The 60,948-nt window shown below is 53.5% G+C and overlaps 2 protein-coding genes across 4 annotated transcripts; both read left to right on the top strand.

Moving 5' to 3' along the window:
- Positions 1 to 5,112: 5,112 nt before the first annotated feature.
- On the top strand, positions 5,113 to 38,867 carry UNC93A (unc-93 homolog A). 3 transcript variants are annotated; one of them, XM_069599374.1, is made up of 9 exons: positions 5,113 to 5,204; positions 17,780 to 17,909; positions 21,827 to 22,008; positions 23,064 to 23,293; positions 25,254 to 25,379; positions 27,892 to 28,106; positions 31,573 to 31,708; positions 32,708 to 32,839; positions 38,165 to 38,867. In XM_069599374.1, the coding sequence occupies exons 2-9, from the start codon at positions 17,823 to 17,825 to the stop codon at positions 38,413 to 38,415; spliced, it is 1,359 nt and encodes a 452-aa protein (XP_069455475.1). In that variant the 5' UTR covers positions 5,113 to 5,204; positions 17,780 to 17,822; the 3' UTR covers positions 38,416 to 38,867. The 3 variants fall into 3 exon arrangements, with proteins under 3 accessions (XP_069455475.1, XP_069455476.1, XP_069455477.1); XM_069599375.1 differs by having other exon boundaries at positions 5,153 to 5,251; XM_069599376.1 differs by lacking the exon at positions 5,113 to 5,204 and adding an exon at positions 10,476 to 10,731.
- A 15,756-nt stretch (positions 38,868 to 54,623) lies between these two features.
- Positions 54,624 to 56,256, top strand: TTLL2 (tubulin tyrosine ligase like 2). Its single transcript, XM_069598923.1, has one exon. The coding sequence runs from the start codon at positions 54,670 to 54,672 to the stop codon at positions 56,254 to 56,256; it is 1,587 nt and encodes a 528-aa protein (XP_069455024.1). The 5' UTR covers positions 54,624 to 54,669.
- The last annotated feature ends 4,692 nt before the right edge of the window (positions 56,257 to 60,948 follow it).

Genomic DNA, 60,948 nt, shown 5'->3' with positions numbered 1-60,948 from the left:
ATCCTTAGCCATGAGGATCTTCTGTAGATATGAGATTTAAGGATTGAGACCATAAAATCTATTCCTAAAAACATCCAACTGTCTAAAGACCTGTCGCACCAGATTCCCTGGAGCGCTGAGTGCCTCCCTCCACCCTGAACTGCCTCAGGGGCTGTTGGAAGGTCAGCGGCTATTGCAGCTCGGGGTTCAGTCTCCGTAGCGGCAGATGGCAAACGCCTTTGCTGTTCAGTCTTTGAAGATGCTCTTGATAAGTGCCAATTTGTAGTTGGCCGTTGCATAGAGTCGAACACGATTTAGCGACTAAACGACAGCTGCTTAGCACAGGGAATATATTGAATATTCTGTGATAAACCATAATGGGAAAGACTATCTTAAAAAGAGTAATGTATATATGTATGTATGTATCTGAATCTCTTTGCTGTACAGCAGAAATTAACACGCCATTATGCATCAACTATATTTCAATAAAATTAAAAAAAAAGAATTCATCAAATTGAGGTATTTCTCTCTGAGAAGTTTCAAAGTCAATTTGAGGTCAAAAGATTCCATTTAGAATTTGATTTGAGGAATTTGTCCAAAATGTCATTAGTTTTGACCATTTGATCAAATGGGATCGTAGATAATTCGTAAATAATGTTTAATTATCTGTTGGAACAAGGTGACAGTGTGAGATTTTAGAGGCAAATACAGAAGTTTTGGGGGTTTCCCTGGTTACTCAGAAGGAAAAGAATCTGCCTGCAATGCAAGAGACAAGAGTTCGACCCCTGGGTCAGGAAGATCCCCTGGAGAAGGAAATAGCAACCCACTCCAATATTCTTGCCTTGAGAATTCCATGAACAGAGGAGCCTGGTGGGCTGCAGTCCATAGGGTCACAAAGAGTCGGACAGGACTAAAATGACTTAGCATGCACAAAATGTATATAATTATGAATAAAACTTAGCTCTTTGAATATGGAGAAGACTCAATTCTCCCAAGTAATCAAAGACCCAAGAAAAACACAAAGCATAGGAGATTTTGATAGGATGCAAAATCTTTGCTTTCCAGGCAGATAACCCAAAAGGTAAAGAAGAACTTTTTACAATCTCTTATCAAGAGCAGAAAATCTTGTTCTTTTTAACAAAGAGAAAACTGAATTCTGATTTTGCACCAGATCGCACTTGTGCAGTTATTAGAAGCTGCTCGGTGACTTGAAAGCTGGGGCGCCAAGGGCATCTGAAGGACGATGAGAGCAGCTTGGAGACTGTCGGGGTGGGGGGGGGACAATGTGCTGGGGGGGGCGGGGCTTTGGTGTCGGGGGCAGAGCCTGTCCCCCTACCTGAAGTTCGAGGGCACAACACCTCCTGTGTCCTCAGTCTCATTCTTGCAAAGTGGATACTATAAAGTGTTTGGCAAACCACAAAATGCCACAGAAACAAGAGTGAGGAGCAGATTGTGAGAGTGAACGGAGTTCACGGACGCAGAGCTTTTATCACAGAGACTGGCACGGGCTCAGCTTGCAGTGAGCAGAGAGCGCCACGCTCAGTGACAACCCCACTACTGCTCAGTGATGGCGCAACAGACTCACCATCACAACGAACGCTGGGAGAACAGAACGCATGGGGCCTGCTCGGGCTGCAAGAACTGGACACGCTCTGAGAGGAGGAACAGGACCCTGCTTCTGCCCACCTCTCTCTGCCTGGCAAACTTTCATTTAGAATCCAAGTTCTGGCAGAAAATAAATGTTCATCTAGAATTATATGCCCAGTGCCATAAATACAGTTTAAGATTAAAACAAAAAAACAAAAACAAAAAAAACTGGGAGGTTTTACCACCCAAGGACTCACTAAAGCAAATTCTATAGAACTTCCAGAAAAGGGAAGTTATCCTGTAGGAAGGGCTGACACTTAGAAGGAATGAGGAGCAAAGACACTGTTGAGCATACAGGGAAATGCAAGCTAATAGTGTCCATGGAGAAAAAGGAGTTTAATTTGGGAGATTAAACTGAAAACAGTTAATCCAAAACAGCAACATATAAATCGGGAAGGATGGCCTTAAATTCTTATTAATCAAACGGAAAGTTTAAGACATTCATTAACTTAAGGTAAGTTAAAAGTCAAGGATCACCATTAAAGGAGTAGAAAAAGAATACGTAACATCTAAAATAGAGAGAAAATGGAGTATGAAAACAAGTATTCAGTTCAGTTCAGTTCAGTCGCTCAGTCGTGTCCGACTCTTTGCGACCCCATGAACTGCAGCACGCCAGGCCTCCCTGTCCATCATCAACTCCCAACATCAAACCCATGTCCATCGAGTCAGTGATGCTATCCAACCATCTCATCCTCTGTTGTCCCCTTCTCCTCCTGCCCGCAATCTTTCCCAGCATCAGGGTCTTTTCCATGAGTCAGCTCTTCACATCATGTGGCCAAAGTATTAGAGTTTCAGCTTCAATATCAGTCCTTCCAATGAATATTCAGGACTGATATCCTTTAGAATGGACTGGTTGGATCTCCTTGCAGTCCAAGGGACTCTCAAGAGTCTTCTCCAACACCACAGTTCAAAAGCATCAATTCTTCGGCGCTCAGCTTTCTTTATGGTCCAACTCTCAAGATCCCGGGTGAATCCAGACGGTGATGCCAGAGGGCGGGGGAGGGTCCCTGCCAGCCTCACACAGTAGGGGGCGCGGTTGTGGGGCCAGGACTCGATGTTTCTCAGGCATCACCAGGCCCGGGGACCACACCTGCTCTGCTCCTCCCCGCCCCGTCCCAGAGATGGCCTCGTGCCCACCAGCATCCTCTGGACTCCTGCCCCACCGCTGTGCATGGGTGAACCGGACCAGCAAGGGTGGTGGGCGTCCCTCTGGAGCGGGCCCCAACCTTCTGCCTTCCTGCCCAAGAACTTTGCTTTGGCACTGTTGGAGTTGGGGCCGTCTTTTCCTCGGAGTGGGACCGAAAGAAGGCATCTAGAAGGGAGTCTCTGCTGTGAGGGAGACAGAGCAGCGGCTGAACCAGGCGAGCGGCCCAGGCAAGGCTGGTCCCACAAGCGCCCTCAGCAGGCCTTCCCGGGGCTCCCGCGGCAGAGGGGACACAAACGACCTCCGGTCCCCGCAGCACGAGGCTCAAGTCCTCGTTCCTCAGTGGTGGGTCTGCAGGACCAGAGACCCCTCTCAGGGTGAGAGACGTTACAACCACTTAAGTTTTGAGAGTGTGGTGGTCGCAGGAAAGAACTTCCAATGAGCAATGTCAGCGTCACTTAGGAGGCCAAAGATAGTCATTTGCAAACCTTTCAACCATCGCGGTCTCTTCTGGACCCCAGGGCACTCCAGGAAATGGTTCTGTAGTCAGAATCTCCCAGAGTGTCCTGGGAGTGTGACACCCACAAGTCAGGCTTCCTCTTGTTTGGTAGAGTCTGTCTGTTTTACTAAATCCAAAAAATAGGTGGTGAAGGCCGAGTGCAAAGCATGTAGAGCAAGGCCCCTCAGTCCCAGGGACGGGGCTACAAACGGACAGATGGACAGCTGCGGCCCCTGGCCTGGGAGGCCCCCCAGCAGCACACCTCAGGCTCTCCTAACCCCGAGGTGGGGGTGAGACTCGGGGGCCGTGCCCTGACTTCTGCAAACCCGTGCACCCCTTCTCCTGCAGGCCAGGGAGCCCCCGTCAGTGTAGTTTTCTGCTGAGGCCCCTGGACCGCGCTCCCCCTTCCCCCAGTCTCACAGGCACGGTGAGGTGCTCGGCAGAGCTCATAACCAGCTCTTGAGACACAGGGTTCTCAGCTCCTAGGAAAGAAAGGAACTGCAGTGTGAGCACCATGAAGGAAAGCTGTTGAGAACAGGCCTGACGCATCCATGCTGGAGGGCGGGGAGGTGGAGACGAGAGAGGTGCCTGTCGCCCCATCCCGTCCTCACTCGAGCAGTCCAGGTGAGCGGCGCTTCCCGAGCCACGGATCAGACACCGTGAAACATCACACTGTTACTCAGCTGCACCCAGGGTTTAAGAAGCAGGATGTTTGGGATTCCTTGGAGAATCCTGCATTTGCCTGTGGTGCCCACAGATGCTCTTCCCCAGGAAGAGCCCAGGTCCTGGTGTAGAGTTCCATCCCGGCTTGGATGGCCATTGACGCGGCGGGCGTGTCGCTGCCTCTCAGCCGTGGAAGACGGTTCAGGAGAGATGCCAGCCACGGAGGCTCTGCGTGCCCCCCAGCTGGCTGTCCCTCCTCGGGGGCGCTGGACACTCGGCTCACCCCAACCACAGAGGCCAGGGCTGTGAGCGGCTCACTGTCTGCACAGAATTCTCCCTCCTTGTGACTCACAATCCCGTCCGGTTCTCAGAGCTCGTCATCAGCCTGCCCTCGCCAGGCCCGAGCAGGAGTGCCCTTCCCCTGCCTGCTGCCACTCCTGGGTCCCTGGCACGGAGGACGGGAAGTGACTAGACTGCTTGAGATGAGCAGGTACGTGGTGATGCCCTAGAGACAGGCAGCTCTGTCTGGGGCAGAGGGAGGGATGTCCAGTCCAGCTCTCTCTGGGGCAGAGAGAGGGCTGACGGTCCTGCTGGCCGGGCCCTACGCCGCAGGATTCCTGGCTGGGAGGTAGCCCTGCTTCTCCTCTGCGTCCAGGCCCCTGAAGCCTATGCAGAGTCCCGCCCCAGGGGCGGCATCGGGACGCAGAGAGGCTGTCTGCACCACCGTCTACCAGCCTCTCCAGGGCCCCACCACATCACTTGCTTCTCTCCAGCCGCCTTTAGACAGGCGAGGCCTCAGGGAGCTGTTGGTCCGGTGGGCAGGCAGCGTGGGAGGATGGATGACCGGGGGGGAGCTGTGGGACCACTTTACCCCCGAAGGCCGGCCGGCGCGTTGGTGGGGCTCAGGGAAGGTGGGGCTCGTCGGGGAGCCCAGGAGGGTGTGAGCGGCCAGTGGTTTCCTACCATTTTTATTTAGCACCCACACAATCACCTCCAGTAGCGATCTTTACACAGTGTTCTCATTTAATCACCCCCCGTCTCTCTGTCGTCTCTCTACATCTTGCCAGCAAATTTTTTTTTCCCCAAAGAGTTCAGAAGTTCCCAGGTCAGCAGCTGCCCGGGGCTCTGCAATTTACAAACAGGTCCTGCCACTTGCTGGAGCGAAAACAAGTATTACGACACACTTGCCCACGGTACCATTGAAAAGAGCCATTTCCTTTGCAACAAGAAGCCAACCAGGGAAGCATCTCAGGGTTCAGACACTCACCAAGGGTAAGAAGCCGCGTGCTGAGATGGGACTGAGGAGGCCACAGAACTAGGTAAAATCGGCGGAGGGGGGAGTTGTTTAGTGTGGGGACAACATTCACAGCGTGGATGTTTGCGCACTGTGGAGCAGAGTCAACACTATCTTTGGGATTTACCCACGTGCCGGTATCCGCCGCGGCCTGGCCTGCAGAGAAAACATACCGTCAGCATCGCCACCCTTGCCCACATCTGGGCTTCGGGAGCCCGTGGGCGCTGGGCCCTCGCTGTCCAGCTGTGGCATCCGGCTCCTCGGCGTTCTGCCTGCCTTGCCAGGGCTGCCTGCTCTCCTCCGGGGGGCTTGCCGAGCCGGTCTGTGAAAGGCAGACCCAGGGCTGTGGGTTTCCACCCAGAGAAATCTGCCTGGGTTTGCATCCGGGGAGCTGAGCGGCTGTAGCAGGGTGCTGTGGTCACTTAGCCAGCTTCGTGGAGACGTGGGGGGGGATCCCGGTGGGACACGTCCCCAGGCTTTCGGCCACGTTCCCTGCTCTGTCTGGGGGATGACACGCACGTCTCCCCTGCCTTTGTCTGATTTCTCTCTTTGCCTAGTTGTCTATTTCCCGTTCCTCCTCTAGGACGGGGGCGGGTGGGGGGAGGCTTCTCACCGCCCCGGCAGTGCAGGGCCCCGGCTCCTGGAAGGGTACCTGGCGTGGGGTGGGCACCCAGCAGGCAAGTGGGAGATTGTGAAAGCAGCTCTCTGCCTAAGGCAGCAGAGGGCACCTTGGGCAGGAAGTGAGGTTATGCCTTTGGGAGAGGAAGGTGTGCGTGTGCGTGTGCATGGCGTGTGTGTGTGTGCCCGTGTGCATGGCGTGTGTGTGTGCCCGTGTGCATGGCATGTGTGTGTGCGCGTGTGCGTGTGCACGGTGTGTGTGTGCCCGTGTGCATGGCGTGTGTGTGTGCCCGTGTGCATGGCATGTGTGTGTGCGCGTGTGCGTGTGCGCGTGTGCGTGTGCACGGTGTGTGTGTGCCCGTGTGCATGGCGTGTGTGTGTGCCCGTGTGCATGGCATGTGTGTGTGTGCGTGCGCGTGCGTACGTCTGTGTGTGCATGTGTGTCCTGCTCCAGCAGCCCCCATCACAGGGCCCCCCTGACCCATTCTGTTGCACACCTGTCGCGGCAAATGTGAGGCGTATTAGAAGTGGTGGCCGTGCCCTGCCAGCCTCCTCCACTCTGGTTCCGAAACTGCCCTCCTCTGGATGACCTCCAACCCACAGTGTCTGGCTTCAGGGAGGACTTGAACTCAACTCCTCAGCTGGAACTCGAACCGACAATCTTCTAACTGAAGTCATACGCCTTGTTTCAGGACTTGACGCTCAGGTTCTTTATGTCTCAGCCCAGGAGTTCAGCGAGAGGCAAAGTGATACGTGAGAAGCAGCTGTGTTAATACAGGACACTGGGAGGGGTAAGGGCAGGTGAGGGGGCTCTGTCTGGAGAAATGAGTGGGCTCTGCTTTTATAATGAAAGGGAAAGAGAGAGAAGGGAAAGGCCGTCTTCTCCCTCTTCCTTTGTGAAGATGTTGCAGGACGGCGGGGCCTGAGAGGAGGCCCCCATCGCAGGCCTTGGCTGAGCCCTGGGACGGGCTGCCACGAGGACCCTTGGCTCCCAGCAGGGAACAATTCGAGAGCGGGCCGCAGTAACGGGCAAGCAGGTCCCCGAGGCAGATGCTCAGGCCATAGAGTGTGGTCCCTCTGACAAGGTGGGCGCACCCGAGGTGCGGGCTGGCTTGATTCTACGAGCTGGGCAACTTCATAGGCTAATGAGTGGGGGGCTCTCCCCTCTGTTTTGGGGAAGGGGCCCCACTGCCCACTTTCTGACCTTTCATGATCAGCCTGGGAACTGGGATGCTGTCCGTGGGTGTGTCATTTAGCTGACGTGTCAGACAGAGTGTATAGTGAGGCTCAAGGACCGCTGGAAGTTGAATCTTCCACTGTCTTGGGCCCAGTCAGTTCCAACCTGTTCACGTGGTGTCCGTGATGGCCATGTAGGTCCTCTGAGGCTGTGCCCTGCCCCTCTCTCTGCTGCCTCCGTTCAGCGTGAGGGTGTGTGGCCTCTCCAGTGCCGCAGGCCAGGGCCTCGAAGTTCCCCTGGAAGGTTCTGGCTGTGCAGTCAGGCTGCCCAGGTGGGCCTGGTGGAAAGGGATGCTAAGAACCCAGAGGGCACAAGAGACCCGGAGTCTCGCAAGGGCTGGGCGCTGCTCCCATCACGAGTGCTTTGAGGGTGAAAGCATTTGGACTGTTTCTCGTCTTTTTCTGCCCCGTGTCAGCAGAGGCCCTGAGGAGGGTCTCTGCTCTCTAAGTGACAGCTTGGCAGAGGCGGGGCTGGACCCAGGAGAGGTCCCTGCCAGCTCCAGTGTCATCATCCCCACGGCCTGGACCATCTCAACTCGGGGTCAGCAGGTGACCCTGTTGCTCTAAAGGTTTAGCTACTTTGGAAGACGTGCTTTGAGAAGATGAAACCGCTCCCCTCAGATTGGGGCTTGAACCCGGCCAAACCCCACGGTCTTCCAACCGAGAGCACACGCCTGGTCTCAGGACTGGATGAAGCTCAGGTTCCTGATGTCTCATCTCAGAAAGAATTCCGTGGGAGACAGTGAGAGGTGAGAAGTGGATTTCTTCAGGGAGAAGCATACCCCAGAGCCCAGAGTGTGGGCTGCCACAGAGGGGAGCGCGATGCCGACACGAGGTGTGGTAGCTTGTACGGGCTGCGTAATTTCGTAGGCTGATGGGCGGGAGGATTATTCCAATTATTTGGGGGAAGAGGTGGAAATTTCCAGGCATTGGGCCACTGCTCATGTTTTGGTTTTGATGGCCCACCTTGCAACTTTTACGGCACTTCTGAGAGTCCACTCGCTTGCTGAGGTGCTGAGAGAACCCCATGAACAGTAAGAAAAGTCAAAAAGATACGACACCAGAAGCTGAGCCTCCCAGGTCAGCAGGCATCCAGTATGCTGTTGGGGAGGAGCTGAGGGCAATTACTAATAGCTCCAGAAAGAGTGAAGCAGCTGGGCCAACGGGGAAAAACCGCTCCCTTGTGGAAGTGCCTGGTGGTGAATGTAAAGCCCGATGGTGTAAAGAACAATATTGCGTGGGAACCTGGGACGTTAGGTACGTGAATTGAGGTAAACCAGATGTGGTCAAGCAGGAGATGGCAAGACTGAACATTGACATCTTAGGAATCAGTGAACTGAAACAGACGGGAATGGGTGAATTTAACTCAGATGACCCTTATAATCTACTACTGTGGGCAAGAATCCCTTGGAAGAAATGGAATAGGCCTCATAGTCAACAGAAGAGTCCGAAATGCAGTACTTGGGTGCAACCTCAAAATGACAGAACTATCTTGGTTCCTTTCCAAGGCAAACCACTCAGTATCACAGTAATCCAAGTCTATGCCCAGCCAGTAATGCCAGAGAAGCTGAAGCTGAACAGTTCTATGGGGACCTGCAAGACCTTCTAGAACTAACACCAAAAAAAAAAAAAAAAAGTCCTTTTCATTGCAGGGGACTGGAATGCAAAAGAAGTATGTCAAGAGATTCCTGGAGTAACAGGCTAGTGCGGTCTGGGAGTACAGTGAGCGTGATATTGCTGACTCTGCCGCCTTGGACCCACTTGAGTCTAATCAGTCCATGTTGTATCCCCAGGCCCTGTCATTATTTCAGAGGTTTCACCCCACCCCCTTCCCTCCTGTTTCAAAAACACTTTCCCAAGCTAGAGTTATGCTAACATAAATTGCTTTTCTTTTTTCTTAAAAACAAAGCACTAAGTACATTTATTTCCAAAGTGTAAGAATTTAACTTAGGCAATATTTTGTTTCAGGCCCTACACATACCTTTTAAATTCTTTATGTGGATAAAAGTATAATTAACAAATAGGACAAATGCAAATTTATTTGGTGCTGTTTTTGTTAACAAAGATGTCAGATTTAAATGTCAAAAAAGTTGATATAAATTTCCTTACATAAGCAATGCCTTTAAAAGAGCAGATCATTGATTAGACTTCCCTTGAATTCAGAGCAGTGTTTAGCTTCTTAGCAGGAAGTCTGCTCATTTAGAATGTGATTCTTGGACTTCCTGGGTGACGCAATAGATAAGAATCTGCCTGCCAGTGCAGGGGACACAGGTTCCCTCCCTGATCCGGGAGTATTCCTCGTGCCTCAGAGCAACTAAGCCCAAGAACCGCAACTCCTGAGGCTAGGTGCGGCAGCTATGAAGCCCGAGAGCTCCGGAGCCCGAGTTCCCAAGAGAAGCCACCGCGGCGAGACGCTCAGACACAGCTGGATAACAGCCCCCGCTCCCCGAAACTGGAGAAGGCAGCAGCAGAGGCCGAGCACAGCCAAAAACAAATCCACAGAATTTACAGTGTGGCTCTTCAGCGCTCAACCCCTCGTTGCTTTTGGTGAACTTGGGCAGCAGAAGGTTCCCAGGTGGCTCAGTGGTAAAGAACCTGCCTGCCAGGCAAGAGACTCGGGAGACTGGGGTTCGATCCCCTGGAGCAGACAATGGCAACCCACTCCAGTATTCTTGCCTGGAGAATCCCATGGTCAGAGGGCCCTGGGGGGCTGCAGTCCCTGGGGGGCTGCAGGCCCTGGGGTCACACAGAGTTGGACGTGACAGAGCACGCCCACACTGGCAGCCAAACAGTGACACCTCGTGGCAGGTAGAGTCACACCAGTGTCGGCCATTAGCAGTTCTCTAGAACATTCCATCACTTTCATACCTAGCAAGTGATCGTGAACACTTAAGCAGGGCTGCAAAATCATCCTTTTTCTGCATAGCGGCAATGCTCAGCTGTGTCTGATCTGTGCGACCCCATGGACTGTAGCCCACCAGGCTTCTCTGCCTGTGGGATTCTCCAAGCTAGAATTCTGGAGTTGGTTGCCATGCCCTCCTCCAGGAGATCTTCCCAACCCAGGGATAGAACCTGCATCTCCTGCATTGCATGATGCTTCACCCCTGAGCCATGGGGAAGCTAATCAAAGGGTCTGGTATTGATGTTAACATTGAGGAGCGAAACAATTGCTGATATCTTCTGAGTCACCCACACCGCCTCTCTTCAGCCACTTGAGGTTTGCCCTGTCCTGGGGTTCAGGTCCACGGTTCTGCCGACACATCACTGTTGCTGCTGAAAGGTCGAGACAGCTTTCCTTTCGGTTCCTGGAAATTCCCCTGCCCTGCCTGTCCCCACCACACGTCTGCAGGTAGGCGTGAGTTGGTTGGGACACACCTCTGAGCCTGGGCCCCTCTGATCATGGGGAAAGCGTCACATGACTGTCCTCCTCACAGTAACAGTTTGGAAGCCCTCCTGGAGGACAGCTCTTCTAAGAAGTATTTTGGGAGAGTGATGTCACCACGACGGTGACACAGGCCCTTCCTGACTTCACTCGCCTCACAAGCAGGGCAACTGACCGCCTTGGGGAGCGGGACAGCACTGAGGAAGCCCTGGAGGTCTGGGCGGAGGCCACAGCGCCCTGACCCCAGGGACTGGGAGACCACGTGCCGGGTAAGAAAGTGGCCGCAGGCTCAGCACGCTGCCCCTCCCCCCGCTGGCACCACACCATGTAGAGGGGCCCCCTCGAGCCTCCAGACCCCCGAGTGGGACAAGACCTGGGGTGGGGGCAGCCTCCCCCGACCTGCCCCTAGCACTGTGCGCCGCTTTGCTGGGTGCGGATTCGCCTGATTTAGATCCTCAGACTGGAGTTTTGCTGACTGGAGTTTTATAAGAGCTGTTTGCCCAGGTCCAGGCAGGAGCTGAGTCACAGCCCCGCCTGCTGACGGGCAGCTGGCCAGCCCTGTCTGGCCAGGAGGCTGGCAAGGACTCCTGCAAGCTGTGCTCAAGCTGGGGGGCAGCAGCAGAGCAGGTGGCCCCCAGAGCGAAGCTGGGGACCAGTGTGGCCCACTCTCTGCTGCCCACGGGCAGCGGACAAACTCAGGGCCAAGGCTGATGACAGCTCCTTGCATCTCCAGGCTGGAGAGCCGACTGGGAAACTGAGGGTGGCCAGGAGCCGCCCCTCCCCTCCCGCCCAGGCAAGGGAGCCGGGCACACCCCCACCCACGTGCAGGGTGCCTCGAAGCGCCGTCTGACCGGAGGACCAGCAAGGGCTCCTGGAAGTTGTGTGGCCCAGCAGGGCTCGAGCTGAGAGTTGGGTGGGGCTGATGGTTTGCCAGTGACTGTCTGATCAGGAAGCTCAGGGTGTGCGTCGGTTTCAGTTAAGAAAGCCCAGATTTTCCAGCTGATTTTCCAGCTGAGCCAGGGCAGGGACCCAGAGGCCTGCTCATCACTGAATACAGGCTTCAGCCTGAGCAACCAGAGACCCACCCAGAGCACCCGGGAGCCACAAAGCCCATCAACAGCCCCACGTACAGGGGTCTTGGACGCAGAGCACAGCCTGTGGCTTCCCCTGTCGGCTGACCAGAAAGGTCAGTGCACACTCAGACCTGACTTGGTCCCCAGGCTCACAGCAAGCATCATACTCAACAGTGAAAGGTTGAGAACTTCTCTAAGATTAGGAACAAGGCAAGCCTGCTCTTCCCACTCCTATTCAACACAGTGTTGGGAGTCCTAGAAGATCAATCAGGCAAGAAAAAGAAGCAAAAGGCATCAGAATTGTAAAGGGGAAAGTAAAACTCTCCTTATTTATATTTGATTTTATGTAAAGAAAATTCTAAAGACTCAACCAAAAAAATCTAAGATTTCAATAAAACTGCAGGATACAGATAACATAAAAATCAGCAGTGTTTCCGATACACTGGCAACAAACTTTCTGAAAGAGAAATAAAGAAATTGATCTCAGAATAGCATCAAAAACAAAATCATTGGAAACAAATTTTACTAAGAAAGTGAAGGATCTCTACTCTGAAATCTACAAGACATCAACGAAAGAAATTAAAGACACAAATAAATGGAAAGGTGTTCTGTGTTCATGGATTAGAAGAATTAACTTTGTTAAAATAGCAATATTATCAAAATCTACCTATAGATCCAATGCAATCCCTATCAAGATTCCAATGACATTTTTTTATAGAAGTAGAAAAAAAACACCTCTAAAATTCATGTGGAACTACAAAAGGCCCTGAATAGCCTAGGAAATTCTGACAAAGAAGAACAAAGCCAGGGGAATCACACGTCCTGATTTCAAGCTACACTGTAAAGCTATAGTCCTCAAAATAGTGTGGAGGCAACATAATAACAGATCATTAGACCAATAGAACAGACAGCCCAGAAATAAACCAAGTTGTATACAGTCAATGTTTGACAAGGGAACCAAGAATACTCAATAGATGATGCTGGAATCATTAGATACTCACAGGAAAAAGAATGAAACAGGATCTATGTTTTATACCATTTTCCAAAATTAACTCAAGATAGATTAAAAACTAATGGAAGTTCTGAAACTACAGAACTCCTAGAAGAAAACATGGGAAAATTCTCCCAGATGTGGATCTGGGCGATGATTTTTTGGATACGCCAAGGAAGGCACAAATAACAAAATAAAAATTAAGCAAGCGGGAGGATGTCAATCTAATCAGGTTTTGCACAGCAGAAGAAATCAACAAAGGGAAGCGACAACCTACATGATAGGAAAACTGTATTGCAAACCACATACCTGATAAAAGGCTAATACTCAAAATATATAAAGAACCCATATAAATTCAACAGTAGAAAATAAAATAACTCAGTTAAAAAATGGGCAAAGGACCTGAGCATTCCTCCAGAGAAGATAGCTGAAAAGTGTTCATCATCACTAGTTGTTAAGGAAATTCAAATTAAAAACACTGAAAGGTTGTTCCTGAACCACAAAAGACGCTGGGATTCTTGTCCTCCGGAGGAGAATTCAATCCGGGGCCAGAGACGAGGCCTGGTCGCTCAGAGCGTTTGTGTAATAGAGTTTTATTAAAGTATAAAAGCGACAGAGAAAGCTTCTGACAGAGACATCAGGGGGGATGGAGAGTGCTAGTGTTAGCAACGGAGTTACATACCTTTTAATCAGTTATTACAATGAATCAAAAGAATGTCTGGAGGTTGTAAAGATCTTACTGGACCTACTCCCATAATTTACATTTTAAGATAACAGGTTTAGCCAGAAGGTTTTTTCCAGAAACTGTCTTCAAGCAGGATACATTATTGTTATATAATACTAAGGAATGTAAAGGGGAAAAAAAAATGTTTTTCCTTTCTTCCTCCTTGAGAATTCCAGACCCCTCTCTCCTTGGGGACCCCTGGACTTCTCCTCAACCTGCCTAGAAATTGACTCTCTCACCACAAAGCACTATCAGCTCACACCTGTTAGAACCACCATCACCATAAGGCAAACACTGGCAAGAGCACGAGGAAAAGGGGAGCTTCAGGCGCTGTTGGTTGTAAACTGGTGCCGCCACCATGGAAAACAGAGCAGGTTTCTCAGAAAATCATGAACAGAGCTGCCATTTGGTCCAGAGATTCCACTTCTGGGTATTTGTACAAAGAAAATGAAAACACTAACTTCGAAAGATATCTGCACCCTCAGGTTCATAGCAGCATTATTTACAATAGCCAAGATAAGTTTTTTTATCAACAGACAAATGAATGAAGTTGTGGTATATGTAATAAACATGTACATATACATACATGGAGAGGGAAATGGCAACACACTCCAGTATTCTTGCCTGGAGAACTCCATGGACAGAGGAGCCTGGTGGGCTACATACAGTCCACGGGGTCACAAAGAGTCGGACACGACTGAGTGACTAACACACACACTATATATAATATGCATTTATATAATATATAGACAATTAATATAATACCATACACAACAGGAAAAGCAGGGAGATCCTATGGTTTGTGACCACGTGGATGGACCTCGCCCTCAGTTATGCTCAGTGAAGTCCCACAGAGAGAGGAAATAGTGTACGAACTCCCTTATATTGGGAATCTTTTAAAAAAAACTTAAAAACAAACTCATGAAAAAGAGATCAGACTTATGATTACCAGAGGCAGAAGGTGGAGGGGGAAGGGTTGTAGAAAGGTTGTCTAACAGTTCAGGCTTCCATCTACAAGATAAGTATGCGTGGTGACTCTCGTTTGCACTGATTTGATACAAACCTAAGTGAAGTCACTCAGTCGTGTCCGACTCTTTCTGACCCTTTGGACTGTAGCCCAGCAGGCTCCTCTGTCCATGGGATTCTCCAGGCAAGGATACTGGAGTGGGTTGCCGTTTCCTTCTCCAGGGATCTTCCTGAACCAGGGATCGAACCCGGGTCTCCCGCATTGCAGGCAGACGCTTTACCGTCTGAGCCACCAGGGAAGTCCCCTGTGATACAAAGGAGTGTTATTAAAAGAGTGAATCTTTGCAATCTCATCGTGAGGAAACCTTTTATTTTTTTCCTTTCTCTTTTCTTCTTATTGGATCCATATGAGAAGATGGGTGTTAGATGAACCTATTGCAACCATAATTTCTCAATAGATGTAAATCAAACTGTCCACCATAAGCTTACACAGTGATGTATGTCAATTATTTATCGATAAAACTGGAGAGGAAAAAAGAAACATTTTTGTCTTGCTAGAGAGCAAGGTTTATTGCAAACCATCTGTTTCATTTTTAAAATCCCTCTGAAGACAAAGGGGAAACACCAGGAGGGAGACTGAAGAAGCAAGCCTGGTAAGGCAATGATGTCAGCAATTGATTCCTGATTAGAAGAGGACAGTTAGAGGGGCGGGGTGGGAGAGACCAGAAGCAGGCCCCCGGCGTGCCTCTGCACAGACTCACAGCTCCTCGGGAGCCCCTGGCTGCCAGTGAAACGGCTGGATCGGCAGCTAATGGGAGGTGCGCATGGAGCCAGTTAGAAAGTCCAGAAGGTCATTCTGGTGTCTTTGAACAGCAAGTAGCAGAAGAAAACCCTAGGAAGGTCTTCTGATATCAAAATATAAGTCTTCCATGGGTAAAGACAGATTGGAACGGAGGTAAGCCAGAGTGCTGCTGAAGAATAAAAAGGCTATCAGATAACTGATAATAAGATTGGTGTGAAAAGTCCGTGTTATGCTAGGAACGACATTTTAAAGGATTTTTATTGGAGTATAGTTGCTTAAGGTGTTGCGCTAGTTTCCACCATACTGTGAAGTGAAGCAGCTATGCTGTTGGTTAGTTGCCACGTCGTGTCCAACTCTTTGCAGCCTCAAGGACTGCAGTGTGCCAGGCTTCCCTGTCCCTCACTATGTTCCGAAGTTTGGGTAAACTCCCGTTAACTGAGTCGGTGACGCCGTCCAACCATCTCATCCTCTGCCGTCTGCTTCTCCTCTTGTCTACAATCTTCCCAGCATCAGGGTCTTTTCAAATGAGTCAGTTCCTCACCTCAGGTGGCCAAAGTGCTGGAGCTTCAGCTTTAGCGTCAGTCTTTCCAATGAATATTCAGGACTGGTCTCCTTTAGGACTGGCTGGTTTGATCTCCTTGCAGACCAAGGGACTCTCAAGAGTTCTTGCCAGCACCACAGTTCAAAAGCATCAATTCTTTGGTGCTCAGGCTTTTTTATGGTCCAAATCTCACATCCGTGCATGACTACTGGAAAGTCAGCTGTTACATGGAGCCCCTCTTTGGGGAATTTCCTTCTGATTTAGGTTACCGCAGGGCACTGTGCGGGAGAAGGTCGTGGTCGTGGGCTGCAGTCCATGGGGTCGCTGGGAGTCGGACACGACTGAGTGACTTCACTTTCACTTTTCCCTTTCATGCACTGGAGAAGGCCGTGGCGCCGGCTCCAGCGCTCTCGCCTGGAGAATCCCGTGGGCAGGGGAGCCTGGCGGGCTGCAGTCCATGGGGTGGTGAAGAGGCGGACATGACTGAGCGACTTCACTTTCACTTTTCACTTTCATGCATTGGAGAGGGAAATGGCAACCCACTCCATTGTTCTTGCCTGGAAGATCCCGGGGATAGGGGAGCCTGGTGAGCTGCCTGTCTATGGGGTCACACAGAGTCAGACACAACTGAAGCGACTTAGCAGCAGAGGACTGTGTAGGGTTCCCTGAGCCATACGGTAGGTTCTCATCAGTTATCTACTTCATACATAGCCTCACTAGCGTATACGTGCAACATTTCTTGGAATATTGTCCCCACTGATATCTTCATCTTAGCCAGTTAACACTCACTGGTGATCTGTGTCAAGGCTATTCCAAGGGCTTTCCCAGTCATTAGCCTCTTGAACTTCTGCAACCCTCCTTTTTCAAGAGGAAACTGAGATTTGAAGAGTCAGTAATCCATCTGAGAGGGTCCGGCTAAGAAGTTCCGGGATTAGAGTTGGATCCTCGGGTCTCGTTCGTTTCTGTGGTTCCCATTGCTTTTCGTAGGCCATGCTGCTCTCATGGCTTGGTAAGGTGACGATTTATGTTCAGTCGATGCCCAGAACTGTCATTTTCCACAAAATGTTATTTCCATAGGAATAAGTTAAGCTGCAAGGAGAAGAGCTCCATCATGCTATTCATATGGTATGGCTTGCTTCCCTGAACCGGGTCACCACCCTGGGGAACACTTACCTACACTGTGAGGTTTGCCTTATTAATCCGAGCTAGATAAAAATAACTGGCTGCACAGGGCTTTCGAAACAGTCTTCAAACTCCAAGTTTTACTAATAATTGAATAGAATGACTCGCAATCAGAAAGGCAAGCGATTTTGCTTCTTGCTTATTGGCTGTGAGACATGAGATAAGCTCTGTAAACTCGAGACTGACCCTGTCCCAGATGATCATGCTGGCTACATGTAGCCATTTAAATTTCTATTTTAATCAATTACAATGAAATGCAACTATGGATTCACTTCCTCCGCTGCAATAACCACGTGGCTTTCAGGCCCGTAACGCATGGCCAGTGCCACTGAGGAGGCGCGTTCACAGTTGCATTTACTCTTAATTGATTAAAATAGAAATTTAAATGGCTGCTGTATTGGATGGCGCAGAAAGTTCTCTTAGAGAACACTGGTCTAAATCTGGAATTCAAACCCCTCGAAGTCCTCTGATGCTGTTCCCTGTCTGGTAATGGGTCTCAGATCTAACGATAATCACCACACCGTAAGTGAGACAGCGTGTAAAAGGCTTTGCAAGCCATAAAGTGTTACATAAATCCTCTTACCTTATTGCAGTGCTGTGAAATCATTTAGTCTTTGACACACTAATACTTTGGCCCTTGGGTCTTACAGTCATGTCAGCTCTTTTTCAGAAGTTGAATTATGGATCTTGAAGCTGACATGTATACTTTGTCCTTTAAGATATTCACATATATCTAATTATGTAATGTAGGCAATTATACCGTGTGATATGAAAATCATCACTTTCCCACATGGACCATATCTATTGGAAATTAACAGAAAAAAGTTCCGGTCCACACAAGCTGATGAGAGTCCTAAGTGTTGCCTGGTTAGGAAGCGATGACTGTGGGTTGCAGAAAAGGCAAATAACAGTGTTGGGGTCCTTGTGGAGTCAGTGGTTATCAAGTTTATTAACTCTCAGCAGCCTCGGTGACTAATGCATGTCTCACTCGGACTCCAGGACAGAACGTGACTTCTGAGTCGGGCTGGTGTCTTTCAGGGAACTGCGGAGCCGCCCGGGCGTGTAGCTTTCAGCCGGCGCCATGGAGAGGAACCTGAAGAATGTCCTCGTGGTCTCCTTCGGGTTTCTGCTGCTCTTCACTGCCTACGGAGGGCTGCAGAGCCTGCAGGTAGGTGTGCGAAGGCCATCTGACCTCCCCTCGGGATGCCTCCTGGACACCAAGATTATCCATGCCACAGACAGCGAGGAACGTGGGTATCTGTCCAGGTCACCCTCCCCAGTCCTCCACACAGACGGTGGCTCTACACGCAGCCTCCGCTCCTAGTTCAACGGGATTGCACAACTGCTGGTGTCTGACCCTTGGACGAGCAGAGCTGGACTTGGGTTAGGGTCTGATAAGGTCTGCCTTGCCTTTTGTGGGTGAGAGGAGACACAAGACTGATCACTGTGAATCTGTGGTCGGGCAGTAACGTGAATCCATCAGAGGTCCGTGTGCATTCCTGCCTGATCTGCCCCAGGCAGTCTCTATTCTGATTACGCTCACAGAGAATGAAATTTCAGCCTAGGGTGATGCCCAGAGTCAAATTGAAGGATCATCCGTGACTTTGTAGACATTGCTCAGAGCTCTGGGATGTTGTAATTTGCTAGCATGTGTGAAGCACCCGTGTTTTTGTGCTGCACTGAGCCCGTGTTGAATGTGGTGAGTGGTGTCTGGAAGGAGAGCTTAGCGAGAGCATGGAACTGTCGGTGCCACCGTCCACACAGGAGGAAGTCGGCCAGGCCACACTCCCTGGGCCCTGGCATGGGCTGATGGGGTCAGAATTCTCAGGGAGCAGTTGCGATCTCAATGACAGCCGATTGGCCCCTGGACTTAGCAGCTGGGGCAGAGGGGGGTGCATGCCTTAGGATGTGCCAGGATTCCCAGCTCTCGCCTGGGACCACGGGACTCGAGGATACACGCGATCTGAGGGCCTCCCCAAGAGCCTGTCGGAGAGGCCTCTGTGTGGGGAGAGCACGCAGTTGAGGGGAGGCCACGCTGGCCTCCCCGTCTTCCCCAGGGCGCCTGCTGGGGGCCCGCTGTCACCAGCAGCTCCTCCTCAGAAGACTAGAGATATTGGAGAACCAGACCTCCGACCTGTCACGGGAGGAGCCCACCTACCCGCTCACCCCGCTCTGTCCCTGCTAATCAGGCCGTATCTCCTCTCCCACTGATCCAGAGCACATCGTGTCTGGACGCTTGCAGCCGGGCCTGGCTTAAGAAACAGCATGTGAGGATAGCACAGATATGGCCTTTGGGGTGGCTGACTCCCACCTCGGAGGGGTCTGCCTGCCTCCATCACTTCCTTCTGCTTTCATCTGCTTCGCGTCATTCTCGGGCCCAGAGAGGTACCAGAGGCGGCCACGAGCATGCCGGTATCCCAGCCCTGGTCTGGATGTGGTCGTGCACCTGCCGGGGACCCCGACACAGGTCTACGCTGCCTCCCGCACGAGCAGTCAGCCTTCTGTTTATGGTTCAGGTCACAGAGCGAATGTCACGTCTCCCCTCCTCCGTCCCCGTGCCCGGGGCCCCACGTCCAGGAGAGCTGGCCCTGTGTGTGCACCTGGGGTCCTGTGGTTCACCCTGCACTGTGTGTGAATTCCACGAGGCCGGGCCCACCCCCACCACCGCGCCACTGTGTCCCTGCCTCAGCGCTCAGCATGCTTGGTGGCCATTTGGTGAGTGAGGTCGTTGATATGTGCTCATCTGCTTAAGCCCCCTCTGGGGTGCTCTGAGGGAGACCCAGAGCCCGTCCCTGCCGCAGCGCCCTGGAAGAGAGCTTAGCGGCTCTGGCTGAAGCATCTGACTCTTCTGGGCTCTCTCCTCTCAGGATGGGGCCTCTGTAACCCACCCCCCAAACATCCCGGCCCCACCTACACCCCCTGACGTTTCCCTGGTTACCCCCACGTCCTGCAGGTCTCACGCCTTCCAGAAAGTCTTCTGGCACGAGAAAGCCTGGCCTTTGTGTCCTCCTAGGAGCTTGGCCCCCGAGTCTCCCCGGCAGGGCTCACTGTCCCCTGTGGTGGCCTTTGGGCAGCATCACTGACATCTGATATCCGTGCAGGTGTTGTCTTTTCCTAGAGCAGCCCTGGAGCCTCACATCAGCCGCTGCTGGTCCACACTTGTGACCGATCAATCAACCGATCGACTTGCAGGTCGAGTTGAGTGACCATCCTCGTTGTTGAGTACACGTCACTTCCATGGGCTTTTTCTTGGGCATGTATTTTGCAAGTTGGCTCACATTTGCAAAGACAGGCCTTTGAATACGGTCGCTCATGTAAGAAAGAGGCATTTGCTTTTGAAAGTTGTTTCCCGTGTTGAAGGTTGAGACCCAGCTTCCTTCCCAGAGGTGGACAGTGGAGCGCTATGGTCAGTAACAGACATATTTGCTGAACGGCCGTGGGGCCGTGGACGGGGAGGACATTCTAATGCAGAGCCCCGATGCCAGCTTCTCATTAGCACATGAAGGGGAAAGCTCACCAGTCAGGAGGCGTCAGTTTCGAGTATTAAGCAAGTAAGGGGCCCTGGCCAAGCCTGTTCTCTTGCTCCAAGCTCCAGGAGACTAGTTATGAGCAGAAATTTCCAGGTAACCCTCACTTCACAGTAGACTATTCGACTTCTGATTCCAACCAGATTTCAGAATTTTCATGGGTCCAGGTCTTATTTTCAGTGTCAGTTAACTGGGCAACACGATTAAGTACCTACTGGGGGCAAGGCACCTGGGGAGATTCAGAAAAAGCTCACCCCCCTGAGCTCAAGACCCTCGGAGATGCTTGACCTGCGCTTGAAGAAAGGGCGCCATCTGGACAGAGGCGGATGGTCAGAGGGCGGGGCGGCTACCCAGAGGAAAAGAGCCCGTCCTGGAGTGAGAGCTCGGCCTGCGGGCCTGCAGTCTGCAGGGGGCTTCAGGGCGCCCGGTGGCTGGGTGGGGTACTCTGCTCTGTCTCGCGGGGGGCTTGGTAGGAAGGAAGGTGAATGGTGCCACTGTTTACTTCCGGGTTTGGGGTCGTCTGGACTAGTTAGCCGGGTGTGCGACTCACACGGGGCACGTCTTTCCCAAGGGGCCAGGGCTACCGTCCCAGCCGGCAGGAGAAGGAACGCGGGAGCTCTCAGTTCAGTGTCTGCCCGCTGCCGACACTTGAGCCGTGGTGGTTTCCTGAGTCTGGGGCTCTGGCTTCTGCGGGGAAGGGACCGTCTCGGGCTCACGTTTCTCCTCTGCTGTGTGGTCAGTGGCCTGGAGCCCAGCAGGCGTCCCTCCACGAATGACCGCAGGGTCGGCCTGAGCAGGACATGGAGGAGGAGGAAACAGGGCCGGGAGGACCCTCGAGAGGGAGGATCTGGCTGCTGGGGGGAGCACATGTCTTCTTCCCCCCTCCTCCCCTCCTCTCTCCCCTCCCCCTCCTTTTCCTCCCTCCTCCTCCCCCTCCTCCCCACCCCCTCCTCCTCCTCCCCACCCTCCCCCTCCTCCCATTCTCGGTCCTCCCCCTCCTCTCTCCCCTCCTCCCATTCCCCATCCTCCCCCTCCCCTCCTCCCCTCCTTTCCTTTTAGAAGTGAAATAAATAGAAGAAGCAATCAGGCTGGTTCTTTCACAGCAAAAACCAAACGTCACCCCTGCCACGGCCCTTGCCAAGCGGGTCTGGTGCCTGCCTGACCTTGTGGCCCCTTCACGCTAAGCTCGCTAAGCACTCGAGTGGGAAACGACAGCGCTGAGGAGCGAGCCTCTGTGTTTACACGGCTTCAGACCGGAGCTCCTTGCTCAGCCGCAACGCTCATCTCCCGAGTAGCCTGGGGCCGCCTGGGCTCCCGGCCGCCTGGGCTCCTGGCCGCCTGGACACCCTCTCCCCTCTCACCAGGAGGTGGGGGGTGGGTGCTGGAAAGCCTGAGCCCCCCAGCCCGGCCGCCCCGTGGTCTCTGACCCACTGCCATCCCCTCTGCCCCGTCCCTCAGCTGGAGGAGAGGAAGCCTGCCGCTGGGCCTCGGGGGCAGGGGGCGGCCCCGAGCGCCTGGCCCGGGCCTCGGACGCTGACGGCCGGTCGTGTTCCCGCAGAGCAGCCTGTACAGCGAGGAGGGCCTGGGCGTGGCTGCGCTCAGCACGATCTACGGCGGAATGCTGCTGTCCTCCATGTTCCTGCCTCCCGTCCTCATCGGGAAGCTCGGCTGCAAGTGGACCCTCGTGCTTGCCATGTGCTGCTATGTGGCCTTCTCCCTGGGAAACTTCTACGCCAGCTGGTACGCCCGCTCCCAGCTGCTGCCTGCACCCTGCCCCACGCCAGGGCAGGCCGTGACCGCGTCCCCCGCTTTCCCGCCAAGACGCCCCTGTCCCCTCTGCTAGGCCATGCTCCCCTGACCCCCCACCCCGCCTGGCCTCTCCTCGGGCCCCCAGCTTCCCTCCTGGGCCAGGGAGGGCACTTCCACAGCCCCAGCAATGACGGGGAGAAGCTGCCTAAGATGTGGAGGGTGAATTTCAGGGGTAGCGGGCAGAGTGTGGCCTGGGCCAGACCTCACACGCTCACCCCGTCACAGAGAGGGCACGCAGTAGGGCTGGAGCCGGTGTCCCGGGCTGCACCTGAGCTCCGCCTGCTCCTGGATAGACAGGGACCCTCAGGGGACCCTTGTTCCCAGGGGCACGCTGCTCAAGCGTCTCCTAGGGGGACGCCCCTTGTCATCCAGGATGCACTGATGTGCTGCTAAGTCCGTCCCATTCTTTGAGACCCTGTGGCTTGTACCCCACCAGGCTCCTCTGTCCACGGGATTCTCCAGGCAAGAACACTGGAGTGGGCTATCGTTGCCTACTCCAGGGGGTCTTCCTGACCCGGGGATCAAACCCACTTCTCCTGCACTGCAGGTGGAGTCTTTACCACTGAGCTGTCAGGGAGGCACGCGGGGAAGATGGCTTCACATCATTCCTTCTCTGGTTACCAGAGTCTCAGACGGGATCCTTACGGCAGAGTGACAGACAGGGAGCTGAGTGGATAGACAGATAATAGATCAGGTTTAATCTTCCGCCATTAGAAATATCTAGAACCGGCCCAGTCTTATCTGCTGTCCCAGCTCACGGTAGCTGCGTCCAAGCACAAAAACACTGACACCAAATTTCACTCTTGCAAACGACCCTGAACCAGAAAAGCGTCTGATTTTCTCAGTCATCTGAGTCTGAGGGCGACTCAGTCAAGCAGACCAACCCAACACGGTGACACTTCCCTGGGCCGGGCCAGGAGCTTCCTCCTCCTCAGACAGAGGGAGGGAGGAAGGGGCCAAGGCAGGCCTGTCCGTTCGTCTCTCAGGTACACTTTGATCCCCACCTCCGTCCTGGTGGGGCTGGGAGCCGCCGCCCTGTGGTCTGCACAGGGCACCTACCTCACCATCGTGGGGAACATGCAGGCGCGGAAGACGGGACAAGTCGGCAAAGACGTGGTCAACCAGTACTTTGGCATCTTCTTCCTCATATTCCAGTCGTCCGGCGTGTGGGGCAACCTGATCTCGTCTCTCGTGTTCGGCCAGACGCCCACTCAAGGTAACAGGAAATGGGGACCACGGAGGGCCTCTGGTCCCTTCCCTCACGTCCTCATCCAGGACATGAGCAGCGGTCACGTGGGGCCCCGAGACCTGGTTCTCAGCCTGCCTGGACCCGGCTCCTCCCTGGACAGTCTGGGTGGGTCTGAGGGCCGTCTGCTGCCCGGGTGCCTTGGCCGCCACTCCTTAGGGAGGGGTGCCCTGGGGAAACCGAGGGTCACTACCTGTGGAATGCGAGTTCACGTGTCCTTCAGTTCAGTTCAGTTCAGTGGCTCAGTCGTGTCCGACTCTTTGTGACCCCATGAACCGCAGCAAGCCAGGTCTCGCTGTCCATCACCAACTCCCAGAGTTCACTCAAACTCATGTCCATTGAGTCAGTGATGGCATCCAACCATCTCATCCTCTGTCGTCCCCTTCTCCTCCCGCCTTCAATCTTTCCCAGCATCAGGATCTTTTCAAGTGAATCAGTTCTTCACATCATGTGGCCAAAGTATTAGAGTTTCTGCTTCAATATCAGTCCTTCCAATGAACACCCAGGACTGATCTCCTTTAGGATGGACTGGTTGGATCTCCTTGCAGTCCAAGGGGCTCTCAAGAGTCTTCTCCAACACCACAGTTCAAAAGTGTCAGTTCCTTGGTGCTCAGCCTTCTTTAGGGTCCGACCCTCACTTCCACACATCCATGGGGTCCTTACTATCCTCTAGACTAAGAATGGTTTCTGTGGTTTATTTTCCCTCAGAATCGATTCATTCACCAGCGTTTTCAATATTACACAAAAGGCCACCATCCCCAACAGATTTGAACACTGCATGACCAGGGTCTTAACTTTCCTCTCTGCCCGGCCTCACCCAGACAGGGTTACAGAGTGCGCGTCCGTTTTACGCCTGCACACTTTGCTGTCTGAAGACTTCAACCAAGGGCAGAGGAAACGCATGTCTGCAGGTCTCGCAGGAAGCTTTATTAATGGGGAAGAGATGCTAACTGTCCCATTATCAGGAATCTCTCTCTCTGCCTTGATCCTCTGTACTGCTCATCCACTCAAGTCCCAGCTTTCGGAAATAAGAACCTTTCCTCCCTCTTTGCTCACATGATGTCATCCTTGCTGAGTACCTCCGCAGAGGGAAATTGCAGGGTTGATAGACACCAATCATTACTCAGTATTGCCAGAACTGTCAGCAATCGACCAACAGAAGCTAGGGTGAAAGTTCAGGCTCTGACATGACTGGTGTGGAGGTGCGAACAGGTTCACTTTTAAAGACATGCAGACAAGTAAGCTTAATCTCTCCCTGGTCACTGGACACAGAATCTGAGGGCTGGAAGGCACGTTGGGAGCCTTGAGAGGCTTCTCCGCCTTCCTGTGCCTCCAGCCTCCACGCTGCCGCCTTGTCCCCGGCTGCGCGCCTCCCGACCCACAGGAAGGCCGCAGCGTCTCGTGCGCTGAGATCAGTACTATGGGAATGATGGGACACCGAGGACGCTTGCCTGTGACACGTGGCCCCTTTCTTCAGAGATTCAATGTGGGTATACTGAGAGTCACTGGTTGCTCACATGTCATTCTTTTTACAGCTAAGAAACACTCAGAGAAAGCATGAGCGAAGCTGCCCACGGTGATGGGTCTCTTCACAGATGAGTCTCAGAACCCAGTGGGCCCGACACCCAGTCTAACATATCTTATTTATAATTCAGAAAAGCGGAAAACTTTTAACGAAGTTAGCAACACAATATAACTAGTAGCCAGCATTTATTCCACATGGGTCCGGAGTGTCTTAAAATCAAGCATATAGATGTTTCCGAAGAGAGACGTGTCTGAGACACTGGATGGAACAACCCCCGTGGTTGGCTCTGACCTGTGGTGGGTCTCACGCTCCGTGTGGCCACACTCTCCCTGGCACATCCTTGCACGTGTGCCGTCTCCTGTTGCGAGTTCCCCATGTCCTCAGTCGGGCTCTCTGCTTCCACAGGGACCGTCCCAGAGGAGCAGCTGCAGGCCTGCGGGGCCAGCGACTGCCTGATGGCCGTGGCATCCACCAACAGCACGAAGCGGCCCTCCCAGGACCTCGTCTACACGCTCATGGGCATCTATACGGGTACGTGCCGGCCCCAGGACCCCGGGCAAAGCAAGACCTTCCTGGGTAAAGGACCACCTTCCCAGGGCTCGGATGATCTGCGCTTATCTGCACACACCCCTCAAAATGCGTTCAGCTGGGTGGTGCCCGGGGCCTTCCCGCATGAAACCCAGCGCAGCAGCCTCTGCTGTCGGAGGTCTCGCTTGATGATGGAACCAGCCCCACGTCTGCACCATCCAGGCCCGCGGTCATCACCTGTGCTTACTGAAATTCTAATTAACAAAAGTAAGATGACTCTTCCGAGGTCACACAGCAGCCACGTTCCAAGCGCTCAGTGGCCACTAGGGGCTGTGGCCGCGCTGTTGGGTGGCACCGAGGTGGCCCACGGCCTTGGTGAATCAGCTATTTGCAGGGCTTCCCTGGAGGCTCAGATGGCAATGAATCTGCCTGTAATGCGGGAGACCCAGGTTCAATCCCTGGGCCAGGAAGATCCCCTGGAGGAAGGCATGGCAACCCTCTCCAGTGTTCTTGCCTGGAGAATTCCATGGACAGAGGAGCCTGTGGGCTACAGTCCACGGGTCACACAGTCAGACATGGCTGAGTGAATGTCACACTTCACACTTCAACTACATCTGGTTGGATTTGGAAGTCCCAAGTCTTGGGCTTATCACCTTTTCCTGAAGCGTATACTTAAATGACTTCTGAGAGGCTGGGGCTGGGCGGGCGTCTCCCACTGCCCACCCTTGGGTATCTGTGAAGCCTTGTGGCTCCCACTGGTGGTCACGGGGCAGCAGAAGGTGTTGGACACTGGAAATTTGTGAAGAGATGGCTGCCCAAGGGGAGTGAGTTCCTATGATGGTGCTTATCCTTGTTGTTCAGTTGCTCAGTCGTGTCCGACTCTTTGCAACCCCACAGACTGCCCCCCGCCAGGCCTCCCTGTCCTTCTTCATCTTCTAGACCTTGCTCAAACTCACGTCCATTGAGTCGGTGATGCCATCCAACCATCTCATCCTCTGTTGTCCCCTTCTCCTCTTGCCTTCAATCTTTCCCAGCATCAGGGTGTTTTCCAATGAGTCAGCTCTTTGCATCAGGTGGCCAAAGTATTGTAGCTTCAGCTTCAGCATCAATCCTTCCAATGAATATTCAGGGTTGATTTCCTTTAGGATTGACTGGTTTGATCTCTTATCCTTAGATGCTTATTTGAATGAAAAATTTCTAAATGACTCCACTACTTTGGGCATATCTTTAAATTAGGTGGTTGGGTTATTTATTTTATTTTATTTTTTTTTTGGTGTCCATTTGAAGAAAATTTAAGGATATTTTTTACCATTCTTGAATTCTGGAGTCTGTGAAGGTCTTGGATTGTATCCTTCTTAACGACCATGAGTCTGATAAGAGTCAGATTCGATGGGACTGAGTGCAGACGCCACTGGGAATCAAAGGCCATGAGGCCGTGTGCATGGGCGGCTCGTCGCCTTGGTGAGAGCAGACGCACCAACACTCCGGTCTATTTCAAAGTCACTTCCATATCAGAGGAGCCAAGGGGGGCCTTAACGCTGATAAACCAGAGTGAGCGCTAGAGATGGGGCCCAGAAAGCAGGCAGACGAGGTCCTGGCTGCCGGTGACCTTGGGGGCCAGATGGGCACTCAGCTACTGAAACCGGTTGAACAGGATGAGTGTTTTGAACAAAGCTCTCAGATGACGAGCAGTTACATCTCCTTGAGAAATTGCGTTCTAGGGATGGTGACTGCAGCCATGAAATTAAAAGACGCTTACTCCTTGGAAGAAAAGTCATGACCAACCTAAATAGCATATTCAAAAGCAGAGACATTACTTTGCCGACTAAGGTCCGTCTAGTCAAGGCTATGGTTTTTCCTGTGGTCATGTATGGATGTGAGAGTTGGACCGTGAAGAAGGCTGAGCATCGAAGAATTGGTGTTTTTGAACTGAGGTGTTGGAGAAGACTCTTGTGAGTCCCTTGGACTGCAAGGAGATCCAACCAGTCCATTCTGAAGGAGATCAACCCTGGGATTTCTTTGGAAGGAATGGTGCTAAAGCTGAAGCTCCAGTACTTTGGCCACCGCATGCGAAGAGTTGACTCATTGGAAAAGACTCTGATGCTGGGAGGGATTGGGGGCAGGAGAAGAAGGGGATGACCGAGGATGACATGGCTGGATGGCATCACGGACTTGATGGATGTGAGTCTGAGTGAACTCCAGGAGATGGTGATGGACAGGGAGGCCTGGCATGCTGCGATTCATGGGGTTGCAAAGAGTCGGACACGACTGAGTGACTGAACTGAACTGGACTGAACTGGGCAGCTCTGATGGGAAGGTGGTACCCAAGCCAGGTATTGAAGGATGAGTAGGAGTTTACCAGGCAGAGAAGGAGAGATGAGTGGGCGTTGAAGGCAGAGAAGCCCCAGAGGGAGCCCGCGGGGCTGGAGGCCAGACGGCAAGGCGGGGAGCGCGTGCGCGTGTGCGTGGCCCCTGGAGCCCCGCACAGCAGCCTGTCCCCTCCCTGTCCTTTCAGGGTGCGGTTTCCTGGCCGTCCTGCTCACGGCCGTGTTTCTGGAACCCGTAAGAGATGCTCAGCCGGAAGGTGAGGGCGAGAAGCAGGCTCCCCCTTTCTGGTCCACTTTGCTGTCGACATTTAAGCTGCTCAGAGACAAGCGCCTGCGTCTTCTGATCCTGCTGCCGATGCTCAGCGGGTTCGAGCAAGCCTTCCTGTCAGGCGACTACACGCGGGTAAGAGAGGGGCTGGCTGGCGGGCGGCTTGGGGCTCCCCGCGCTGCATGCAGCCCTTCCGGCCTCGGGGGAGCTGCCCATGGGGCTGCATGTGGGCTCACCTGGGCTGGAACCAGGGTCGCCTCTCGCTTGAGATGTGTCTCCAGATAAAGGACCAAAGCCGCTTGGGAGTTGTTGCAGTGACCCTTATTTGCCTGCATCTCACCCCGTGTCCTTGTCTTAGAGTGGAAAATAGAGAAAACACTGAAATTCCTCATTACCTAGCTTTTAAAAAACGTTTGTTCTAAAGTCTAGTTGACTGACAGTGTTGCGTTACTCCCGGGTGTGGAGCAGAGCGGTTCAGTTACACAGCTGTATGTACACGACCTTTCTCAAAGTCTTTTCCATTTCGGTTATTGCAGAATGTTGAGCAGAGGTCTCTGTGCCGTGCAGTAGGTCCTTGCTGGTTATCCACTTCAAACATGGCAGTGTGCACACGTCCACCCCAGACTCCCTGTCCCTTCTCTCCCTTCTTCCCCTGCTGGTTACCATCAGTTCATTCTCTAAGTCTCTGAGTCTGTTTCTGTTTGGTGAATGAGCTCACGTGTATCATTCATCACATGATGCTTGTCTTTCTCTGGCCAACTTCATATAGTATGAAGTCTAGTCGCGTCCGTGTTGCTACCAATGACGTTATTTCATCCTTTTCATTGTTGAGTAATATTCCATCTATTTCTGCTTTATTGACTATGCCAAAGCCTTTGACTGTGTGGATCACAATAAACTGTAGAAAATTCTGAAAGAGATGGGAATACCAGACCACCTGACCTGCCTCTTGAGAAACCTATATGCAGGTCAGGGAGCAACAGTTAGAACTAGACATGGAACAACAGACTGGTTCCAAATAGGAAAAGGAGTACGTCAAGGCTGTATATTGTCACCCTGTTCATTTAACTTATATGCAGAGTACATCATGAGAAACGCTGGGCTGGAAGAAACACAAGCTGGAATCAAGATTGCCGGGAGAAATATCAATCACCTCAGATATGCAGATGACACCACCCTTATGGCAGAGAGTGAAGAGGAACTAAAAAGCCTCTTGATGAAAGTGAAAGAGGAGAGTGAAAAAGTTGGCATATAGCTCAACATTCAGAAAACTAAGATCATGGCATCTGGTCCCATCACTTCATGGGAAATAGATGGGGAAACAGTGGAAAGTGTCAGACTTTATATTTTTGGACTCCAAAATGACTGCAGATGGTGACTGCAGTCATGAAATTAAGAGACGCTTACTCCTTGGAAGGAAAGTTATGACCAACCTAGACAGCATATTGAAAAGCAGAGATATTACTTTGCCAACAAAGCTCTGTCTAGTCAAGGCTATGGTGTTTGCAGTGGTCATGTATGGATGTGAGAGTTGGACTGTGAAGAAAGCTGAGTGCCAAAGAATTGATGCTTTTGAACTGTGGTGTTGGAGAAGACTCTCGAGAGTCCCTTGGACTGCAAGGAGATCCAACCAGTCCATCCTAAAGGAGATCAGTCCTGGGTGTTCACTGGAAGGACTGATGCTGAAGCTGAAACTCCAGTACTTTGGCCACCTCATGTGAAGAGTTGACTCATTGGAGAAGGCCCTGATGCTGGGAGGGATTGGGGGCAGGAGGAGAAGGGGACAACAGAGGATGAGATGGTTGGATGGCATCACCGACTCGATGGACATGAGTTTGAGTGAACTCTGGGAGATGGTGATGGACAGGGAGGCCTGGCATGCTGCGGTTCATGGGGTCGCAAAGAGTCGCACTGAGCGACTGAACTGAACTGAGTAATTAGCGATGTTGAGCATCTTTTCTTGTGCCTTTTGCTCCTCTGTATGTCCTGTCTGGAGAAAAGTCTATTGGGGCCCTTAGCTAGTTTTTGAATATTGAGTTACAATCTAGAAACGAAGGTGGCTCAGCATGGTTGCCCTGGCTACTCAGATGCCCTTTCCCTGGATGCCCACCTGATCCCTGCACTGTCTGCCCACTTTGTTCCGAGAGGGGGTCCTTCTTTAGGTGTGGCTGGAGCGGAGCCCCAGGTCTGGCTGGCTACCTTTATCGAGGGTCTCTCCCTGAGCCCCTGTCTCTGGAGCCCCTGCCCAGGTGGGGTTCTGTCCTGGAGACCCCGGTGGGATGCTGTAGAAGGGATGTCACAGACAGGGACGGTAGAGAGGTTTTTGCTCAGAAAGTGTGGGAGAGGAGCTGGGCGTTGGAGGGAGACAGCCAGGGCCAAGGCTGGACCCTCCAGCCTGTGTCTAGAGGCCCACCCCCCAGGACCACCACTCATCCTCCAGGGAACTTCCACTCCAGTCCCCCCACGGCTCCTTCCTAGGAGGGGCTGCCAAACTTGCAGGAGAAAGGGCCGGGTACAGATTTGAGTTCCAGGTAAACCGCAAACTCCCCTTGGTGTACAGCCCCGCATGTTCAGGCGCCCAGGGCTGCCTGTGGCCTCTGCTCTGAGGACTATCCTGTTGGAGACCTGGAGTTTCCAAGAACAAGGGGGATGACACAGAGTCCCTGGGTCTGGACGAGGCCACTCCCCTCGGACTTGTCACAGACCACTGCCTGTGAGCTCAGGCACAGCCGGCACCATCCAGGAGCCAGGGGCCTCCTGATGTGTCTGTCCTGATTCTGCAGAGACAGGCGCATCGTGAGAGCCGCAGCCGGTGAGCCCTGGTGCCCCGGGGCCCCTCTGCCCCCCACCTCCCGGGCCTGGGGCAGGAGGTCTTCCTGTTCTTCTCATCTCTACAGAGATTCCCTCCCTGCTCCTTCCATCTTCTTTTTCATTAAGACCTTATTTTTTAGAGCAGTTTTATGTTCATGGCAAAACTGAGCAGAAATTACAGAGATTTCCTGTACCTGCCCCCCGCTGACCCCACCTGGCTACGGCCTCCCCTACTGTCTGCAGTCCATCTGTCCGTTTGTCACAGCTGGTGAACCCACAGGGACACGTTCTCATCACCTTGCCTCCAGCATCTCCCTGGGGGCTTGCTCTCGGTGTGGGTGTTCTCGGGGTTTGGACACAGGCATGATGACATGAATGCATCATGACCATATTGTTCAGGGCCGCTTCAAGGCCCTAAAGCACCCCCAGCCCCCTGCTCACCCCCAGGTCTGTCCTCAGCCAGCCACCCACAGGCAGGAGGGGCACGGCCCGCCCCAAGAGAAGACTTCAGACTCAGGACGGCAGTGCGCCACACCTGCGGTGCAGGGACACGGGGAGGAGGTCTGTCCAGACGGTCCCGTTAGCTCTCACTCGAAAGGGGCGCCAACACTGTCCTCGCCCTGGGAACGGAAGGCCCGGACGAGCTTTCAGGCCAGCGGTCACACTGCAGATGGCGTTTTAGCACAGCCTGGACTCCCTGACTTGGATGAGCCCCAGAGAGCTGTGGCTCCCGCGCCCGGCCCCGAGCGGGGCGAGGCTGGCGCGGGTGACGGTCTGTCCTCTCCCACAGTCCTACACCACCTGCGCCCTGGGGATCCAGTTCGTGGGCTACGTGATGATCTGCTTCGGGGCCGTCGACGCCCTGTGCTCCGTGCTCTTCGGGAGGCTGGCCCGGTACACTGGCAGGACCGCGCTCTTCGCGCTGGGTAGGTGGGTGCTGGGCACGGCCCGGGGCGGGTCCAGCTGCACTGCGGGCGGTTGCAGCCTGTGTGAAGAGGGCTGGGGTTGGGGTGAGGAGGGGGGTAGCTGGAGGCACACAAAGTAGGGGGGACGGAGGTCAGGCGGGAGGCAGGGGGCCTCCTAGAAGGAGGAGATCTTGGTTCACGCGCTGGATGAAGCTGGTTGTCTAAATACGCATCCCCTTCTGCCTCCCCTGGGGGACCAGGAAGCAGCAGAGACAAGGTGAGGATGAGGGTGTTCAAGGAAAGAGCTAGCCAACAGTGACAGTTCCACGGGTCTGTGGTGACGCAGTGAGAGGGAGGGGAAGCCAAACCATAGTGCCGGCGGAGGCCTGAGTCATTCGATTCTTACTGAGGAACGCAGACACCTAGTAACTCAACCAGGGTCACGCAGCCCCGGGACACCCTGGAGGCACCTGCTCCACGTGCTCCTCTGCCGCCCTAGAGGGTCACAGGCTGCTCTGTCTCCCTGGTCGGGGGGCATCACAGGGCCTGCAGACTCATGAAGCCGAGACCTCAGGCTGTGAGGACAAAGCCAGGAGGAGCAAGGAGGCCTTGCTCCCTGTCCTGCTTGGAAGGCCCAGCTCCCAGGCTTGGGGGCCCTCTTCCCCTCCCCTCCCCACGCCCCCCACTCAGTGAGAAGCAGGGGTCCCCACTAATGAAGAATCTCAGTGTCTCCCACCCTGAGCCCCCACAATCTGGAGCCTCCTTTGCCCAGCAAGATGACACTTTGCCCTAAGACACAGAGGTGCATCACCCCAAGGCTCCCCCGCCATTGCTGCTGTGAAGACCAGAGGCGGGCAGAGTTGCGCACCTGCCAGGGGTGCCCCCTGGCAGCCTGCACCGGTCAGGTCAAAGGCACCAGAGAAAGCGAGCAGCAGTAATATAGGGAGCAGGGGGTCAGAGGCTCGGCCCACGGCTCCGAGGGACTCAGAGGAGCCCCCCGCCCCACGCCCCCGCCCCCAGGGGCCGTGACCCAGCTGGCCTGCATCGTTGCCCTCCTGCTGTGGAAGCCGCACCCCAGCCAGCTGCCCGTGTTCTTCGTGTTCCCCGGCCTCTGGGGCATGGCCGACGCGGTCTGGCAGACACAGAACAACGGTGAGTGCCTGGCGCAAGGCCAGCCCGCTCGGGGGGCCCCCGCTTGGCTGGCCTCGGAAGGGGGCTCAGGGCCCCTGAGGGAGACGGGGAGACGTGCATCAAGGAGCAGGGGCTGGAGGGCGGGCCCCACTTCCTCTCGAGGGCTTGGATCCGCGATGCCCGGGAGGAAAGGCAGCAGAGCCCGCAGCTGTCCTTGCTAGTGTGACCGTCCCGTCGAGGCTCCCCCCGGGCGAGCTCCTCTGGGCAGAGCGATGTCCTGCCCGTGTGTCTGGCCAAAAGCGCTCCTGTCTGCTTTCAATGGAGGTGTGGGGAGGAGCCAAAGCTTACAGGTTACCATGCCAACGTCCCTCGGTGGACAGGGAGAACTGAGTTGGGGGTGGGAGGGGTCAGTGGCACATTCATCCTGGGGGTCACGCCTGAGTCCCGTCCTGTCTGATGGTCCTCTGGGCAGCGGGAAGCCTGGGGGAGGCTAGAAGGGAGCCGTCTCTAACAGCGCCCCCTAGACAGGAGTGGGGCTTGTGAACAGGAGACGTGTACTGCTCTGGGGCTGGGTGTCCAGGACGAAGGCACTGCGGGTTCGGGGAGGACCCACTTCCTGGCTCATAAACATCTCACTGAGTCCTCAGTGGACATAGGGGCGAGGGGACAATCAGGGGTCCCCTTCACGAGGGCACTGTAACCCCGAGGGCTCCCAGAGACCACCTCCCAACACCGTCACCTAGGGGTTTCAGCCTCTGTGTTTAGGGGGACCTGTGAGGACAGGCTGGCTGCAGTGCTGAAGGCGAGGGTGGCGGTTGGCCCGATCTGGGGCTGAACTGCCTGGTGAAGGGGCTGGGTTCACTCAGCACCCACGGAAGCAGCAGCAGGGGTTTACAGCTGGGGACGGGGGTAGGGCGAGCTGCTGCCGCAACGCAGGGGAACCTGGGGACGTGCAGGGGTATGCCACGCAGAGGGCCATGGTCAGAAGGGGCTGAGCAGCGGAGCTGCTGGAAGCAGGAAGGAAAGGAAGCCAGGACAGGCTAGGACCTGGTGGTCCCAGGGCCGGGCTGGACATCGGGACTCCTGGGCTATAGGCGGCCGGCAAGCCCCCAGACAGCAGGGTTGGAGGCATCCACTGAAGGGCTTGGCTTGGGCTTGAACAAGACAGGGGACCCCGATCAGGGGGACCCAGCCCTGAAAGGGGTTGTCTTGGGCATGTGTAGCGGTATTGTCGTTGCTGTTATTGTTCAATTGCTCAATCATGTTCGACTCTTTGCGACCCCGTGAACCACACCACACAAGGCCTCCCTGTCCCTCACCATCTCCCAAAGTTTGCCCAAGTTCGTGTCCACTGAATCAGTGATGCCATCCAAACATCTCATCCTCTGTCATCCCCTTCTCCCGCTTTCAACCTTTCCGAGCATCAGGGGCTTTTCCAGTGAGTCAGCTCTTCCCATCAGGTGGCCAAACTATTGGAGCTTCAGCTTTATCATCAGTCCTTCCAATGAATATTCAGGACTGATCTCCTTTAGGATGGACTGGTTGGATCTCCTTGCAGTACAAGGGACTCTCAAGAGTCTTCTCCAACACCACAGTTCAAAAGCATCAATTCTCCAGCACTCAGCTTTCTTTGTGGTCCAACTCTCACATCCATACATGACTACTGGAAAAACCATAGCCTTGACTAGATGGACCTTTGTGGGCAAAGTGATGTCTCTGCTTTTTAATGTACTGTCTAGGTTGGTCATAGCCTTTCTCCCAAGAAGCAAGCATCTTCTAATTTCATGGCTCCAGTCACCATCCACAGAGATTTTGGAGCAAGAGAAAATCTGACTATTAATTTTCGATGCAGAGTGAAGAGCTGTGAGGAGAGGAGAAGGGACCTGGGGAGCAGAGGACAGCTGAGAGGCAGGGAGAGCATCCAATGGGGGCATGTGGGGACAGGGGGCTGAGGGGCCTCCAGGCTGGGAGGGGAGGGGTCCCCTTTCTTTGGAAAGTGTGGGAAGGCAGTCAGCATAAAGGACAGGAAGACTATCACTCTGGGGAAAGGAGTTGACTTCAGGCCTGAGAGTCCTGGCTTCCTGGAGGAGCCACAGCCAGGACTCCCTAACGTGACAGAGGGCATTGACCGCGGGCCGGCGGGTTAATCCCGCGAGGATTCACTCATGATGCAGCCCGGCAGATGGCGTCACCCCCACGGCACCTCACCCAGAAGAAGGGGGGCACCTGCAGAGGTCTGGGCTGGAGCAGCGACGGACTCGGGAGGGCAGGGTCTCCCAGGACCCATTGATGGCCCTGGCTGGGGGGTGGGAGTGTCGAGGCCCCAGGAGGTGAGCCGTCTCTGCAGCCAAGAAGCCACTAAGGGGTGAGCTGGGGCCCCAGGGGCGGATCCGGCTCAGAAGGGAGCTTCTTCCCTTGGAAATGCCACCCACAGTCCAGCCCTCACCAGGGAAGCACCTGGGACTGGAAAGTAGGTCAGGCCCAGACACAAGCCAGCAGCTGCCATTTCCGGGGACGGGAGCCTGGCTGCTGTCCCTGCACCCAGGGATGTCACACACGTGGCCTCGGCAGTCCAGGACGGCCCCTCCTTAGCATCTGAGTCGGTGCCGGCCTGTGAAACAGCTGAGGAAACACCCCCGAGCAAACCCAAGGTCGCTGGCATCAAGGGGTTTGGCTTTCACAGCCTCTCTCCCGCCTCCACGATGCAGGAGATGCTCCTGGAGTTCTGAGCCAGGTGACAGAGGCGTGCTCAGCTCAGCAGAGACTGCCGTGTTTGGACGAAGGGCAGCTGGTGGAAGTGGCGACAGATTAGCCGCAGGTGCGTCTGTTGCTCAACAGAGGAAATCCCTGAGTCGGTAGAGGAGACAAACAGAAACCACACTTGCTTTTCTTGGCTGCCCAGACTGTAAGCCAGTGAGGGGTCCCCACAGCCCCAGAGGACTCTAAGCAATCATCAGGAGAGAGGGCCTCCACGTCCGCGTGGAGGGGCGAGGGACCCCCACTGTTCATGCCCCAGTGCTTCTGCCGACTTGCTCTGATTAACTGACTTCCCTGAGCTCAGTTGGGCTTTCTGAAGCGTTTACACGAAGAATTGATGCTATTGAACTGTGGTGTTGGAGAAGACTCTTGAGAGTCCCTTGGACTGCAAGGAGATCCAAGCAGTCCATCCTAAAGGAGATCAGTTCTGGGTGTTCATTGGAAGGACTGATGTTGAAGCTGAAACTCCAGTACTTTGGCCACCTGATGCAAAGAGCTGACTCATTGGAAAAGACCCCGATGCTGGGAAAGATTGAGGGCAGGAGGAGAAGGGGATGACAGAGGATGAGATGGTTGGATGGCATCACCGACTCAATGGGCATGAGTTTGGGTGGACTCCGGGAGTTGGTGATGGACAGGGAGGCCTGGCGTGCTGCAGTCCATGGGGTTGCAAAGAATCGGACACGACTGAGTGACTGAACGGAACTGAATTGAACTGAACACTTAGAAGTCAGGTCAGGACCTGGGATGCACAGCCGTGTGCATACAATTCCCAGGTGTTCGGAAGGCTCACAGTAAACCTGTTTGGTTCTTCTCTATCCCTGAGACACGGGAATAATTGCTCCAACTCTTCCTTCCTTTCCATGGACATGAGAGACTATCAGGCTGAGCCTTTGTCAAGGTGAGCAGCTACATGAAGTCCAGTGAATGACTTGGGTTAAGTCCTTCTTGAATAAGAATACCAATTTAAAATGAATTATTTCTGTCTTTTTGTTCAAATTAAGTTTTTTTGAGTAAAAAATCAGTTCTTGGCGGGAAACTGTTCTTCCCATCTATGGTTTGTGACTTTCTCAACCATCTTGACCAGGAGGGCTGTTTTAATAACAGAGCTCCCTGCGGGCTCCCCTCCCTGCGGTGTGGTCCATCCATACCGTCTCTGTGTTTTCAAAAACTGCACATTTTGTGTAGCTTTTGCCACCTACCAAGACCAGCTCTCTCACTTCTGCTGTCTCAATAGCAAGATGGATTTCTAATGCTATTCTCCCTGGATGTTTCTCTCTGTTAAGAGAAGAGGTGAGTCACGTGCATTCCTAGTTAATGAGACGGAATACAATTGAGTACAGTGTAACCCTCCTTCGCAGTCACCACTTCTCAATGCAAAAGCTGATTGATACATCTGGGCGGGACCATCCCAGCCCTTCCTTCTTGGGGCAGAATCCCGCCTCCCCCTGCTCCAGGTTCCCACTGGGCTCCAGAGAGCCCTCCCGCCTCTGGAGCCGTTCATTTCAGCTGCTCTCTGCTTAGCCGCCCTGACAGTACTGTTACCATGGCAACACTCACACAACAATGCCTGAATCTGAGACAACTCGGCGTGTCTGGCCTTGAAATACCCTTTTGCCTCATCAGCCACCAAAGGGGCTGCTTCCAGGCTGATAAATTCAGAAGACCCGTCCTTTCCTCTGTGCCCGGCTCATGCATCCTGTCGTTTCCAACCAAACAAGACTTGACCTCATCCTGGCATCGGAGGTCGGGAGTCTGCATCCTGTCTCTTTCACCTGGTGCTGTGGCCAGGTCGGACTGCAAGCAGGCTTTTCTTCTTCTTTTTTTTTATAATGTTCTTAGATCGACGGCAGAGTTGCCAATAGAGTGCAGAATTCCCACATACTGTCCACTCTGTCTCCTCAGTTCGAACATCTTACAAGCCTGTGGTACACTTGTCAAAACTGAGGAATTAACTTTGGGAAATAACGGAACTTCAGATCTTATTCCATTTTTCCAGCTTTCCCCCTTTCTCTGTGTGCTCCCCAGGCAGGCCGCTGCTTTGCTGGTCTGTGCCAGCTTCTCTTTCTGCTCTGCTTTGGTGACCGTGACCCTCTTGGAGAATACTGGTCAGGGGTTGTGTGCACAGTCCCTGTAATTCAGGCTCATCTGATGTCTTCTCATAACTGGGCTGGAGCTATGGTTTCGGGGAGGAAGACCCCAGAGTGCAGGGGCTTTCTCGTCATGTTGACCAGGGGGACAGCACACGGCCGGCCCCCCTGTGGACCCTGCAGAGGGGGCCCCTCGCCCTCATCTGTTCAGGTCCCGTCTCCCAGCCTTGCTTTCCTGACCCGCGAGGTACGGGGTTGGCTCACGGCCCCTCCAGCGGTCACTCTCATCCGCTGTTTCTCGTCTACGCGATGCTGCTTCCTTCGCTGCAAGAGGCCCGCTCACCGGACTGGTTATTGTCCACAACGTGAAACCCTTCTGGTTTCCAGGCAGAGAGGTCCTGGGGTGGTTACCTGGGCCTCGGGGAGGCGGCAGCGCTTTCTGCAGGAGTCGGGAGGGCTGTGTGCGCCCTCACAGCCACGTCTCCGCCTCTCCCTGCAGCTCTCTTCGGGGTTCTGTTTGAGAAGAACAAGGAGGCCGCCTTCGCCAACTACCGCCTCTGGGAGGCCCTGGGCTTCGTCATCGCCTTCGGATACAGCACGTTCCTGTGCGTCAGCGTCAAGCTCTACGTCCTCCTGGGCGTCTTGAGTGCAGCCATGGCCGCCTACGGGGCCGTCGAGTGCATGGAGTCCGCAAAGGCCGCAGAGCGGACAAAACCCGCCGAGGAGGGGGTGACGCAGACGAAGCTGTGACGCGAGGGCCGCGGTGGGTGGGCCCGGGCCGGACCCCAAGACCCGCGGAGGCTGCCGCTGACTTCACGGCCGCTTCACTGTTATGTGGCGATGTCTCTATTTTATCAGGTTCTTCAGTCCGCCATCTCATCATGGAGGTGCAGAGTGTACCGGCAGAATCAGTTCATTTCAGATACAAAAGAAATAAACTCAGGGTACCACCAGCCACTAGGGACTTGCCTAGAGTCATGGGTCAACAGCCGAGGCTTGTTTGGGGGTGGCTGTTAAGAGCTAGAAAGTTGCTGAAAAGACGCAGCCCCACGCCAGCACTTTGCAGATGGGCAAACTGACGTCCGGGCAAGTCAGTGACTGCCTCCTAGAGTCAGCGAGGGACAAAGCCAGACTAGGCTCTCTGTGTCGTGACGCCTTGGGGTATGAGTTTCTGAATAAATCCAGTTATATTATGCACCTAACTCTTGTCCAAATACTTTACTCCACTCACCTGGATCACACACACACACGTCATCACACTAGCTTGTTGGAGGCCATTAACGACAAGAGACGCAAGTTACTCCCAATGGGACTTGACACGTGGGGCTGATAACACATGAACCCAGACGCGGGCCCACGGTCTCCTGCCCTCTGCCCGCCTCTCTGGCAGGTACGTCCATCAGCCTGCTCCTTCCTCCTCGTCTGACGCCCGGTAATGCAGGCACGGCCCTTCTCTGAGCCCAGCTGTCTTTCTGAGACACCCCACCCCGGAACCTCATGGACAGGGCTCACCGTGTCCCCTCTCTTCTCCGTTCACCCCACCTCGCCTCCTCCTCCCCGCCTCGGTCCCTGCTCTTCTCCAGGCTTCTTTCCACACGTCCCGTAGCAGCACACCCGGCTACCCTCCTCCAGCCCTGAAGCCAACCTGTCTGCCAGACCCTGTGACCCTGCCAAGGCCAAGGTTCCGAGGTGTGTCCTGCAGCCCAGCCCAGGGCCTTCCACCTTCCAGGGGGCCTCCCGGCCCCTCTCAAGGGCACTGTGGCCTCTAGAGCTTTGCTCACGGGCCTCCTCGACCTTGAGCGCCCTCCTGCCCTCAACACAGACCCCTCGGGCTTGTCCAGGCTGTGCTCTTGCCGCGTGACACACACTTCTGGATACTGGCTTTTGTGTGCGGCCCCTGCTCAGTACTGTGGCTGGCAGTGCTTGGTCCTCCTGAGCCCGGGTGCTGGAACTGGGGACACTCTGCCCGCAGAGACCCAGCAGACTCTCAGAAATGCACGAATGGGGGCAGAGGGGCCTGGCCAGGAACATCAGGCCCACAGCTGCCCCTTCTCCAGACTCCAGGCTGAGATGCCACGGGAGGGCCCAGCATCTCCGTGAGGTCCGGGGTAGGAGGCCAAGGCGCCACAGGCTCTGGCGGAAGGCTGAGCGCCTTGCTGTTTGCAGCTGTTGCTGCTCGATGGGAAATGTGCAGGAGCCCCAGCCCCTCGGGCGACAGGAGGGCTTCGGGTCAGGCAGCCATCTGGAGAGTGGCTGCTGGGGCCACCGAAGGCTCCCACTGGACGGCACACTCCCGCCTGCCAGCCGGCTGCTCCCGGAAGGTGGCCCGTGGCACTCAGGCCTTTTCTTTCCTGCTCATCCTCTGAACTTGGCCTGCGCCCTTTAACCTGGGTGTGCATTCGGGCACCTTGATGGGGGCACGGAGACAGAACTATCAGGGCTCTCGCTTCCTCCTGGGCCCCGGGCTGGGGCGGGGGGTGAGCTGGGGGGTCCCTGGGTCTCATCAGTGTTGCTCTGGGAAGGCTGAGTTGTAGCAGAAAGTAAGGGACTTAATCTTGAGCGTAGTACTCCATTTGCAAAATGGGAAAGTTCCTCCTCCATAAGGAATCATTGAGACAAGACATTATTCAAAGGGGAAAAGCAGAGGAGAGATAAATTAGGAGGTTGAGAACAACACGTACACACGGTTACATAGAGAGGAGATGGACAGCAAGGCCCTACTGTACAGCACAGGGAAATATACTCGGTATTTCATAATAACCTATAAGGAAAGAATCTGAAGAAGAAAAATATATATACATACATATAATGCTTCGAATTTTTTTTTATAAAGCACTATAAGCACTGTCCGGACTTCCCAAGTGGCTCAGCGGCGGAGAACCCGCCTGCCGGTGCAGGAGATGCAGGAGCCACTGGCCAGTCCCAGTCCAGCATTCTAGCCTGGAGGATCCCGAGGACAGAGGAGCGTGGCGGGCTGCAGGCCATGGGTCGCAGAGAGTGGACACAATTCGCGTGACTGAGCGCACACAGAGCACTGCACACAGTGAGGTGAGAATGAGCGCCTCAGACAAGCTTAAATGCAGTGGTTTTGTCCATCTCTAACTCCCAGCAGGGCTATTATGAGCCTCGATGAGCCTGCATCCAACAACTGTCCATCTCTTGTCCGCCTCCCAGGGCTCAGGAAGAAAGGCACTGCTTGCCTACTTGCTCAGAGCCGCTCACGAGGGAAAGATGTTCAAAAATAGTGCATGAATGCACGTCACAGTGTACTGGTAAACATTTCCCCAAAGTTAAATGTGTGTCTAAAGTAAAATGCTAAGCGCAGAAATGAAGTTAAAAGCACGTAAGAATAAAGAGAAAGTGTGCGTGGCAGTAATCTAGGCTCGCGGCTGCCGGAGTCACTAGCATTGTCTGAAGCAAGTCCTGAGCTTACTGGCGGCCCAGCTAAGAAGAAAGAACACAGACAGCCTGACGGTCACTCTGTGATGGAAGGGAGCTCACCAGTGCTTTAAAAGAGAACAACTCTCTAGGTCCTGAGATCTAAACGAGCACCCGCGCGGGTCACAGGTGAGGAGCACAGACGAGCCCATGGACGCCACCCTGACCGACGGCCGGGTGTTTTCTGCGGGTTGGTCGTGGCGATAGTGACGGCTCAGGGGTCCCACCGGGCGGTCGTTCTGTGGACGGGCCGGGGGCCCCGGGAAGCCAGGAGGGCGGCCTTCAGTGAGAAAGGCCCATCACTTCACACCACACCCTCCAGGAGCCTGGAAACTTCTACTCGAGTCAAAGCGTCGGGCCTTGGGAGACCCTCTCCCTCACCCTGGCTCCAACCGGGTTTATGCAGTTGTTAAGTGAGGTGTGCTGACTGCTTTCCTAGTCACACAGGGTGAAAAAATAAGGCACACGGAATGAGAGGGCTAAGCAGCACACAGCGGTTTGGCAGCCGTTTCTAGTTTCACGCCCAAATCAGAAACGGAGATTTTTTTTCCTCCTGAGACCCTTCGAGGCCCAGGTCACGCTTCTCCACATCTCTGAACTCCCCCTCCAGCCTCCACCAAACAGGCTCTCAGAATCTCCACCCCTAGCTGCACAACCCTTCCCGGCCTCCCACCGCCCCATAATCTGTGCTCATTTCTCATCTCCCTGCCCCTTTAATCACCTCCCTTCCAGCTCCTGGCGCCCAGGCTTCCTGGTTTTCTCTCTCAAATACCAGGACTAACAGTCTGACGCATTCATCTACCTGCAAAGTCTGCCTCGTGGCTTCCTCTCAGCTCACAGGCGTGTCTCCGTCCGTCCGTCTGCAGGGAGGCGAGGTTTGCAGACGGAACAGGCAGGACACGTTCTCGGGTGGTGCTGCGTCCACCGCCTCCAGACTTCTGGCCAAGCGTGGGGGTGACCCAGCTATTGGCGAGAGCCTTGAGGGCCATAGGGTAGCCCCTAGTCCCGGGGACATGGTGGGCCCTCCACAGGGCCGTCACCACTGCCGCGCTGGGTCCGTGACCAGCTACAAGGCTTCCTCATCCCATCCTCATGGCTGGGGGGCTCTGGGTTTATCTTTCCTGACCTCTGACCCAGGGGCTCGGCCTGAGGAGGAGCCTGGTCATCCGCATTTTGGAAAGCTCCCCAGCGATGGAATGTGTAGCTGGCGGGAGTCGCGCACCGGTTTTGAAGTCATGTCACGTCGCTGCTCTTGCAGCAGCTCGCTCGCTTAGCTGGCTAACCACATACGAAGTACATTTTTGAAAAGAACTTCTGGGAGTAAGCATCATTCATTACCGTTGTCCCTACAGCTCACGACAAGTGACGTCATGGAGTCCCACTGCCCCCAGACGCCATGAAGCGACATGGAAATAGTACCAGCTCCACTGACACTTGGCCAAACAGCCGAGCAAAGCGCCAGCCGCTGTCTGCACCGCTCGGCCCAGAGCTCCCGGGGGAGACGCCTCGGCCTCCACTGTCCTCACACTTCCTGGTGGCGGCTCAGCCAAGCCCTCCGCGGGTCCACGGACCCTTTCCCTGTCCCATACCCCCCGCACCACCACCCCTCAGCCTCCGGTACCCCCTCCAGGGGCCTGGCCTCCCCGGCAGGCCTCTGCCCTCCGACGCCTGCAGACAGCGCCTGTGGCCGCCCAGGACTCCGGCCCAGCTCTCGGCTGTCACTCACCCGCCCCTGGACAGGCCTCTGTCTCCAGCATCACCTCCCATGGGGAGCAACCCTTGCCTCCACACACCCGCTGGCTGCCCCAGCCTAACCCGCTCCCGGCCGCTGCTTCCAACAGGCACCGGCCCCGTTGGCCTTGCTCCCGGGACGTCTTCCAGCCCCGCGCTCTCTGTGGCCTCCTGACTCCTGACGTGACGACCGTCCTTCAGAGAGTCAGACTCACACGCTGCTTCCTCTACTCACAACCGGCCAGCTCTGGCCACTGCGTGTTCAACACCTTAGCCGGGCATGCTGGACCCCCGGTGAGGCAGTCCTGACTCATCCTTGCCCTCACCCCTTCTCTCCCCAAAATACAATATAAAGTTCCCCCAGTGCAACATAAATTTATAAACATATTGCATATAAATATCATAATCTCTGCGCCTCAGCAGTGATCGCTGGCTTTATCAAAATTCCTTTCCTCCCCCTGTGCTCAAAATTCACCTCAGATGCCTTTTCTCAGGGGCGCTCTTTCAAAGCTGCCTTGCTCCCCCCAGGCAGAGACCCTTCCCCACAGGGCCCAGCGCTTCCTCCCACGCAGGCGCGAGAACCGCCTCCCGGTTCCCCAGTCTGTCTGTCCCCTCTCCGGCAGGACAGGGACGGGGGCAGATCCCGCAGAGGGAGGAGCCTGGGGCAGCAGTCAGCAGGTCGCCTGTTCTCCGTCTTCCCCGCCGGGGCTCAACGCCCCGGCCCGGGGAGGCGGGCAGGAGGGAGGCGCCTGTCTGTCGCGTTTGTCAGTCCGGCCCGGGGACCAGCGCGCCCCCATCACCTGGACCGCGGAGGCCGAGCGGCTGCGCGGCGCCCCCTGGCGGGCGGGGCGGGCGCGGACCGGTACCTGAGCTCCCCGAGGGATGCTCCTGATGCTGGTGACGCCCACCTCCCTCTGGCTCCAGGATCCGCGTGTTATTTCTGTCAGAACATCCCTCCACTCTCATGCAGCGCTCCGTCACCTCTGCTCCCTCATTTCCTTACAAAAAATAAAGCAAAAAAGCCGCAAGCAGGCTTCCCCTGTGGCTCAGACAGTAAAGAATCTCCTTGCAGTGCAGGAGACCCAGGTTCTATCTGGCTTTCGAGTGAGCAGCTGGAGGAAGGCAAAGATCTGAGGTCTCAACACTGGCATTTTCCGAGGTTTAAAGGTCAGGGTGAGGACGAGGAGCTGGCGGAGCGACTGGGGAGGCTGGCTGAGCGGGGCTGCAGGGTCCAGAGGGAGACCAGGCACTGGTGGGACCAGGGCGAGGCGGCCGCTGACTTGGCGGCAATGAGGCTGCTGGTGTCCGTGATCGCAGAGACTGGGGGGGACTTTGGAGATGAAGATGGGAGCCCAGTGGCTCAAAGAGAAGAGAAGTGTAGACGGTGGGGTCTCCAGCCCCGCCCAGAAGTTTTCTCCTGAGAAGAGGCCACGGCTCCAGCATGGCCTTGTCACCAAAACTGGGGTCCAGCTGCTCACGGGTCAAAAGTCAGAAAACAGGCAAGCTTGGTGAAAAGGAAAGTTTGCTTTATTCCGGATGCTGGAAACCAGGGAGGAGTGTGACTCTCGCCCAAAAGCCAGCTCCCACCCCTAACACCCCTGACCATCTTGCCACTGACGGTCAGTGGGCGAGAGCTTCTAAGGCGGAGTTTCAGGGTGTGTAGATGGAAGGAGGGGCTACATCAGAACAGCACAGTCAGCTCTGGCCGTCACTGGTGGTCTGAGCAGCAGCATCTTGACTGTTTTAAGAACAATTAACCTTCAGTTCAGGGCTTCCCTAACGGCTCAGTGGTAAAGAATCTCCCTGCCAAGCATAAGACGTGGGTTCTATCCATGGGATGGGAAGATCCCCTGGAGAAGGACATAACAGCCCACTCCAGTATTCTTGCCTGGGGAATTCCGTGGACAGAGGAGCCTGGCAGGCAGAGTCAGACACAAGTTATCGGCTAAACAACAATGACTGAACTCCTATCTAGTCTCATGAGACTGCTCTTCTTTGCTTCTGCATTTTCTCACTTCTCTGATTAATCTTATTCTTGGCTAAAGTTTTTCCACAGACAAAAGACAGTGGAGGGCTTGGGGGTGGGAGGACCATAAGGTTGAAATATTTGGGGGTTGAGAAGGACAGGACTTTAGATGAGTCTAGATAAAATTCCTCCTATGAAATTGATGAGAAAAGCAAGACTAGACAGCAAGGTTAGTAGTGATTAGTCCTGGATCACACAGCTGGTTAATTGAAGAAACGGTGCTATAACCTGGTTTCATAACTTATGGTTGAGGATGTTTTTCTGCTAAAAGGCGAGAGAGTGATAAGGAATTCCCAATTTTCTTCAACTGACATAGATGCTAAGTTTTTAGAACTTTTTATTGAACTGCAACATAAAGACAGAAAAGGTACAATTATATGCATATAGTTTGGTGAGTTTTCACAAACTGAACACACCGATGTAACCAGCACCCAGACCAAGAAACAAACCGCCACCAGTGTGGACCCCCAGGGGACACATTGCCATCACATCGCCATCACTTCCTCCAAGCGCGACAGCTCCCAAAACCATAGGGGGATTTTATGTGCTTACTTACATGTGATTCTCTGAAGTTTTTCTTACAAAAGTGTCTTGTTCATGTGAGTTCTTCAACAGTACTTAAGTGATGACGGTAATTAATAACAGTCCATTCTCAATAAATGCTTACCATCCTTCCAATGAACCAGGCAGTATCCAAGTTTCAATTTCCCACGCATTTTAACTGGCAAAGTGTCAGTGGTGTGGTTACTGGTTGGGATGTTCTTTGGGGTCCAGGAAAGACTTCCACATTCCCATAATCATGCTGCTTTCCCTTCCTGCCTCCCTCAGGCTTGGTAGATGGGGTTGCTTTTCTATTGACCACCTGGGGCAAGGGTCTTGGGGATGGAACTGGGGTGTAACAAAATAGTGAATAGTTTGTTATGGATTCAGAGTTTCCTTGGACTCCATGAAAATTCTAGATTTTAAGCATCATAATGCATCCAGCTTCCTCCTGATCCTCTCAGAGGGGAGAATGTAGGGTAAGACTGTCCGGTCGCAGAGAACAGATTTGTGAGCTTGAGGGTGAGTTTAGCAGATGCTGTAAACAGTGGGCGCTTGTGAGGTCCACGTACCTGATGGGAGAAAGCCTCAGAGGGTTTGGCATGGAGCTGGGCAGAAGGCAGTCCTGGATCAGCCCTGCCCTGGCACACGGACACCCGTTTGAGTCACTTTGCATGTGGGCAGTGACCAGGAGGCACTCACTGAGCCATCCCGAAGCCTTCCCATGTCTGAGGAGGCCCAGGGTCCCCTGGAGAATTCAAGTCATGGAGAAAACTGAGCCCAGTGAGAAATGATCAAAAGGAAGCTGAACGTGGAAAAGACAGAGTTTGGAGAAACGCATTTTCTCATTTGGAAAAGGACAATCATTGTCATCAGATAGGTGCCCCCTGCATTTTCCTTGCTGTTCACGGGCCCTTAGCAACCGCCTCTCATTGGAACCATCACCTCCTTTCTCAGCCCCGACACCCAGCTTGGAACTCTAGAAGCTCATGCGACGATCTCGAACTGAACGGGACATCTGCACCTGTTGATCCAACTCAGACGATTCAGGTCCAGACGCCTTCACTCCAGCCTGGCGGCCTCCCCGAGAGGGCACGTCCCTGACATCCTCCCAGACCTGCCCTTCGTCTGTTGTGACTCAAGGCAGTCAGCCGAAGGACTTAATTACTCTTGGTTTTTAGAAAATTCACCAGGTGGGTGGCTGGAGGATAGCAATGAATAATTAACAAGTGAACACCACAAACCGCAAAAGAAAGATGCCTTCTAGGCTCCATGCAATGAATGATTTTATTCTTGATTTGCTAACTAGAAAAGCTGCGGTGATTCCCTTTTGCCTGACACCACTCAGCCGACGTCTTTGGCTGCTGGGTTGTGCAGCTTTTATATAGTTATGCGAAGCAGTTTATTGGTCCTGAGTGGTTATAACCGGGCCCGTAATGAGGTAGGTGATGGGCAAACATTCCGCATTAATCAGTGAGGCGATAACAGGCCTGAACCTGAAGGGGCTGAGTACAAAGATTCTGTGCAAGGCCCCGGCTTCGAGACGGCTCTCTTGGCTTGAGGGCTAGAGTCCACAGTCCTGCTGGCCCACAAGCCCCAGAAGACGGGGCGAGACTCTGGGGCAGCGTTCAGCCTTCCTGGAGGGTGCATCCACCAAGCGTTTGCTATGGCTTCAGTGGATAAAAAAGGTTCACTTGGGAAATGCAGACGTTTTATGAAGAAATAATGCTTGTTGTGGTCCCACTAGAGTAATACCCAGGAGACCTCAGGGGCCCACCAGAGGAGCCCACCACCCCTTCTCCGAGTCCTCAGGAGTTTCGTCGACGGGACCACTTGGCCTTGGCCTTCATGGTCTCGTGCAGGGAAAGAAGCCCTCCAGAGCGCAGGTGAAGGAAGCCGGGGGCCCACACCCTGACCGGGCCCTGAGCCCTGGGCCTGCGTGGTCTGCAGGGAGGAAAGCCTGGGACCCACACCCTGACCAGGCCCTGAGCCCTCGGCCTGCGTGGTTTGGAGGGAGGGAAGCCTGGGGCCTACACCCTGACCGGGCCCTGAGCCCTGGGCCTGCATGGTCTCCTGGGGGGAGGGAAGCCCTCTGGAACAAGTGTGAAGGAAACCTGGGGCCCATACCCTGACCAGGCCCTGAGCCCTCGGCCTGCGTGGTCTGGAGGGAGGGAAGCCTGGGGCCCATACCCTGACCAGGCCCTGAGCCCTCGGCCTGCGTGGTCTGGAGGGAGGGAAGCCTGGGGCCCAAACCCTGACCGGGCCCTGAGCCCTGGGCCTGCGTGGTCTGGAGGGAGGGAAGCCTGGGACCCACACCCTGACTGGGCCCTGAGCTCTCAGCCTGCGTGGTCTGGAGGGAGGGAAGCCTGGGGCCCAAACCCTGACCGGGCCCCCAGGGTTTGTGAGGAGAGCAGGCCGCATCACCAGGGACCCACACACCAGCATCTGTTCCTGCCCCTCTCAGCTGGGCTCTGCAGCTGCCAAAGGAAGACCCCAAACCCACCCCCGGATCAGGGCCTGACGACACAGCATTCTGTTCCCACTTGGTGCCCAGTGTTTACACCCAGCCGGCTCAGGGGCCATCGCAGCCACACCTGGAGGACATCACACCCACGCCTGGAGGACATCGCACCCACGCCTGGAGGGTGGCCCCTGAGCGCGCCGGCACCCAGGACCCGTCCTCCGCGAGGAGCTGGGTCCAGAGCCGCTAGGATCGGTGAGCGGACGTCCTGTCCTGCCTGCATAGCAGGCGGATTCTTTACTGTCTGACCCACCAGGGGGAGTCTGGGGCATGGTAGAATTTTCATTTCCAGTCTGTCCCCTTCCACCAGCGTTTATGAACCATGAACACATTCTAGGGAGGCTGGGCCCAAGAGGTGTTTGGAAGTGGCCTTTGCCTTCAGGAAACTGAAGGATTTAATGATAAAATAGACTTCCTTACAATTAACACCAAAAATGGTGCATGGGTTCTGTTTAAGAATAATGAAAAATTGTTCTGGGTCTAAACAATGCCAACTCTTCCTGACAAGAGCATGAATGTATGCAGTGCATAGGAACTCTTTAAAAAGTTCTTATTGAAGTGGAGTTGATTTACAATATTAGTTTCCAGTGTAACAAGGAACTCTTAAGTTGGCAGACTTAAACAATAGGATAAATCAGGGGCTTCCCTGGTGGTGCAGTGGTTAAGCCTTCACCTTCAACACAGAGGTTGGGGTTCAGTCCCTGGTTGGGGAGTTAAAATTACATGCTTCGTAGCCAGTAAACCAATGCATAAATGAGAAGCAATATTGTAACAAATCCAATAGACTTAAACAGTGGAGCAGGTCATATATAGGTGATTTGTCTAATGTGAGAGGCACTCTGTGTTTCTAAAAGCTATAAACCATGACTGAAATCTATAGTCTAAGCATCAGGAAAGGGGGATAAACGATGTCCAGGCGTGGGTGCGATGTCCTCCAGGCGTAACATCTCTAAGACAAACGGTTGAGGTTGACTTGTCCCCATAAACTGGCTTCACCATCTAGAAAAATTATGCTGGAACCTCCAGCTACTGCTTGTTCCCATAAAAATGGAAACTTTTTTTTAAAGTTTAAACAAACAACTAACTTCTCAAGTTGAAAATCGCTGTGCTAAGCCGTGTGAAATATCTTCTGTGGGTGATGATACCATCTTCTATATTCACACCAAGATGGCATTTTAAAATATACGGACAGTGTGACTGAAGGTAATGCTATTACTAATAAGAAAGAAAAGGAAGCCACATTTTCATAAGAGGCCCATGAAAATAAAGGCTCTGTAAAGGAAATCTCCAGTAATTCCCAAGAAAGGTGGGGAAAATATTTTGGGATTTAACTTTTCAAATTGAAGTTTCAAGGCCTTTCTGTAGAAATGTAGCTTTATGACCGGTATCTTGGGTACATACATGCTATAAGCAGGCCCGTCGGTCAGGTCCACTGACCTGTGTTTCTTACAGAACCGGACTTTCCACTTGGGTGGAATCTGTGCGCTGTATCTGAATCAGGGTCACCTGAGAAGGTCCCTCTCCCCGCCCCCACACCTTCCCTCTCTGTTCATTGGCGAATGAAGGGCACGGTGTTAATTAGACGGTTTAATACTTTAGTGGTATCCTGCTCCCATGGAAGCTGCCCCGGGGAAGTTTGTCCTTTAAGCAGTGAAAGTGCTGAAAAAACTGTGGGGGGCGGGGGGGGGGAGGAGGGAGGGTGCTGGGAAACTAACTCCCAGTTCTTCTCTAAGGGTCTACTCTGGGAGGAAGGCAGCGTGAGAACTGGCAGTCTGATGGGCCCTGGGGACCAGCCCCTCCTAGGAACGCTTGTGCAGAGGCCCGTCTTTCAGGAGAAGCAGTGGGCCCACAGGGGCATCCCAGGAGCCATGATTCTGGCGATGACCGAAGTGCTGTCTGGCTGATTCCCATCCCCAGAACCCGTGTGCTCTGGGATATCATCAAGGTTTGGGAAGGAGAAGCTTCCTTTATGGCCAGGACTGTGCGTGACCAGGGCTGAAAGTGAAAGTCGCTCAGTCATGTCAGACTCTCTGCGACCCCAGGGACTATACAGTCCACTTCTCCAGGCCACAGGACTGGAGTGGGTAGCCTTTCCCTTCTCCAGGGGATCTTCCCCACCCAGGAATCAGACCGGGATCTCCTGCGTTGCAGGCAGATTCTGTATCAGCTGAGCTCTGACATCATGAGACTGTAATTATGCTCATGACCTCCTCTATGTCTGGAATTGTCTTACTCCTGGACCAGCTCGTGCTCTGACGAAGTCAGCGTGTTACCTCCCATGGAAGACATGGGACTCAGCGTGTCTGAAAGGTCAGTCTAGGGTAGCCCACTCCAAGGTTCCCTAGGCTTTGGCGCGCTGTAGTTCACACATTTGAGTTCGTGGCTAGTTCTGGCCCTGTGTACTGGATCCTCAGTCCAGATGAGGGCTCTCATCTCAGGAACCGGGCACTGGGTTCGTTCACGGCAGTGGCGTGGGGCACACACACAGCATCCTGCTGGCCTCGGCTCCTGCAGGGTCTGCAGAGCTCACAGCTCCCCAGAGCTGAGGACTCCTGCCTCCTCCTCCAGGGACCAAGACCCGCCCCTGGCTTCCATCCTCAGGGCTGGGACCCCTCTCCTTGGGGTTGCTGGCTTGGGAGCATTCCAGGATGTACCAGTCTCCTAGGGACTCTCTATGACCCACGTCCCTCCTCCCACGGAAAGGCTTCAGAGTTTGTCTCCAATCTGGTTTTCTTTTTAAAATTAGAGTCTAGTTGACTTACAGTGTTGTGTTAGTGTCAGGGGTACAGCGAAGTGATTTAGTTACATATACACATACATACATACCCATTCATTTTCAGATTCTTTCCCATGCAGGCCGTTGCAGGATATTGCGTAGCGTTCCCTGAGCTGAACAGTGCGCTCTTATCCGTCGTCCATTTCAAATGCAGTAGGTGCGCCTGTCAATCTCAACCCCCAGTTTACCGCCGCCGCCCCCCTCCGACCACAACCCTAAGTCTGTTTTCTACATCTGAGGCTGCTTCTGTTTTGTAAATAAGTTCCTTTGCACTATCTTATTTAGATTCCACGTGGAAGTGACATTCTGTGGTATCTGTCTGTCTTTTTCTGGCTTATTTCACTGCGCATGACAGTCTCTAGGCCTACCTGTGTTCCTGCAAACAGCGCTAGTCGCCTTCCCGCGTGGATGAATAACGCCCCTCTGCATGTGTGTTACGCCTTTGTCTGCTGACGGCCATTGCTCCCATGTCTCGGCTATTATAGGCGGCGCTGCGGTGAACACTGGGGGCGCACGCACCTTTTCAAGTTAGGGTTTTCTCTGGAACTCTGCCCAGGAGCGGGACTGCGAGATCATACGGGCACTCTGTATTTCGTTTTTTAAGGAACCTCAACACTGTTCTCCACAACGGTTGCACCAGTTTGCATTCCCACCAACAGTGTACTTTTCTCCAAACACACCCTCTCCAGTATTTATTATTCGTACATTCTTTGATGATGGTCCAACCTATTTTTAATCCCTGCACACATACCCCATACACATTTTTTTTAATTGAACTATTTGCTGCCATCAGCACCTGTGAGAACAAGGCAGGATAAACACGTTTCAAGTGGCTCCAGAAGGACTTTTATTCAGGAGAAAAAGCTCAAATATGCATTTGGTTTCTCAGTGAAATTTTAACAGGAAAGTGGATGCGTAGTTGAAACGGGGTCCGAGGACAGCGTGTGGACCCCCCGGTCAGCCTGCCAGGACTAGGCCTCCTTCGATGACGTTCCCCCCACCACCCCACCCCAGGATGAGCCGTGGTCTCCTGGGCTCCGCGGCGGGAGCAGACCCAGGCTGATGGAGCTGCCTGGGAGCAGCGTTTCCCGCTTCTGTTCTCCTCCAGCTTCTCTGACCGCCCCCTGCACAGGCTGGGGAAGGCCGGCTTCGGCCTCTGAGCCCTGATTCCAGGTGAAGCGGGCTCTGGTCAGAACACACCTTCTTCTCTCGAGCCTCTGAGAGGTTTACTCCCAAGGTGGGAGAAGGCGGAGGTGGCCAGAACCTGGACACCAGTCCAGCTGGCTTGTCTGACTCGGCATTTCCTACACTGGTTTTGTGAAATGCTACCATTAGCACGTCACACACAGCTGAAGGCGGTGTCCTGTTCAATAATGGCAACTTTCTCAGAGATAGAAAAGAAGCATTTTTAACTTTGTTTAATCTAGCTTCCATCATTATTTGAGCCAGCCTCACCCACCCCTATCCCCACCCTCACCCCCGCCATGCACAAACACAAATGTACACACACACACACACACACACACACACACACGGCTTGACATACATATTAAAACACTGAACACAGTTTGAGAACATCACAATAAATTCCAAAGACTGAATTCTGTACCAGCCGCCACAGATCCACGAATTCTATACGTTCCAGGTCAGAGCAGTAACGATGCTGAAGGCACGCACTCACTTTGTTGCTTCTGCCCTGCTCACAACTCTTTTGGACCCTCGTTTGGAAGCCCCTTCCTAGCCTGTTGGCAGCCTGGATAGCAGAGGCAACCCATTCCCTGCAGGTGGCTTCAGTTCAGAAGCAAGGTCACTTGGCAACAAGTATCTCCTTTCCTCCTCGACAGCTTCTCACAGCTTCACACAGGGAGAAGAAGGTCCCCACCCCTTCCCTTTCATCCTTCCCTCCCTCCCTTCTTCCCTTTCTTCCATCCTTCTTTCTTTCCTTTTTTGCTGATGAAAATTCAGTTAACCATCGAGTTAGGAAGAAGAAAAAAGGGAATTTTATTGGAGCCGAACTGAGGATTATAACCCAAGAAGTAGAGGCTCAGAATGCTCGGAGAACCAAGGCACGGTCGTGTATATTTGAGACAAGAATTGTACATCAAGATAACACACTGCTACTTCACATAAAGTTCACCAAGGACCCAGAGTCCAAGTAAACAGATACAGAGCAAACAGCAAGTCTCCGAGACCCTCGGCAGAGCTGGGAAAGAACACTCGACTTTTATGAAGTTTCATTGCTAATGTCAGAAGAGAGAAAAAAGTTGACCTTAATGGTTGCCCAGGCCCTCCCATGTTTGAGGAGCTCTGGTTAACATGTAATGAGATGCGCATGGCCCAAACACACACACACACGGAATTATATGTTTAATTGTTTTCTTGTCCTGCCTTAAAATAATAAATCTTATTTTTTCACTTTCTGTCTTCTTTCCTTCTTCCCTTCTTTCCTTTCTTGTCCAGACTGGCTACCCTGAAAATATAGTGCACGTCACATTTACGCCTGCTCCATCAACTGGAATCGCCCAAACACCATAGCATTTCCAGCAAATAAATTTTTGTCGTTTTACATGATTAATTATGCATGAATGATACAAATATGGTCAAAGAAACGGTCACAGTGGCCTGAACTTGGAATTTTTGATGAGAACATAGGACTTTGGAATAGTGACGTTCTCTCCCAGAGGCTGTGACTATCTTCACCTTTTTTCTAGGTTGTACCAAAGCCTCAAGCTTCATCATCAGCTTTGGTTTTCTCACAAATGATCCTTTTTTTTTTTCTTTGAAAGTTTAGAAAAATGTTGAATCTTCACTTTCTGTTTCTCTTGTAAAATGTGAGGTGCAATCCTCAGACAACCATTGCTATCACAGAATGAGTTTTTAAAAACTCCAATTTTCTTTCTCAACTCTTTCTTGTAAATGAGCTGATATTTGAACAAACTGGGGGCCTCTGAAACACTGCCAGGCCCTGGGACTATGAGGTAGGCCCTAGGAGATGGTCACAGAGGCCCAGCCCGAGTTCCTGAAACTTCTCAGGCCAACAAGCCCCTGGCTAATCTCATAACACCACTGTTCCCAGCTTTTTACACATGCTCAGATTCATTTAACTGTAGAAACTTGGCCATTTTTGCTCTGAAGAGTGCTTGCTTTGTAGCCAACAGGGTCCACTGTGGCTCTGTGGAAGTGTGGCGGTGTCCCTGAAGGCACATTTAACTCTTTCTCATAGAAGGAGGTGCGCCGGTGAGCTCCGAGAAGAAGAGCGTGGGTACAGGTGGGGCTGGGTCTGTAGGCAGCAGGGATAGATGCCTTTGTGCAGAGGCAAGCGTCGGCAAGACCGATAACGTCCGGGAGGGTACAGACCACAGGCGACCTCAGGACCTGGCCTCCTAGGTGAAATCTCCACCAGGTCGCCATCGGTCCACCCAACCTCGTTTCTAACAGTACATTTTATTTTTTTTATTGAATATAGTTGCTTTACTTCCTTCCCTGCAGTTGGGGCTTCCCTCATAGCTCAGTTGGTAAAGAATCTGCCTGCCACGCAGGAGACCCCAGTTCAATTTCTGGGCTGGGAAGATCCCCTGGAGAAGGGAAAGGCTATCCCCACTCCAGTATTCTGGCCTGGAGAATTCCATGAACTGTATAGTCCATGGGGTCACAAAGAGTCGGACACAACTGAGCGACTTTCACTTCACTTCATAATTGCTTTACAATGTTGAGTTAGTTTCTGCTGCACAGCAAAGTGACTCAGTTACATGTGTGTGTATGCGAGTCACTCCAGTCGTGTCTGACTCTTCGCAAGTCCATGGACTGCAGCCTGCCAGGCTCCTCTGTCCATGGGATTCTCCAGGCAAGAATACTGGAGTGGGTTGCCATTTATGTATGCTTGTTAATCCCAAACTCCCTCTCCGTCCCTTCCATTATTCCCTTCCTCTAACAGTTTCTGGTCATCCATTTCTAGAAAAGAAAACCTTACTGATGGCCGAAGATGAGCCTCCAGGGGCCAGTCTGAAGCCCCTGGTGTTCCGGGTGGATGAGACCACCCCTGAGGTGGTGCAGAGTGTCCTCCTGGAGCGCGGCTGGAGCAAGTTTGACCAGCAAGAGCGGAACATGGAGGACTGGAACCTCTACTGGAGGACCTCCTCTTTCCGGATGGCCGAGCACGTCAACGTCAAGCCCTGGCAGTGCCTGAACCACCACCCAGGCACCACCAGGCTCACCAGGAAGGACCTCCTGGCCAAATGCCTGAGGCACATGGAGCGGCTGTATGGCACCCCACTGTATCAGTTCCTCCCCCCGACGTTTGTCATGCCCAGCGACTACAGCAAGTTCGTGGCCGAGTACTTCAAGGAGAAGCAGGCGCTGGACGCCAAGCTCAGCTACTGGATTTGCAAGCCCGCAGAGCTCTCTCGAGGACGAGGAATCATCATTTTCAGTGACATTAAAAACCTGATCTTTGCCAACACATGCATCATACAGAAATACATCTGCAACCCTCTACTTGTCGGGAGATACAAGTGTGACCTCCGCGTCTACGTGTGCGTCACTGGCTTCAAGCCGTTGACCATCTACATTTATCAGGAAGGGCTGGTGCGTTTTGCCACAGAAAAGTTTGACCTCGGCAATCTCCAGAACAGCTATGCCCACTTGACCAACAGCAGCATCAACAGGTCGGGGGCCTCGTATGAGAAGATCAAAGAGGTGGTGGGCAGCGGCTGCAAGTGGACCCTCAGCCGATTCTTCTCGTACCTGCGGAGCTGGGACGTGGACGACCTGCTGCTCTGGCAGAAAATCAGCCGCGTGGTGATCCTCACCGTGCTGGCCATCGCACCTTCCGTCCCCTTCGCGGCCAACTGCTTTGAGCTCTTCGGATTCGACATCCTCATCGATGACAACTTGAAGCCGTGGCTGATGGAGGTCAACTACAGCCCGGGCCTGTCCCTTGACTGTTCGGTGGATGTGTCCGTGAAGAGGAGACTCATCCATGACACCATCGAGCTGATTCACTTACACAGTCTCAGAGACGAGAGGAAGGAGAGCTGCAGGGCTGCAAACGGAAGCCCCGACGTCTCCCTTGCTCGGAAAGACAGCGGTCAGGGCAGCGACCTTCCTTACGAATCCTTCTCACAACTCGGGAGCAGAAGAGCTTTCAGTAAGGACGGAACTCCTGGGAAGAGAGCGGTCACAGAGTGCCCTGAAAACCAGCACCCCTGCCAGCCCCGAGAAGAGCTGAGCAGGCAGGAGGTACGCCTGCCGACGAGGGAGCCTCCCAAAGCCAAGCCGAAGGCCAGGGCCAGGCACCCGGCCCTCAAGACGCCCATCCCCCGTGTGTCCCTCATCCAGTCCCACGGCCGGGAGAAGGGCCTCACCCTGTGTGTGCAGCCGGACAGTAGCTGGGTGCCCGGTCCCCAGGCAGGCAACTTTGTTCTCATTTTTCCTTTCAATGAAGCTACTTTCAGAGCATCTAGGAATGGACTCAATGTCAGGAGGATAATTCAAGAGCTCGAGAAACTAACGCATAAGCAGTGTTCTCAAGTGGCAGAAGAGAAAATAAAAAGAAAATAACATGACTTCTTGAAAACCAAGAATTCCTCTGCTGGGGAAGGCAAGTGGTTCCATCCCCACCTCAGTTACTTCCCTGAGATTAGAGCTGTCGATTTGTACATAAATATAAAAACTCACAGTAGAGCATGCTCGGGTGTGGTTCCGTTCCATCACATCACAGGTCTCTTTGCTCAGATGTCTCAGAAGAACCACACAACCCTTACCTGTACTTGGAAATGCCTTATTACAGTTATACTGTGCATTTTTAACATGAAAAAAGATTGTATTTAAAAAGGTTCTTAGGTGAAACCAGTACAAGAAAGGCCAAAGGTTAGCTCTTTCTTCCTTAACAGACCAGATTTTGTTCACAATTAATCTTGTTAATGATCAAACATTCATCTAGAGTGCGTTACTGAAAGCTTCCCTGCAGTCAAATGACTCTGTTCTTAATGGATCCTAGGCCCTAAATCAGACACTGTACCAAGTATCTTCCCTCTGGGGACATCCATCAGCCATGCGTGAAAAGTGTCCCCTCTCTGCTGGCTTTCTCACTGTTAGATCACCCTCCAGCCCCGCAAAGTCTGAAAGTTCCAGATTAGGGAAGTTACCATTCCTGCCAGATAGGAGAGACACAGAGCTCCAGTATTTACTATAAACGCCTTGCTGAGAAGCCAGACACGAAGATCTTGAGCTGTATGATTCTATTCACACGAAATGCCCAGAGTTGGCAAAACTGCAGAAATAGAAAGTAGGTTGGTGGTTTCCAGGAGTTGGTGGGGGTGGGGAATGACAGCCAAATGACAGGGTTTCCTTTTGGGACAAAAATGTCTGGAAATAGAGTGGTGATGGCTGCACAACACGTATAAATGTTTAGGGCCAGATAAACGTGCCAAGTGCCACTCACAGCAAGTTGCATCTTGTGCTTATTTTGCCACAAAAAAAAAGTCAAAGCAGGGAAAGAAAAGTCAAGATTGAATTATTGAGCGTTGGGCTGCATGGCGCGTGATGCAAGTATCAAGAGCCAAATGCAAGCAAGTAAGGACTTGGGACTTTCCTGGCGGTCCAGCGGTTAAGACTCCACACTTGCAGTGCAGGGGACACAGATTTCGCTATCTGGTCAGGGAACTAAGATTCCACAGGCCTCGCAGCTGGGCTTAAACAAAAAGGAAGTGAGTAGCATTCATTTCAAGATAATGATGACTTCCTGTCTTGGGTGCACGTGGAAGGGCTTCTGAAATGACCAATTTTATTATTTGACCTGGACGGTTCAGAGGAAAGGCTAAAGGAAGGGAAAGAGCTACAGCAGGGTTAGTCCCGACACTGCGATGCATCTCTTATCCATTGCCTGATTTCAGGCATCTGTGCCTTTATCGCTCCACACCTTGTTCCGGGAAAGACTGGAAGGAGCCAAGAAACGTGCATCAAGGTGGTTTTGAGCTTACCTGTCAGCCAGGCTTCCCAGGTGGTGCTAGTGGTAAAGAACACCCCCCACCCCACCCCCACCAATGCAGGAGATATGAGACACAGGTTCAGTCCCTGAGTCAAGAAGATCCCGTGGAGAAGGGAATGGCTACCCACTCCAGTAGTCTTGCCTAGAGAACCTCATGGACAGAGGAGCCTGGCAGGCTGCAATCCATAGGGTCACAGAGTCAGACACGACTGAAGTGACTTAGCATTCCTCAGCCAGGTTCCTATATTTCGTCTGGCAAATAAAGACAGGAGCCTTTTCCGCAAATGTCCAGGTCATCTGATGAGACCAAAGCATGCAACATCCATCACTCAAAAACCAGAGATGAGATCTCAGTCTCCCTCAGTGTTTGAAATGCTGCCTTCTTTATTACAAGCCAGGTTTTAACGACTCTTTAGACGTGAACACGAACCTTACACAGGTGAGCAGAGCATGTGTTGTTAAGGAAAGATGCTCTTGTTTGTGCATTCAGAGTTTTTCGGGCTAGAATAGCCTTGGGCCATTCAAAAATCCAAAACCTGGGCTGTACGTGTCTTATAGTAAAGGGTAGGCCAATTAAACTGAAATAATAACAGACTAAGAATTTCAAAAGAGATAGGAAATGTTTTTGCTCATTTCCTAGAATTAGCATCAGGGTCACTGATGTGGGGTGGGGTTGGGGGTGGGGTATGTGGAGGAGAGAACACGGACAGCATCTTGTTGAAGTGGAACAGCAAAGCCCCAAGTTGGGAAACCGAGGAGTTCTCTGGAAATACGTGGGCCTCCACTCCCCAAGGAGGGAGGAGGCACGCATTTCCCTGTTCCTTCACGACAGACATCTGCAAACCTTGAGCAGAGCATGCATGTCGGGCAGGGGAGCCCCTGAAAGGTGGGAAGGAGGCAGCCCACCAAGGACCCAGGAAACCTGGGCCGGGGATGTCGGGGGTTCTTTTTGGCCTCATACCCCCAAAACAACACACCAAAGGAGCGGGCAACCCAGAGAGGGAAGTGGACGCAGACTGAGGAGGCCCAGGCCTGCTCTCCAACCCGGGGACTGGTGACCGAGCAACTGCAAAAACGGTCAGTCACAGAGTCGGGGAAACAGACTGGGATCTTTGGTTCTGAGAGTCCTCTGGGGCCTGGGAGAGTCTTACAGCTGAAAGGCAAGGTTCTTCTTTCATTTCGAAACTGGATTGGCTTGGGCTTAGAGGGAACCAGCAGAGAGGGAACAGGAAATCAGGATCAGGATCTTCTAGAAGGAATGAGGAACGAAGGGGTTTCTTCCCGTGACACCGAGGTCACTCTGGGCTGCGTGGGACGCCCACCTGCCAGACTCCCCTGAGCAGAGCCTCTGCGGGCACGCTCCCGCCACCTCAGGACCACAGGTGGGGAGGCCGCAGGGGATCGGGTGTCAGAGCCCCGGGCCGGTGGGCGGACAGTTAGTTGACCACTGCCGCCCTCGCGGCCATGTGGGGTCTTCTGCCCGCGCATCTCCTCACGCCTCGCCCTCTTCCTGTTCCCAGCCACCGTCCACCTGCAGGCTGGCTGCTGACACAGCGGCCGTGGAGGCAGGGGAGGATGCTGGGCTGGGCTTCTCAGCTCCCCGCGGGGAGGACCAGTCCGGTGTTAGCTGAGCCGCCCCGCCCCGCCCCCCTGCTCCTGAGATGCTGAGAAGCTGATGTCCCTCCAGAACAGGAAACAGTTGAAGTGCCCACCACCAGCCCTCCACCCTTCCCTGGAATCCATCAGGGGACCGCAGCAGGACCGTGTACTGGACCGTGTAAGTGACGCAGGCTCACCTGGCCACGGGGCAGGGACGCCTGTGTTTCTCAGTGCGGGGAGAGGGCCTCACGCAGAGGGGCGGGGCTCCCGTGTTCCTGCAGGGCTCCGCCCTCCTGGGACGTGGAGGCTGGACCCAGGGCGGCTGCGCTGGGCTCTGAAGGAGAGCAGTGGTGACGGGGGTGAAGATGCGGCAGGTCCCAAGGGAGGGGACTGTCCCTGGGTGGGGAAACCTGGCTCCTCCTTCAAGCCCCCCTCTGGAGCCCGTGGCTGGCTCCTCCTGGTTTCCCCACATGCCCGTCAACCCCATGCTGTGAGGCTGTCGATGCCCTTCCAGCCAACTCAGCTTGCTGCAGACTGCTGCAGGTATATGGATCTATGCATGCATGCATGCTAAGTCGCTTCAGTCATGTCCGACTCTGCAACTCTGTGACCCACCGGACTCCTCTGTGCATGGAATTCTCCAGGCAAGAATACTGGAGTGGGTAGTCATTCCCTTCTCCAGGGGATCTTCCCGCCCCAGGAATGGAACCCGAGTCTCCTGCCTCGACAGGCAGACACTGAGCCACTAGGGAAGCCCAGATTTAAAAGTACGGTCTAGATTTTGGGAATCAGAAGGAAATGGCTTTATAAGCTTGTTCTGATATGCAGCATACCAGAACGCACAGCACACACAGGCCTTCTGGGCGACCTGTCTTATTCTGACCCATGATCTCATGTGCGTGGCTGTTGGGAAGCATTCTGCCCGTTCAGCAGATTATCTGGTGTTTGAACACAGTCTATCCACAAAATTGTATGCTGCCTTCTTCCCCTGATCTCCACAAACAGCTAGAAGTCCTTTAACTCGGTAGAGCAGTGTTTTGTTTTGTTTGCTTTAATGGAAATTTCCAGGATAAGCCAACTCAAAATAGTCAAAGCAATGAGTGAATCCATTTCTGGCTTTTCCCTGATGGTGGTCAGAAGGTAAAGAACCTGCCTGCAGTGCAGGAGACTTGGGTTCAATCCCTGGGTTGGGAAGATCCCCTGGGAAAAGCAACTCACTTCAGTACTCTTGCCTGGAGAATCCCATGGACAGAGGAGCCTGGTGGGCCAGTCCGTGGGGCCACAAATAGTAGGATAATGCTGAACAGCTAACACTTTCACTTTTTCTATTTTCGGCTTTTTAGCAGTGGGTTGGTTTGGTCTGTTACATCTGACAAATGACCTCACCTCGTGGTATCTGCCTCTTGGGTGGAAAAGGCCCCATCCAGTGTGATTGCAATAGAATGCTTTGATTTTCAAATCAAAGCCAAGACCACACATTACTCTTGAGTTACTTCAAAAAGCCTCACCCAACCACTGAGGCTACTGTGGGGTGTGCACCATAGACTTTAGGACTGAAATGATCCCAGGCACTAACATTATACTTCACTTCTGTCGCATGAAGACATGGGCACTTACAAACATCTCATAAGATTTTTCGGGAAATTATTCCTTTCTTGTATTTT

The sequence above is a fragment of the Ovis canadensis genome, chromosome 8 (genome assembly GCF_042477335.2).
Source record: "Ovis canadensis isolate MfBH-ARS-UI-01 breed Bighorn chromosome 8, ARS-UI_OviCan_v2, whole genome shotgun sequence".
Lineage (NCBI taxonomy): Eukaryota > Metazoa > Chordata > Mammalia > Artiodactyla > Bovidae > Ovis > Ovis canadensis.
This window is presented reverse-complemented; position numbering and strand designations above follow the sequence as displayed.

What these genes read in the sequence shown, in the direction of transcription:
- UNC93A (XM_069599374.1), top strand. Translation starts at nt 17,823, where the DNA reads ATGGAGAGGAACCTGAAGAATGTCCTCGTGGTCTCCTTCGGGTTTCTG. An exon ending in TGTCAGGCGACTACACGCGG is followed by an intron (nt 28,107 to 31,572) that starts GTAAGAGAGGGG and finishes CCTCTCCCACAG; the next exon opens with TCCTACACCACCTGCGCCCT. An exon ending in CTGGCAGACACAGAACAACG is followed by an intron (nt 32,840 to 38,164) that starts GTGAGTGCCTGG and finishes CTCTCCCTGCAG; the next exon opens with CTCTCTTCGGGGTTCTGTTT.
- TTLL2 (XM_069598923.1), top strand. Translation starts at nt 54,670, where the DNA reads ATGGCCGAAGATGAGCCTCCAGGGGCCAGTCTGAAGCCCCTGGTGTTC.